At 33.6% G+C, this 72,089-nt stretch overlaps 2 protein-coding genes across 2 annotated transcripts; both read right to left on the bottom strand.

Moving 5' to 3' along the window:
* Positions 1–15,654: 15,654 nt before the first annotated feature.
* Positions 15,655–48,177, bottom strand: LOC150075359 (breast cancer anti-estrogen resistance protein 3 homolog). Its single transcript, XM_090388460.1, has 8 exons — positions 48,066–48,177; positions 38,956–39,067; positions 34,946–35,024; positions 33,530–33,620; positions 30,137–30,382; positions 25,826–26,925; positions 22,182–22,350; positions 15,655–16,188 (listed from the first exon to the last, which is right to left on the bottom strand). Exons 1-8 carry the CDS (start codon positions 48,162–48,164, stop codon positions 15,655–15,657), a joined length of 2,430 nt encoding a protein of 809 aa, XP_090244586.1. The 5' UTR covers positions 48,165–48,177.
* Positions 48,178–57,525: 9,348 nt separating this feature from the next.
* LOC150075358 (uncharacterized) lies at positions 57,526–57,981 on the bottom strand. The gene has a single exon (XM_090388459.1). It carries the CDS (start codon positions 57,979–57,981, stop codon positions 57,526–57,528), a length of 456 nt encoding a protein of 151 aa, XP_090244585.1.
* Positions 57,982–72,089: the final 14,108 nt, after the last annotated feature.

Below are 72,089 nucleotides of genomic sequence, written 5' to 3'. Positions count from 1 at the left end.
TTTGACATTTGTAGGAACTAGATATATTTACAAATGAGCAATGCTTATTTTCATATCCTGCTTCTCCCATTTAGCTGCTATTACACCACATCCGATCTGCAAATTCTTACATTCCAGATATATTTCATACTGTATACAGGCAAAAACTGTTAACTTTATGTTGCATTAGTTATTAAAATACTTAACTTCATGAATACACGAACATATTTATGAATTTTTAGGGTCAGTATAAAAAACCTTTCCCACAGCAATGTTCAAAGGTACATGATTAAAAACCACTACCATCAATCAAACATGTGAATCAAAATGTATCAAGAACAAATCAATGCAAATGCATTATGTTAATGATTCTAATTCAACACATTATAAAAAGCCAAATAACTTTTGTCAACTTCTATAACTAATCTCTGCTTCAGTTCATTTAAACTCAATTTCAACACATTGTACAATTAAGCTCATAATGTATATACAGGTATGTTCGTTAAAAAATTGCTTCAACTCCAACTGTCAGATAAGAATCTATATATGACCTCCACACTTATCTGACATATTAAAATAACAAGTAAAGAACAAAAAAAAAAAAAAAAACACCACTAACCTATACAAATAAACACAAGCGGTGAAAATGCATACAAGTCAAATATTCAATGTGTTTTAGCGAGAGCTACAAAATAGCTGCTTGCACCAAAAAATAACAAAATTATCTGTATATCTTAAATGGACCAATTCATATAGCATTTTGCTTTTCATTAATTGTAGCTACACTACAATTAATGAAAAAAAAAAAATTTCATTTCAATATTTATCATTTCATTCTCTTCTCACTCCAGAATTCACTATTTTATTATCAGGCTAAGTAATATTTACATATTTTTCCCATGCATTTTTATGTTTCAGCTGAAACAGACAGCTTCATTTATTATTTAAGTCAAAGGTAAATTCTGCTTCATTTGGAAATTTCCCTTGAAAACTTGTAAAAAACCTTTGAACAGTATTATATAGATGGAGAGTATAAATAATCTTCAACAGATTTAATTACAGCAAAATTTTCATCTGGGCTTATTTTCATTAAATTGTACTGTAGATTAAAATCTCATATTCTTATATGGTCTACTGAATGGATTTATATAGTAATAGCCATACAGTGCAAGAAAGCCAGAGGTTTTTGCTGCACTGGCTGATTAAAAAAAAATAGAGTAGATAAGATAATACAAATTATTTGCTTCCCTCCTCACATAAGTAAATATCCAGTTGATCTTTGAATTTATTCAAACTGTCAGTGGCAACTACCCGTGAAGGCAACCTGTTCCAGCAATTAACTCACTGGCTAAAAGAAAATTTCCTAACAATCTAGTCTAAACCTCTTCCCCTGTAATTTGAATATATGCACCACAGTTCTGGAATTCTCTAAAACAGTGAAAATTCCATCTTTATTCATTTTACTAATCCCTCTCAGAGCCTTATAAACCCCAATCAGGTCACCTCTCAGGTGCCTGGTTGCAAAGCACAGTAGCCTACATAATCGAATTCTTTCCTCATATGATCTCCATTTTGCCAATCTCACCATGCGAGTTGCCTATCTTTGGACCCTTTCAAAAAGCTCCATGTCTTTTTTCAGATGAAGTCTTCATACTTGAACATAGTATTCTAAATGTGGTCTTACAGTGGGACTATGACCTCCCTGTCTCTACAGGATAATGTTCAATAAATCATCGATAGAATGCAATGGGCTTTTCTGGATGGATGCCAGTTTACACTGCTCAGAAAACTTCATATCTGCCCATATTATAACTCCCAGATTCTCTCTTCCTCGACTGTTTTTAATTCAACCCCCATCAAGCGTAATTTATTTTGGGGTTGCTATACCCCAAGTGTAAGACTTTGCAATCTGCTGCAAGGTTAAGGCTTTGCTGCTTACGATTTGATAGAATTTTTTTGTAATTATTGTACCCCCTTCCCCCAATGAATGTATATTTTATTTGACAGGTAAGAAATTTAGCTAGAATAATCACTGTAAGTAGATTTGCTAAATTTCTCCTTTCTTCCAAACCTTCAAATCAATCATGTCAAAGAATCAACAAACCTTTTTATTTAGGATTACTAGGAAAAAAAAATAATAAAAGGCCTGTTTCACCACAATCTTAATTTAGGGCTGTCCATATGATCTATAGTGTGCCAGTAAAATTTAAAGGTGTCTGATCATAATTAGCATCTTCAGAAACAAAACACAGGAAATAGATAATACTTTTTGAATTTGGATAGAAAAGACTTCATAATTAAAAACAAATATCTTCGCAAATACTACAGAAGAAATAACTATGGTGATATTAAGATTACTAAATCCTGTAAAATAAAAATAAAGTGAATCATTGCCTAGATAGCTGAAATAGTTACAGAAATAATATTATTTCTGTTACTATTTCATTTTATTGAGTTATCTAGGTAGCAATTCACTCTTCATTAATTTTTATTTTTTTGTAAATTTAAAATACACGAGGAGTGGAATATGCAAGAAGAATTTTTATTTATTTATTTTTTATTTTGCTGGTGCAGCAAAAACCTAGGGCATCCATGCATTGTATGATAAATACTAATAATAACCAAATGCTTTAATGAAATTCTATCAATTAACTGATAAAGGGAAGATGGTGCCCAGTAAAATTAAGAACTATTATCACTGAGATCAAGTATGGCAAATATAATTGCAAAAAGAAATATAGAAAAAAATTCTCTCTGCATTTAAAAAAATTTAACACTTGGGGGAGCAAGTCTCTGAATTAAGACAATCAAACTTTACTATTAAAATAACTTATCCAAGAAATACAACCAAGAGACATTGCTGCTTTTCAGCTGAAAAGTACTTATTATGTACAGCTATTTAAAACTGTATGGACAATGAGCACAGTACAAAAAAATTGTTTTCTCTCCTGTACACATTGTTTTGGCTTTCATTCTTTTTTGATTGGGTTTTATGATAGGATTCAACATACAATACAGAATGTCATCAGCTGTTAAGTAGTGGTACTGCATGAGTTTTAGCTTACTTACAGTAAAATGTAAACCTCTGTACAAAGTAAAATTCACTTTATAACAATTCATGAGGTTTAATTAGTGCTATCCATATTTAAGAGAATCGCAGTAATTCAGAGCAAACTTGTGTGTATGATATAAAATTTGTACATTTCCACTATAAGGGGAAATAAGCTGAAAAAGGACAGATGTGCAAAAATTTGCTTTCAGCTAAAGAGTAACTGATTGTTGGAACAAACTGCTTTCTAATATTGTTGAATAAATTTAAGGATTAGACAGATTATTAAAGGGTATTTCAAGAGACAGAGGCTGGCTGAGAACAACTTCATTTTGTACAGTTTCCTTTCAAATACTTTAAGGCAGGGGTGGAAAACCTCTAGTTTGCAAATGTGTGTAATCCAGTCCACTGTCATTTTCAAAAAATATATAAGCGGCCTGCCGAAAAATATATATCACAAGATTATGTTTATTGTAATTTTTATTATATTTACTGTTATTAAATTTTTAACATTTTGATGATTGTGCAATGTTTATGAATAATTTGAATTTGTGCTATATGTCACAACTTGAGTAAGCGGCAGTTGCCAAACAGTAAGCAAGCATAGCTTACTGTTTCTGGTAAGCAGTCAGTAGTGGTTCTTGTACTCTTGGCTCTGTAGAATGTGATTGCAGTGCAAGTGTATCGTGCATTACAACAGCAAATGTCATTGAATAGTCTATGGATAAAAGTAAATAATTTGGAGAGGATTTACCATTTTATTTTTATGAAGGTATTTATTGAAACCTATTGCAATGCATAATTGAAAATCTAAGATTATTAAGGTTTTATAAAATCTCTGAAATTATAATCATTTTCAATTTAATTTTATTTTATCTATGAATGTTTATTAAAGATTGTGTGTTTTTTTTTTATTATTACTAGGACTGTAAACTTTCTCTGTTTACACCATATAAACAGAGAAAGGTAGATTTGGAACACTGCACCCCTTTCAAGAAAAGTAGACAATAATGACTATTTTGTGATAGAAAGAAATAATAAACCAACATGTTTAATTTGTTTAGATGTGATTTTGGTTAACAAAGAACGTAAAATCAAAAGATACTATACAACTAAACACGCTAATTATGACAAGTTTATGAGACAAGAAAGGATTATAAAAATCGAAAATTTAAAAAATTCACAAGAGTCAGGAGTAATGTGAAAGTAAGTTACATAATTGCATCAAAAATTGCAAAAAGGTTCAAAGTTTTTTTTTTCAGATAGTGAATTTATTAAAGACTATGCTAGCAGCAATGGAAACAATATGCCCTGAATATAAAAATAAATTTGAAAATATAAGCTTATTGCGACAAACAGTAACAAGATGAACTGATGAAATGTCAGCCAATGTAAAACAAAAAATTTCTGTTGCTTCTTGAACTTATCAAGTTTCTAGCCATGTGCTTTGCAACTGTTTGCATGAACAGTGGCTATTTACATGAGGGGTGCTCATTACTAAGAAATTTTGAATTGCATTTTTTTTTTTTTTAATAGTTCAAGGTTACTTGAACTATAAACAAATGTAATAAAGTTATCAAACGGCTGTTAGTTGCCAATGAAAAATGCAAAATTACTTCAAAATACCATAAGCCATTTTAAAGTGTCAAGGTAACACATGAAAATGGGATACTTATTTATATAACAATTTCAACTCAAAAATCATCTATTTTATTAATTTTACTACACCACTTTTATAATTAACAAACACCCGAAGTTTGGTTATATTTGATTACATTTTTTCCTAGATTCCCTGCCAGAAGCCCGACATCTGTGTCTACAACAATAGGAGGTGCCACCACTGACAGGTTAATTGGTAGGTGCCCACAGGCACAAAAAGGTTGGGGGACCATTTCTCTACATATTCTGTATATTTACTTTATATTCCATTATAGCACCAATATTAGAAAAATAATTCATTATCAAGTGATACAAATGACAGTAACATCAACTCAAAGGTCAATAATTTTGTGTGTATTTGCTTCATATCCCATTATAGTGCTAATAATAGAAAAACAGTGCATTATTTACTTACATAAAATAACATCTAAACTTATTACAATTAAGAGAATGAAACTGAACTCTTAATTATAATACATTCAGAAGTTCAAACTAAATAAAGACTGCCTACAAGAGAGAACTATATAAAAGTTGAAATTGTTTCCACGATTGTGCCCAGAAACAATTCCTCCCTTCCATATCCACATGGTCATCCAGATAATAAAATGTCAGGAATTAGCTTCTCTAAAGGGTAATCTGGAAGTATTAAATGTTGCATATGTGAGTATATTTTATCATTTTTTATTCATTAGGAAAGTTGCAACTATAGATTCAGTTATGGGTATGTGGTAAAAACAGCAAATTTCATTCAGTTTCTGAGATTAAGCACCATAAATTTCAAGGATATTTAAACATATTAGATTTGCGATCGGAAATATTACAAACCTTTTAAAAGTCAAAAGGAGTTAATTGGGAAAAAATGCTTGACATTTTTGGGAAGTGAAAGAAGAAATCAGTTCATTTATGAAATTTTCAAAAACAGCTGGCTCGGAACTATGTAATTCTACCTGTGTAGTTTTTAGTGGATGTCATGAAACTAAATGTTGTCAATGAGAAGCTTAAAAGAGAAAATAAGAGGATTACAAAAGCATACTAAGTAATAGTAGTAGTTATGACATATCAGCATCTTAGACCATGTTAAACCATGTATTATGTCTTTAAAGTGTGTGTTCACAGCCTAATTTGATACAGAGTAGTAAGATAATTCACATTGACACTTTGAATATTTCGGGGAAGAGGAAAGGTGAGCCGATAATTTTTAGGTGTTAAAGAGTTGTTTCACTGTAATAATAATCAAATATGGCATTGGAAACTTCAACTTCCAAAGGCAACAGAAAAAAATTTTTGTAATGGGTGTAATCAATCATGCTCAAATGATTTATCAATAAATGGAAATAAAAATTTGATTTGAAAAAATATCAAAGTACAACAAGGTATTTGGAAATGAAAGCACAGCATTTACAGAGTTACAGCTGGAAATAACCGATTTACGATGCAATGCTAAATTAAGATTTTTGCGAAGACAAATGATAAAAGTGAATTTTAAAGGAGTTTAACAATGAAGAATTAACTTTTCAGACATATTGCATACTAAGTGATCAACAAATACAGCTGTATACGAGAGATGAATCCACCCCCACTAGATATCGGGTTTCCATTAGTTCTTTTTAAACAAGTCCTCGCACACTTTCTTCTTTAATAAGCTGTGAAAATTGCAGTTTTTCCACCTACCTAAATTTCTTTGTTTGATTATTGCACTGAAAAATAAGCATTAAGTACTTTAAATACATTATCAATAGTATTTGAAACCACAGACTTTTTGGAGTTTTAAACTAAGAAGAAAACATTTCTAATACTATGCACAGACAACATATCTAAGCAGATTTTAACTGTGTAAGTAAATGAAACCAGGTCATGACAAATAATGCAATTTGACTATTTAGCCAAATTAAACAAAAATTTAGCTTACTTGTATGGAAAAACATGCCACCATTATTCATCAAAACAACACTTAATATAAACAGATTTGCCAAAAATTTTAAACTCTTAGCTGAAGTGAACAGCTTGCTCTACGTACATATACATATATATAATTATCAAATGAATTATTTTTTACAGATGCCCACAAAAATAGTAAATGACAGCACAAACAAAAAAATTTGCAGTTTGAAAATAAGAGAAATCATAGGTCTGAACAGCACTGGTGTGACAGAATTTTAGCACTTTGTATGAAGTGCAATAACATATGACTTTTTGTTTATATATTTTTTGATTAAAAACAGCTAGCCACCTCTTACATTACAGTTTAGCCAATTTTTTTTATTTTTTTATTTTAACTCATATGCCAAAATTTATAAACTTTTAGTTATAGTGCATACATAGCACTGAATTAAAGCTAATTTATATTTATATGAAAAATAACAGAAAATAACAAAAAATAAAGTTAAAAGGCTTAGCTAAAAACAGTTTGGAACTTGTATATCACAGACACGAGCCACACACTGTTAATAGCATTTTAACACATTTTATATGGGTACTCTGATGCATGTCTATATTTCACCCTGGGTGCTGGGTTTTGATTACTGTGGCAGTGTTTTTTAACTGATAAATTATAATAACTGAAGCCTAGCAAAGTACTTCCCAACATAAGGATTTATGTATTGAAAACAGTAATTCCTCTATGAAAGTTTCACATATGTTGACTAGTGTTCCTTAGCCATATCAAAAAAAAAAAAATAAATAAAATAAATAAATAAAATAAAATTGTCTCCCTTTTATTTATTCTCAAGCTTCTTTGCTAAAGATCTTTTGTAAATTAGCAAAACTAAACCAAATAATGTGGTCTTTCATTTTTTGCTTGTTCAATAGTTTTATCCCAAAACACTATTTTATTAACTACAAATGGCCACATTAAAGATAAAAATTTGAAGCCCTCTGAAATCAACAACCTTTTCACTCAAGCTTAATAATGGAATATTCTATCTACTTACAATATCTGATAATTCCTCATTACCGTAAAGTTTGTTAGCTCCCATAAAAATAAGTTTATGCAATTATTGTTTGTTGATTTTAAATTGCTACTTTTACTTGATTCAAGTATTCATTTCCAATTTTAAATGTGTACCAATAGATAAAAAAATTCTGTAATGCGTGTAATCAATCACATCTCAAATGATTTATCAATAAATGGAAATAAAAATCTGCATAATTCCTTCATCCAAACTTCATATTAAATTCAGCATCTCAGTGAGACAACCTACAAAAGACACAACTACATTGACACATTAAAGGCTAGGTGAGCTTGTCAACAGGGTAATTCTTTTTAAACAATGACTACTACTAGAGTTTATCGGTCTTGGGTGTACCATTTATAAATGATTTGGTTTTTGCACCTATTCCCATTTATTCCAATTGCACTGTTGAATGTGACCAGGAGAAAACATAATTGCACTACTATCTTTAAGATTCAAATAACAGAATATGCAAATGAGTAATGACTTAGATTATTTTAGGCAAGCTGACAGCAAAAAATTAGTCACCACTGTAGTAGAGCTGTAGCAGTGACCAATGGAAGGTATTTTATTTGGCCACAGAGCAATGGATACCTTAACAATTGACTAATAGGTATAGTCCATTCACTGAATAACAGTATGGTCCATTAAATAAGCAGATGAGATCATGTCACAAAATGCAAACAGATTCTAATTACCCAGTAACTAGAATTTTGGATAAAGAAGGAAATGTTCTATTTGAAGAACATCAGCACAGCTAACATGAACACAACTTTATACTGGAAAATGATAATGACATAATTGTAACACCATAAAAAAATTTTAAATATAAAAAAATGCTCCTGCAGTAGCTCACATTTCTGATCATCAAGAAAACTTGTTCATATAACATTTATGCAAGCAGCATCATGAATTTGTATGGAAATTTGACCTTTTTCCCATTAACCCTTTTGGTTAAGTTGAGTGAGTTTTCTGAATGCATATGGCATTGAGGAGTGAGTTTCTTTATGGCATTTTGAAAATTATGAAAGCATTGTAAATAAATGCTTTTAATATTTAATTTGTTCTTATTTTAATATTAGAGTGAAAATTAAATCAGAATAAGAAAAAAATCCCAAAAAATTGTAAAAGAAAAGAAAAATTTGTCATTACTTTGATACAAATTTACAGTATCTACTGTCCAACCACATGAAATGTGACAGTGCCTAGTAAAATGCCAGGACGATTCTGTTTCAGGTATAGGTTGTGCCAAATTACAACTCTGATGAGGAGCTGGTAAGCACTGTTGGCATTTGTCATAACAACTACATAGTTTAATAGTTCATTCAAGTTTATGATTTTTGTTAGCAAAGAAAGAATGGAAGTACTACTATCTGCATAAAAGAATGCAAGAGGAAAAAGGTTACATAGTCGGGGTAAAAACATTATATTTAATGTCATTATTCTGATAAGAAAGCACTAAATGGATTTCCAAGCTTGCCAATTTAAACAAACATGCAAGCGTTGCTATGGGATTTTTGGAAACAATTATTAAAAAATAACAAGAATCCAACTTTTAAATCTCCAAAACTAAAACAAGCCATGGCTTATCTTCTGTGGACAAATTCAATAGAGAAGTTAAGGTGAACTTTCCAAGCCTTTTACATAAATGAGAAAAGAATTCCAAAAAAACCTAAATTAATTTCAGTTCTGAAAGAGAAAACAGATTTTACTTTTAAAAGGGAATCTCTTCAAAAAATTCTTCACAAAATTGGATATTGGATTTTCTTGGAAAATATCTCAAAGTGAAAGAAAGCCTTTAATGGAGAAAAAAAATGAAATTATACTTAAAAGAAATTTAACAAATAATGAGATTTAGAAGAAAACGTTTCTCTTCTAATCCCATCATTTATATTGATGAAACTTGGATCGAGATAGCAACTTGATATTTAGTAAACTGGCAAAGTCAAAATGTTTGCTGCATCTATCAATCAGGAAATGCTTCAAAAACATTTTAGATGCAGGTAAAGAAACAGAATTTATTTTTAATTCAAATTTAGTATGCAAAGCAAACAACAATGGGGAATTATTACGGTCGGATGAACTCAGCAATTTTTGAAAAATGGGCATCAGATGAACTGTTAACCAATTTACCTGGAAAGGCTGTTGTTGTTGTTATTTGGTTTTTAGGAGCATTAGCAACTAAGGCCATATTGCCCTGGGGATATGCGGTGGTCATTCTCTGACCTTTCCGCATCCTCCATATTTGGTGGTCAAGGGCTCGAACCCCGGTCTAATCAAGAAGCGTGTGTGCTATGCACTGCCGCTCCTGTCCACCTGGCTACGGAGGCACCAAGGCTGTTGTAATTACAGACAATGCACCCTCTCATTCCATACAGTTAAAACAAATCTCCTAACTTATCATTCAGAAAACAGAAAATAATGGATTGGCTTTTCAGTAATAATACTGTTTTCAATGAAAATCTTTAAAAAAATCGAACTTTTAGATTTGGCAAAATGCTATTTTCAAAATAAAATATATAAATTTGATTCCATAGTTGAACAAAAAAGTAATTCTAGTTTTAAGCTTGCTGTCATACCATTGCAATATTAATGCCATTGAACATGTGTGGGAAAATTTAAAAAATATTACAAATTTTAATATTACTGAGGATATATCTATGGACAAATTGTTAGAATTAACTACTTGTGGACTAACATTGGAAGAACATTGGAGAAAAGATGCCATGATGGAAGCGCTATGCAACCTTCTAATAATACCAGTTGACAACAGTGATGAAGATACAAGTTATAGTTCAGACAAAACAGTGATTTATGAACAACTCATCCTACCAAGGATGAAATGGATGAATGAAAATAATGGAAATCAATTTAATGACAACCATTGAAGGTACTGCTATTATTTCTATTTCTGAGAAATAGTGTTGTAAACATGAGAAGCCAGCTGAATTTTTGTTAAATAAGTAAAATAAGTTAAATAAGCAATAGCCTACTTTATACTAAATCAGTAATATACAGCATTTAAAATATTTGCATGTTTAACCTAATCAATCATGCTGACTTGGGCCATGTGCACATGAATTCAGGGTCACATCTTATGCATTCGGTCAGTATCCCTGTTCACTTGATTCAATTTCATCAACTTCTGGATATGAATTTCTGAGAATTTCTCCAATTTCAACTTTTTTAAGCCCAAATCAGATAACTGCAGCTAACACCCTTTTTTAAAGCTATTTCTGCTGTCATCTACTTTGTCATAAAACTATTTCTGTACATCTATTTTGTCATATAAACTGCATCAATAATTACACAGATAAAAGGAACATATAATTGCAGCATCACAAAGTTTTTAAATGCAGAAAAAAAAAAAAAAACAGTGCTCCTATATTAGCTCATTTCTAATTACTTGTGGAAGATGGAGAAAATTCGTACATAAATGGACATATCAGAAACATAATTGAAATGGCTTTGAAAAATACAGATATACATACATACTCCATAGAGCCCACACATGAAAACTGCATATGTAGTACACACTCAAAGAAGTTTTAAAAACTTTTGTTTTAAAATTCTGAAAAAATTATTTATTAGAGGAATTCTTAAAAATAAATTATGATCAAGTAAGGATAAATATGTAATTATGATGAAAGATAAATGTTGCTATATCCAGTGATATAGCAACATTTTTGGATGTCATTATAAAAGTAAAATAAGCCTGCCATAAAAGTGTCAAACTTATTAAATTTATCCTGTGATGAAAAATGTACAAATCTTAAAGAAAAAACAAAACTTCCATATATTCATTGATGAGTCAGCAGTTACTGGAATCAACTTGATAACTTATAATATATTAACCACAAAATGATTTTGTAGCTAATGTTGTTTGACACCAAACCCTCAGTTTGAAGTTACATTGCCACAAAAAATGCATGGCTCATTGTTAACTGTGATGTTGGTATATCAGCTGCCACAAAATACAGTTATGATGTAAACTCCTTAGTTACCTGATGGCTAAGCATAAAAAGAAAAACTTTTATATACAGATAATAGTCTAGTTCAAAACTCCCTTCAGTCATAACTGTTTTATATACTATTAAAACAACTTAAAATTTCAAAATTTATATCAATTTTAAAAATTGCGGTATATACGTACAATATAAAAATATCTCAGCTTGGAAGTATATCTTGTATAAAAGGTAGCCACACGTGTGTATATATATATATATATATCAACATTTTCATTAATGCATTTTCAAAATTAAACAACAGTGAATAATTGTTCTTCACTTGACTTACTACTGAAAAAAATTAATTACAAGCAAAAATTTCTGCTGAAAATGCTCACACACACACACACACACACACACACACACACACACACACACACACACACACACACACACACACACACACACACACACACACACACACACTTCAAAGGGTAATGCTATGGTCAACTAGTAGCTTTCTTTTTATAAGATGATAACATACTCCAAACTTGATACAGTTAATTTGGTTTTGAAATAAGTTTCCCTATGAAATGAAAACTAAAAAAAAATCAAAAAATTCAGTGCATCAAATAAAAAAAAAAAACAAAAAAAACATACAAATTTGTCTCCTATGGCAATTAACTGTTCAATTTTTAATTAAAAATAACAGTATTTCATTAATATGTAAATGTCAGTAAAGTCCACACTTTAAGGCACATCACAGCTGCCTCCATTGACAATATATTATAAGTAAATAACGGGATGTACATGATTTCTTACTAGCAGAGATATAATTTGACTTATGTAGGCTTGACAAGATGCCTGGTAACACACACACACACACACACACACACACACACACACACACACACACACACACACACACACACACACACACACACACACAAAATCAAGCCACCATGACAGAAAAACAGCTTAAAAAATTGATTCTTAACAGATTATTTACACACAGTATAGTTTCATCATAACACAAATTTTGAATTACTGTTATCACAGATCAGCAGTTCTTAACCATTTAAATATGGACACCCATAGATCCCTATTTTTTGTCAGAAAACATGGCAGACCCCCCATCCAACAAAGATGCTGTTAGGTCTAGGTTTGGATATCCCCAATCATATCAATATTGTTTAAATGTCAAGCTAAAAATTGTTAAAGTTATTTAAATATGATATTTCAATTTTTTTTACCTTTAACTTTTTCAGTAAAATAATCTTGTACAGTATAGAATATACTTTATGAAATTTATATACGAACTCACACTATTAACAACTTCTGCAGTCCATATCCCTATTGGATATGGACTGCAGAAATTAAGAAACACTGCCATAGATTGACAGTAGATGTTAATAAAAGCTATTCATATTCAGAGCAATAGTTATCAAATACCATTTTCAATTATCAAATTGAGAACTGATAATGAGTTGAACAACACATTAACCCACCAGCAGCTGTGTAGTGCCTTTCAGGGTTCCCCATTCATAAGTCTTTTTGCCACTCTTTAATCAGATTGCCCAACCAGCTTTACTTATAATACCTTTGGAGAAAAGTGATTTCTTTATTAAAAAATTTGATAATTAACTGATAAGTAATGATAAAGCAGCTATATGTTTGGAAAAGGGTAAACTTTGATAGGCTTGCCTGCATAGAAATAGTCAAATTTATAGCAACCTTTTGAAAGATGTTGGTTATTGTTCCTGAATAGTGATAAAAATTGCCCCTTTCTTCCAAATTACATCACTATGTTAATTATTTTCAGCTGTGCTGAGCACATAACTCTCCATATTTTCAATTTTAGTCAGCCACTACTATGCCTGTGGCCACTGCACATTAAATTACTTGCATTTTCCATATCCATGATGGTAAAATTCTCTGGGCATTCGAGACTGTGTATTTAACCAAGTAAAATAGTACAGCTATGGTTGGATTTGCACCCAAATTTTAAAACCGAGTAAAAGAAAAGTATAGCTTTCAAAAAAGGCACTAATCTCTCATGCTAAGGCCATCACAACTAAGTAAATAAATTTCAACAGAAATCTTTATTGGGTGTCATGCCATAAACAATCTTGTTTAATGGATAAAAAAACAAAAGTATTTCAAAGTTACGCACAAAAATCTAAAAGAAATAACAAATAATCATTATTTATGAATATGATGTTTTATTATTATATTCTCTCTCTCACATATATATATATATATATAAGAACAATGTTTTTTATTTTTAGACAATATAGCCTAAGATATGCATGTAACCTACAAGGCCCCTAATAGCAACTAAATGAAATATTAACAAAATACCAAATCAAAAGTATCATAATGCTGTTACTGTGCATAAAGCTTACATCGAAAGGAATGTCACATGCCTTTCAATGTAAGCCTTATGCATTAACAGCATTATGATACTTTTGATTTGGTATTTTGTTAATATTTGATTTAGTATGACTTCACTAATTATAGTTGCTAATGTTTAATCAAAGTTGATGGCATTATTCTATCCTGACAATTTCACTTTTCAGTTGTTTATATCACTTAGATATTAGAGATTTTATTTCTTTTGTATTAATATACACACGCATATATATATATATATATATATATAGAGAGAGAGAGAGAGAGAACAATAAAATCCTTCTTATTGTTGCAGTTTAGTGTGGACAGTTAGCATTGATTTTTTTTTTTTTTTTTTGTTAGTTTGTTGGCGCATCGGCTTCTGTGGCCATATTGCAACTCCCAAGGTTTTTGCATTTTATACTCTGATCCAAGCCCGAGGCGGGATTCGAACCCGCGACCTTTGGGTTGCCAGGCAGGCCCTTTACCCACCCTCTAGCCCAGTCGGCCACTGATATTATTAGTCTACACTAAGCATGAAACAGAAAACCAGCAACTTAATGTTTGAATAATTTATTCATTGGTGAAACAGGTTATTCTTATTTTTTCTTTTATACTATAAATCTCCAAATATCTGTTTCATCAACTATAGAATATAGTATAAGGAGATTTGTAATTTACACATAATTTAAAAATTGTGTTAGTGAAGCATGTAAACCAGTCAATTAATTGTTTTGTTGCTTAATTTCAATAAAAGCTATAATTTTGTATTACTAGTTCTCCCCTTCCCCAGCATATTTAGGAATATGCATACTGCTGGCTGTGGTTCATTTTCCTGTGCAGTGCTATATTTTTCTATCAAATATAATTGTTGACTGGTGGGAGGGAAACTTCAATGCAAAATATTCATACATGTCTGTGCTACAAGATTCCAATTCTGGGGACGACTAGGGGCCCTGGTGACTGCTGACATTACAAAATTTGATCCAATTACTAATGGGTTAATGTATGCTCTCTCACCTATTCCTTATGCTAAATTCTGTGATAAAGTTTAGTTAAAAAAATATATATAATAAAACACAACCCCATCTAGCACTAGTCTTTCCATTCTCCTAAAAAGGAAGCTGCCTATCAATTTAAATTAATTTTTTACCAGTTTAGGCTTTTTTTTTTTTTTCTTACAAGATGTGATCTCAAAGCAACAAGGCAGACATTCCTATCGTTTTTAAAATAAGAGAGTAAATATGTATCAAAAATAGCAAAAACAGGTAAATGTATTTCTAAAGGAGATGTATATAAAGTTTAGCTTAGCAAAATTCTGTATTATATATTAACTTAACTTATAATCTATTCATGATGTGTTTGCAATGATCTGGCTTTACTGTTCATGTGCTGTTTACCCATATAAAAATTTGTAAAAAAAAAAAGACTGCTGCTGCTGCTGCATTTATAAAAAAAAAAATTAATAGTAAATTTTGAATTTTATTTCAATTTGTTTTTTAAATTTACTAGCTACTTTCTTAACTTTAACAGTTATTAAAAAGAAAGTTATTCAGATATCTTGTTCTTGTTAGTTTCCAGCAGTTTTACACTTAAACAGCTCACATGGACAGTAATGTCATGGTAAACACATCACAAAGAGGATTTAATAAGAAAATTTTTATCTAATACTATTTTCCTAGCTGCTTTCACATTTACGATGTAAAAGAGTTAATACTTGATGAAACTTCTCATACCTGTCATTAGCTTTAACGTATGCCCCTCTACTTCCCCATAAAAATTTCATATGGAATTCTGTCATAAACATTTCCATTGCTATACTATCACATTTCACTTTATTCAATATCATTTCACCATTTCTTGTAAAAGTGGAACACTGCTGCATAATTTCCTGTCCCAATTTCAAATGAGCCAATATTAAGTTAAGGCCATAGTCAGCACTAGTTTGTTCCCATGGTATACCAAAGTGAAAAATCTTTTCATTTCCTACCTCATCTTGTAGACCATTTCCTTTAACAGTTTCTGATAAGTCCAGATGGCTCTGCAAAATAGTAATAAGTGACAACACATAAGGAATGCAAGTGTTAGGAGCAAGTGCAAGAGAACATTCCTGCATCAATTTTATAGCTGGCCGGAGTTTGGTTTCGTAAGTAAAAGCACTTTCTGTATATGCCTGTCTCAGAAACAACCAGGTATACTTTAATTCAGACACCTACATAATAAAATAATAAAAATTTAATTGTAATCAACCAAACTTATGGGGAAAAAATGTATTAAGAACATTCTAGCAATTTAATTCATGGTATATATTCATGGTTATTAAATGTACCCACACATTTAATAAGTTTTTTTTTTTTTTATAATTTTCTTTTTCTTCTATATACAAATACTATGTTTTAAAAAATAAAAATGATATAAAGGGGGTGCCATAAGTCTGGAACCAAAGGGAACTGTTTCATCCAACAACAGGCAGTAAAAATTTATTTAAGACTGCATATTCTTTGCCTTGGCTTTGAATGGAAATCATTCTGTAACACATCAAAATATATCTCTCTCTCTCTTGTCACTGTGGAATGAACCAATTATTCAATTCCTTCCACAGACCACTTGTTATACCATAACATGATCACCATTTCATTATTTTAATGGACTACTTTTAGTTATAGTTACTTTTGTACCAATCTGCTTTTTTTGTCAATTAGCTTCACTTGACACAAAAATCAGTCTCATCACTGAAATCAGGATTTTCTTGCTCTTAGCACAGTAACCATTCACAGAACGCGTGCAATCCAGATGTTCACTCAGTGCCTAAAGAATCTGCAGCTTATAAGGATGCTACTTATTCTCTTCAAGGTGTGACCAATCCTTATAAGCAGAAAATTATTTACTAGCTACTTTCTTAATTTTAATAGTCGCCAAAGAGAAAGTTACTCAGACAAAATCTAGGCACTGAATCCTTCTCTTTGAATTTCACCAGCAACTTGCACAACACAGAGAGAGAGAGAGAGAGGGGGGGGGAGGAATTGGTGGCTGTTCTGGGCAGAAGTAGATCCAGACTGTTTTTCTGGGGGGGGGGGGATATATATATGGTGATATATATCCAGATGGAGAGGGGATCAATATAATAATGACAGATATTAATGACTATAATGAAAAATTAAGTTTAAATTTATCTTAAATTCTTAATCAGGCATTATATAATATATAAAACATGAATAGTAGTAGTAGTGGCATGTGATGCAAGAAAGCAAAAAAAAAAAAAAAAAAAAACACACCATTCCCTCCAAATGCCTGTCCAGTTCCTCCTTAAATTTATTCAACCTATCAACTTTCACGACAGATGGAAGTTTGTTCCAGCAATTAACCACCCATTGGCTAAAGGCAAATTTCCGCACATCTATTCTACATCTGTCTTTTCTTAATTTGAATTTATGCCCCCTTAGGTTCGTAATCTGAACAAGTGGAAGGATCCCATCAGAATTCAGCATGCTCAACCCATTCTGAATTCTGATGGGATCCTTCCACTTGTTCATATTACGAACCTAAGGGGGCATAAACCTCGATCAGATCACCGCACACGTGCCTAGTCTCCAGCCACTGCAATTTGCAGAGCCTCTCTTAGTAAGGGGATCCCTTCATTCCCCTCACCAATCTTGTTGCCCTTCTCTGTACACGCTCAAGTAAATCTACATCCTTCCTAAAAGGAGGCCTCCAAACCTGTACGCAGTACTCAAGGCATGGCTTGACCATGCCTTATACAGAGGTATAATCACCTCCTTTTCCCTGCTAGCAAAATTCCTATATATCATTGACAAAACCCCATGACCTGCCCTGGCAGCCTGTCTGCACTGCTCAGAAAACTTCATATCTGTCTCCACAATTACTCCCAGGTCTTTTTCATTTTCTACCACCTTAAGTGTAGTACCACACAGTTGTTACGTTTCTCTGGGGTTACTTCTACCCATATGCAGTACTTTGCATTTGTCAAGGTTAAACTTCAGTTGCCACTTCTTAGCCCATCTGCCCAAATTATCTAGATCCTGTTGCAGTAGCACACTGTCATTAACAACCCTGCCAACCTTTGTATCATCTGCAAACTTCGACATTAAGCCTGATATACCTTCATCAATATCATTGATAAATATACAAAACAACAGTGGACCCAACACCGAACCCTGTGGGACTCCACTAATAACATTAGTCCACGAAGAGCAGCACCCATTGATTACCACCCTCTGTCTTCTCCCACTTAACCATCCTTTTATCCATTGCAGCAACTTACCCTTAATACCATTCTGCTCCAATTTGTACAATAGTCTTTCATGCGCAACAGTGTAAAAAGCTTTCCTGAAATCCAAATATATGATATCAAAATTATTTTTTGCATCCAGTTCCTTTGAAAACCACATCATAATATCAAATCCTATCAAATTTGTCAGACAACACTTTCCCTTAACACACCCATACTGTGTCTGAATTATTGCTGCAGTCTTGTCTAGATGATCCTGCAATGCATCTTTAACCAGTGACTCCATTATTTTACCCGGAACAGAAGTTAAACTAACTAGTTTAATATTAAGTTGTGGTCACTATGTGACCACAACTTAATATTATAGAAAAGACAGCATTTGTTCCAATTTACTCAAGCACTTTGGAGGGAGGAATGCTCCTAATGGACAATTTTGAGCAATGAATACAACTGCAACTTCTCGATATGACCTGCACAATAAAATTAATTCACTCTCATGTCTTTATTTAATGCTATTAAATACAATTGCAACAAAAAAAAAAAAAAAATCAATCCAGTGTGTGTAACCTGTGGCTTGCAGGCAGCCCATTTCTTCACACTGTGGATCACAGCCACGTAGGCAGCTCTAGGTGTTATGTACCCACCAACACGTCAAAAAATATAGCTTTACACTGATTTTTGAAAATACCCATATTTAGTAATATTTGATTTTTGTGTATTTCAAAATACATAAAACATCATAAGATGTTTTATACAACTTCCTCAATTAATATTAACAATATATTAAATTAACAATGTTATTAGTGTCATATAATAATAGCGTGTTGGAGTTTTGTATTTAATTAATATGTGAAAATTAAACTAAACGTTGATTAACGAAAATTAAATCTGATTATGAAACTGCACAATTGGTGATAAAGAATTTTTCTTGTGACCTGTAATATTCAGCATTTTATCTGCTTTGGCTTCTAGCCAAAGCCTATGGTGCTAGACTTATGAGATACTAAAAAAAAAAAAAAAGAGTATCAAAATGTCCTGTCCATATTCTATCAGAAATCCAGTATTTTCATAAAAATATATAAAATATTCATATTTTTAATGACACCATGTGTGACTATGTATGCACAATATTCTGACATGCAATATATATCAAACAGATTTTATAAAAAATAATGAATAAAAAAAAAAAAAAAGAAAGAAAACAGACTAGTTTCTTGTTAAACTGTAAGTGAAGTTAAGACAATATACACAAGGACATTTAATTGATTTCCTAACACCATACTCTAAAATAGTAATTTTAAAATTTTGTTCTAAATGCTGTATGGTGATAGTTACCATAAAAAAAGGAGGGTATTAACATTCTTCTTGCTGCACAGCTGTTGTCCCAGTATTAAACAGAAATTAAAACATTTAAATATTCTTCTAAGCTCAGAAAGAAAAAAAGGCCATGGCAATCAGATGTATTATAATTCTACATCTAAAAAATATCTAAAAGGAAGTTAAAATTAAACTTACCAATTTTTTGCTTTGCTTTTGTCACAATTGGAATTTAGTTCTGAAATTTATTTACTAATATCAATTTTAGTGCCCTCTATGTACACTGCTGACTTTCTCCAAAGGTTTAAAATGTCTCTCTCAATGGTAATAAAAAGAGATGGAACCAAATCTGGAAAGCAGGGAGGACGTTCCATCCCAAGGATACGTTTTTCTGTCAAAAATTGCATACTGATAATTTGGTGTGAGTTGGTGGGTTATTGCAATGCAACATCCACTTGTCTGGCCATGATCCCCCTCAACCATTTCAGAACTTCAAGGTAAACTCTTATTGAGAGTTTGTCCTTGGAGAAAAAATTCTCAGTGGGCAGTACTTTCTCTTGGTTTCTCATGTATATACACCAAGGAACTCCCAAATAACAAACTAACACATGAAATTCACATTACTTCAACTGTTAGGACTTTTCTTTTGTTTACAATAATATATAGATCAGGGGTGGCCAACGAGTCAATCGCGATCTACCAGTCTATCACGGATTTAATTTCGGTCGATCACAACAAATTTTAAATATACAGTCATCCCTCAATTTGCACACTTTGTGCTGTTTGTTTGTTGTTTGTTATTTGGTTTTTAGGAGCATTAGCAACTAAGGCCATATTGCTCCGGGATATGCAGTGGTCATTCTCTGACCTTTCCGCATCCTCCGTATTTGGTGGTGATGGGCTCGAACCCCGGTCTAATCAAGAAGCGTGTGCTACGCACTGCTGCTCCTTCCCACCTGGCTACGGAGGCGCCTATGCACTTTGTGCAATGTAATTTTTGAGATGGTAGATTGTGGCACATTTTGAAGAAAAAAAGTAGATCACATTACAAAATAAGTAGGTCACTCCTGATATATATGTTACAAAGGTTTCCAGCATATCTACTGAGCATTTTAACTAATCATTGTGATTTCTTGTAAAATATTTTAATTCAGAAACATTCACAAAAAATTCTTTCCTTCAGATATCCCATCATTTCAATTGGTCTCAAAGAAACACCAAAGAACTGCATGCAAAACCACTGCATATTAGAGAGGTTAGAATGACACATTAACATTTGGAATCATATGTTTACAGTAGGATCAAAGCATAACAAGAATGCAGGAGAATACATTCAATTATTGCACTTACATTTACAAAATGAGTTACAAAGATGAGGACTACACCAGAACAATATTAGGTTATGACTTGCCTAATGGCACCACATAAATCTTAGCAAACTATGCATAACGTTTTTCCTGATAGCGTTTAAAGATTTAGCAAAATTGCATAGCCTCCAAGATTCTTACCACCTCTGTGCCCTGATGGAAGGAGTTTTTGTGATTACCCTTTGATTACCGAATTAAAAGAAGACTCCATAAGAAATCAATGATTTATGAAAATTTGTTACATTATATCATGGAAAAATTAAACATGGATTAAAAAGCTGCAAAAAAACTTGACTTAGTTTTTAAGCGCATTAACATATGTATAAAGTGCCTGCTGTCTTCACTATGTTCATCCATCCACACGTAATAACTCGACTCTTAGTGGATGGAGTTTCATAAAATTTTATATTTAGCTCTTTTAGAAAGATTTGTTGTTGTTATTTGGTTTTTAGGAGCATTAGCAACTAAGGCCATATTGCTCTGGGGATATGCGGTGGTCATTCCCTGACCTTTCTGCATCTTCCATATTTGGTGGTCACGGACTCAAACCCCGGTCTAATCAAGAAGCATGTGCTACACACTGCTGCTCCTGACTATGGAGGCATCCGAAAGATTTGTAAAGTCATCCCAAATGTCACTGAAATCAGATTAATAGAAATGAGGCAGTTATATTTCCTTTTTTCAAACCTATCCACATACCTTATATTGTAGCTGGATATAAATGTTTGTTGCTGTGTGTTGACTGGAGGAATGAATGAACAATTTAACAAATGTGCAGAATTTAAATGTTCTCATTTCGTGCATAAAAATCACTGCTTTTTGCTTGTTTTTTTTTTTTTTTTTGTTATAAATCATGAATATATATAATGTGTCTGAAATGTAATGCACTGCAAATATTAACTAACTTGTTAATAACTGCATTATATATACTGCTAAATAAAGTTTTTCATGAAGTTATGTTAATTTGTTCAAATGATATTGAAAAATAAAAACCATTAGTCTGCTACACTCTGTATGATAAATATTTATAAACATACAAGTAAAACAGATATGATTAATTACAAAAGCAGAAGTAAAAGAAAAAAGCAACATGATGAATTTCTACTGTACCAAACAAAATCAAGCTATCTAAGTTAATCAAAACAAATGCAGGTTTACACTATATTCTGATATAGATATTTAAATATTTGAACATTATTTTGCAAGGTGTACTTTCTATTACTTGCACTTTCTAATTAATTAGTGATGCAGAGACTAATAATTAGAAATTACCTGTGAAAGAGATAGTCCTTGCATGATAACACCAAAACCAAATAAATTTCCAAAAGATGTTTTTGTTTCTACAGCCACCTGAATCCATTTATCAACAATTCTTGCTCGTTCTTCTATTTTAGCACAAGTTAGTACTGTAGTTGCTACAAACAGCTTCAAACATTCAGTTCTATTAAAAAAAAAAAAAAAAAAGTTAAGCTGCTATTTTCTTTCAGTTCTATTAGATTACTTGTTTAACTAATTATAAATTAATAAATTCTCACTTTCACTTTATTACTTTCATTCCATTTCAAAATTAATGTGTATGCTTGTTCACATATAATTATAAAAATAAAGTATGATCTCATATTTGCCACCAAAAATATTAGGACACTAAACAAATAAACACATTTTATGAAAACTCTATGCAAACAGTATAGAGTATATTTTTATCTCTGTGTGGTGGCACACAGAGGTAAAAATGAAGCAGCAGAAGGTAGTGCATACAACTGTCACAATCAATATGCTAAGTAAAAATAAGGTTGATGAATTTGAATGTATATAGGTTAGATAGTAAGGTGCCATATACAGAACTTGATGTATGACAAATTCCAAAGCTTCTCAATATTCCGAGGGCCTTTATCACATGCATGTGGCATTTGGATAAGGTGGCCATATTTTGAAAATTGGTAAGTGGGAAAACTTGAAACAAAATGTGTAGTATACCATTTTTTCCTTCAAAAAGTAAAAGAAAAATATAAAATTACAATTAAAATAAATTTTCTTTTATCAATCAATCAATTATAGTATTTATTTGTTAAATGATTGTTGTTAATATATATTTGTCCTATATAAACTATAATATTATTTATACCAGTTATTTTTAAAATAGCAAGGAAGAACTACTTTTACTTTATACATTTTTCTTTCGATTTTGCTGATTTTAAAATTTCTTCTCCTTCTGAAGATTTTAAAAGTTTTTAAATTCTGAACAGGATATGTTATAGTTTTCTTTCACCATAAGTTTGGCTTCTAAATTTTCTAATAAAAGACAGTTTCTCTCTTTCCATCAAGCAGTTTTCATTAAGCTGAAAACTCTTTCTGATGAAGCATTTGAATGTGGAATGCTTAATTTTGAGACAAATTATTTGCCTCTGGAAATTGAGAAAAATTGCACCCATATTTTATCAACATGCATTTTCTTTTCTTCGTTACTCAGTGACGAACAAAATGCCTTTAGACTTAAAATTTCTTCAAAAACCAAATCTAAGTTAACATTTTTGATGTTGAATATTTCTACTAATTCTCGAATTGCATTAAAGGTTGGTGGAAAAAAGATTTCTCAATTCTCATTTTTCTCTTGTTATTAGAATAAGTTTTTAACACATCTGTTAGATTCCAATAAGAATTAATTAAAAATACTTAAATAAATAAATTAACAGTTCTTTCCTCTCTTATCAGAACAAACGATGGTATTATCGGGAAGCGGGACTTCAAGTTCTAAATCAGGAAAATCCTGGCCATATCAGGACGGTTGGCCACCCTTTGGATATGCCAAAGTTGAACATTTATTTTGACAACAGGATGTCTCCAAGTCGTTGGATGTGCTGTCAAGAAAAAACTGCATCTAAAGTTAGAGCAAATAAAAAAAAAAAAAAACCCAAGAGGTGTGTGAGTGCTCTATATATCAAATACTACATTGAAAGGAGGCTCTATGAACTTTTTACCACAGAGGTTAATATAAAACAATGAGTGAAATGTGACCCATAATCCCATTTCACTCTTGAGAAGTGGAAAAGCAAATATTAATTTGCTAACAATTGCAAATATTAATTTCCTGGAAGAACAAATATTAATATATATGCTGTTTTCGCCAAGTAAAAAAAACCTGGAGAATATTTTGAAAAAGACTGTGCTGTCCCAACTGTGAAAGGCAGTGACAGTATTCTGATTAGCATCCCTCACAAATCTGGTCACCTTTCATTGAACCCTCTTTAGAAGTTGTCTTTTTTTTTTTTTTAGGCACTGCCTCCAGACCAAAATGTGGTGTCACCATTGTTTTACAGAGAGGCAATAACATCCTTCTTCCTAGATAAAGGTCCCATAACTCACAGAGAGTGTACCATGTGCCTTCCTAGCCACTTCTTTACACTGCATGGTAAGTTTTACATTTACTGTATCATGTCTTTTTTTGTCCTGAATCACTTTTAACTCCTTTCTCCTAGCTCATAAATGATTGCTGCATTTCGAAGCATTAAATTTATTTACCAATTTTCAGACCTTATCTGCAACTGATCCAAATCACTTTGTACCAACATAATCTAGTTCTGAACTTAACCCTCTTACCTTCAAAAATCATCAGCAAATATTGGCAACTTTCACTACACACTCTATCAATGTTACTAAGGAAAATAAGAAACAGAAAACCCTCATCCCAGGATCAGTGCCGAGGGTTTTCTATACTGCTTTCTATACTGGTCCAACCTGAACAATATTCATTTATGATTACCCTCTGTATCCTATCTTTTAGCCAAATGATTTAATGATGGAATTTGCAAGTTATTCCAATCTGCTCAAGTTTATGAGCCTTTCATACAGAATTGAATCAAAAGCATTACTAAAGTCAAGGTAAAGAAATGTTGAAGTTTTTCCTTGTATCCAACTCTTTAATGACATCATCACAGTAATTTATGCTAAATTACTGTGACGCAAAACATGCTATGATCCTTTAAACATACCATTCTCGTTGAGAGGGTTCTGTATTATACCACTGGTAGTTTTCAGAAAAACAGAGAAACACCCAGCTTTTATGTCGTAAAAGTTATAGATATGACATGTTTATGTCAAAAAAGTTAGAGTAAGGTTACTTTGAGGGGAACACTGTTTCAAAGACATAAGATAGGACATTCCTGAACAGGATTGTTCAGCAATGTCCTGTCAGAGATGGTACAAGTAAAGGTAACTGGACTATAATGAATTTGCAAGTTTTTGCAAAATTTTTTTTTTTTTTTATAGGTAAGCCTAATGGTATCGTTTATCCAATTATCAACAGCAGGAAATGCAAATTTGTGGCATGAGAATACGGGACATCAAAATTTAGTCAGCGTAACATGCATACCATCATCACTACCTTTTCTATGTTTATGGCATTGCAATAGTCACAGATACATTATTTTATACATCTAAACATGGGATATGTTATGACAACAGAACTAATAATTTTCACTTTTTACTTGGCGCCTACAGACTCCACACTTATAGAGATACTGCACACGTATTTCCCACATAATAATTTATTAAGTCAAAAACTGTATTAAAGGTCTTTGCACAAATCATGATATGAGAATTATGCAAGTAAATACATTTAAAGTTCAGAACGTTGATAAAATTGCAGTGTTGGTAGTATAGATACAATAATGTCTTAAAAGTTGTTAGGGGGGATTCTTTTAATCTCCTCCAACAACTACATGTATACAATGTGAATTGTATATATGCAGTACAATATAATGCAGAGGGAGTAGTGTTTTTTATTATTATTAACACTAGAATACTTATAAGTAGGATAACATATGCACATGCACTTGAGGGGGGAGGAGAGACACTTAATTTCTCATATACTGTAAATTAAGTGAAAAATATAAAAATTTTCAATTTGAGAATATTACCTTTCCATTAAGTCAAGTCGCAACTGCTTTCCTTGTGGAAGCATCATGAGCTCTAATCCAGATGTCACACCCAAGCCCAAGTCATATGCTTGACTGCTCTTCATCACATCTAAATCAGTCCTGGTCAAATTACTTGCTATATCATGTGGTGTATTGTTAAGAAGTAAAGACTTGACTTTGTTTAATGCATGGGAATCCAGTGGCTTATTTTCTGTAGGAAGAAGTAATGTTGTATATGTCTCTAAGTTGAAGCATGAGAGCATGTTTGAAGGAGGAAGAGTTATTACTTTTTTTTCATCTGTTTGGTTATCTTCAGAAATGCTCCGATGATCAAGGAATGAGAAACGAGTCTCCCCAGATGATCGCCTAGCCTTCTCACACTGTTGAAACTTGTAATTCCCTTTTTGAGATACATCAGTATGTAATTGTGTTTCATCAAAAGAATCTTCCGTGAAGCTAGTATTTCTCTTTATAACAAGTGGTTTCTGTGCACATTTTCTTGATGGAACACGACTTGGCTTGGGTGGTGGTTTTTCTTCAGAATTTTCACCTTCTAGCTTATACGTATCTGTTGTTATAGTGCTTGAATGAGGTCTAAATTCCCACGCTCTCCTTTCCATTGTTGGACTAAGCATAGGATCGCTACCTACACGAACTAAACATCGGTGAAGAAGAGGTTTTCGGTGCAGTTTTAAGGTCTGACTCACAGGGGAATGTTTAGAATTTCCATCAGGTGATCTGGTCAAAGTAATTTTTATGGAGTGATCAGGTGTGTGACTACGGGAACCAGAACTTGGACTTCCATTTGGTGTGCTCTTTAAAACTACAGGTGGGCTTACCGAATTTCTCCCCTGATTAAGAACTACATCCTCTAGAGCTCGTGCTGCATAATGCATCTGGCACTCGACACCATAACGTGAGGTATAATACGTTAATGGCATCATGCGAGTAACTGGATGTGAGATTATAGCTGCTACAGACTCTGACACTGCACATTTATTCCCCACATAATAAGTTATTAGGTCAGAAACTGTATTAAAGGCCTCTCCTTCAAGCTGAAACTGTAATTTTTCATAAATAGTACCAGGTTGAAGAAATACCTATAGATGAAAAAATAAATTAATATATATAGAAATAATTTTAAATTATGTTATTCAATGAATGTATATGAATAATATTATAGTGTTTGGATATAATTTGAAGTAAAAGTGGCATCAAATTTTTGATTTGTCCAAACTTCCAATAAATAAATTTTCCAATTTTAAAAAATAAATTAAATTAAAATTACACAATTTAAGAAAAAAAAGTTATGATTAAATTTATAAATAAATTTATAATCATAAAAATATTATGATTACAAATTTGACCAGAATATTGTGTATTACATTCACATTTGGATTATAACTTGTAATACATAATATACTGGTCAATACAATTAGATGGATCACTGCACAGTCTATCAATTTAGTCAGATAATCTACATTATTAATATCCATTGTGGTCACAATAATAGCACAGATGTAAATTATTACGTTCTCCAACAAATACAGGGCAAGAGCATGCAATTTCAGGAATATAACCATTTTGTTAAATAATCAATCACACTGTAGACACCTCATTTGTGAACTACAGGTGCAAAGACAACAAGCCTGTTAATCATCATAGTGAAGCATCTAAAAATGTCAGCTCAGATGGATTTGCTCAAATCTGATGCTTGAATAGTCAATGGGAGATTGAAGGCAGGACAACCACAATGCCAAGTTGCAGCATAGCTTGATTTTCCATAAAGTGGCATCTGCAGGTTGCATAATCGGTTTCAAGAAACCCAGACTATTTGTAGGCACCCTGGTTAGGATTATAAACCATCAATAACACTGAGACAAGAACACTCCCCACTTCTTGCAATCTCCACATCATCATCCAGAACAAGAACCTAACTGCATGCCAGTACAGAAATGAGATCCTGCAATTAAAGGTCCTTTTGTATACTAGTGTGCTGTAAGCAAAGGACTCATTCTGATGGATAATAATGCTAAATCCCACAGGATAGGGCCCTCTTCATCCCATCCACCCTGATGGGATGAAGAGGGAACTCTGTTACAAATTAATATTTGTAACAGAGGGGAAGCAAGGGGTGTGAACAGGCATAACATTTTATATTATGATCTTTGAAAACATTAAAGTGGGATGCATATTTCTTGGCTAAGTTTGCCCCAAAATGCAACCCTTTGGCTGATTTTTAGCTAGCCCACTTACTGTAAACTACAATTTTGGGGCCCCAGAAACAGGCCAGGCAGGCCCATGTGGAAAGTGAAAGAATAAGGGTATCATCTGTGTAGACTGCCCTGCCTGCTCCCTTTAACCTGAATCCCATCAGTCAACATCTGGGACACTAACAAAAACACTAACAACCACTGAATTTAAACTTCAATATTGTCACTTTGCACAAGATTATTTCTTGTGCAACTTGATTCAAACGTTGTTCAAGTGATTATTGCATTTGAACAACTTTCAGTAGATACCGATGGGAATAATGTATACTGAGAACCTAAGTCACAGAGAAATTGAAATAGCAGCAGTATCTGTAGGCTGATTACTGATTTCACTGGCTAAGTCGGTGCCTGTGATTCAGGTTGTCAGAAAGGGATTTCATATTTATGCTCATAAAACTACTATATCAGAGAGATTAACACAGTATCAGAATAAAGATACTTATGTGAAGGTTCCAAAGAAAAACAATGAAGAAAACTGATATGTAGTACAGGCTGGCCTCGATTAACACAATTAATTCGTCCTGCGAGCATATCGCGCAAAACAAAAACTTGTTAATCGAATATAATAATCAATAGGTAAAATTATAATTGGTCCTTGACCTTCTGGAATGTCCATAAAGAATTTTAAAAATACCTTTTAAATAACTTTTTAACTGTATACAATGTAAAACATAATGAAAATAATTATGGAATTAAATGTTTATTGAATTCCGCAGCACACAGTTTGGGAACCAAACCGCGGAATATTTTAAATTTTCGAGGGAAACACAGCGATACTCGACATCTGTCAGACACCGCGCAAACTATTAGCTCTAGGTAGTTCACAGTTTCAAAATTTCTTATTAAGTTGTTTGAACCTAACTATTTAATAAACGGAACTGTTAGGTATTTCTTTTAGTCTAGGTGCGCTGTGAAAAAATTACTGAGACACTAAGGGCAGCGTGAACCGAGAAAGTTTGGGAACCTCTGAAATAAAAATACACAATGAAGAAATGACTGTTGCGGAAATATTTGAACAGTGTTGACTTTCTCTTTTCATCAATCAATTTCCAATAGCCGATAACAATCTTCTCTGGTCCCTGGCAAACTAAATATCGCAGGGAACTACAAACCTTTTGTTTGAGGTTCTCTGCAATACGAAAGATTTCATCTAGTTTTTTTTACCTTTATCTCCTTCGCGGTAATATTTTCAACTGGCTCATTTAAAAATTTGAATTTTTAAATGCAAGTCTGCATTGACTTTATTACTGGGAGACAAACAAGTAACACGTCTTTGCCGACCGGGCTAGCCAGGTGGGTAAAGTGCCTGCCTGGCAACCCAAAGGTCGCGGGTTCGAATCACGCCTCTGGCTTGGATCAGTGTAAAATGCAAAAACTTTGGGAGGTGCATTATGGCCACAGAAGCCAATACGCCAACTAACAAAATGGAACACACTGAGGCGGGCAGCAAGGCAAACGTTTGTTTATTGCCACGTCTGATGTGCAGTAAGCTTAACGCAAGATTCAAATCTTTTTCAACTATTGCACAAAAAAAAAAAAGATTGCGTTAACTGAAAATTTTGATCGTGTACAGTGAAAAGTGGTATAATTTTTTTCAAATAGAGGTAACTGAAAAACGCGTTATGCGAGGCCTGACTGTACTCTTCTTCGGTGCTCTAGTCTACAATTTGCACATGTTCTGGCTGCTGTTCAAAATGTGACTTCAATGATATAAACCAGCTTTTATAGTCATGGCCTACTCCCTAACAATTTCTATTTGTTTTGACAACAAGAAGACAATTCTCAAACCATGCTAGTATGCTGTGTCTGATTACACAAAGAAACTTCAGAATTTTATTTGGCAGGATTATTAGTATTAAAAATGATTAAAATGAAGTGGAGTAAGTGCAGTGAGTTAAGGTGGCATTAAAGTGATCAATAAGTATTTTATAGCATCCAACCTCTTTCATATTCAATTCAGGTAGGAAACTTTTTTTTTTTTTTTGACGGGTTCTGTTGCATGATAAAATAAGTTTATCAGATCAAAAATTGTACAAACCTTTTTAATGATAAAGTGGAGTGGCATTTGTTTCCAGTAACAGGTAAGCACATAATCTCCAGGCTGCGAAATACAATCACGAACCAAAAACTCTCCCTCTTTTACTACTAGTTCTTCTGCTCGTTGACGAAGGATAGTGCCATGATACCATGCACAGCTCCTAAGATCACTGCTGTCAAGACTAAGTTCCCATTCAAGGGCTTTTTTGAGCTCTTCTTCTGATGCTTCTGATCCTATACCGGTTTCCTGATGAATTTATATTAAAAAAAAAACTTTATTTAGTAAAATGTAAATGTCATAAACCTATTTATTACTCCTATTAATGGGTTCCACATTGGCAATATAATCTCTATATAGGAACTTAACAGTTGTACATATGAAAAATGATTTTTTTTTTGTCTATGCCTACTTTGTAACATCCTAATCTCTGTATTTGAAATAACTTCATGTGACAAGACTACGGTGTAGAAACAAGCACTATTATACTACAAGCAGCAATTAAGGTCATCTTGGCAAGAAATGAAAGGTGTTGCCTACATCCCAAGCTATCCTAATTAAAATAAGATAAATTAATCAAAAAGGAGAGCTTATTATGAATACCCATACCCACCTCCAGTAGTACAAATGCATGATTCCATGCTCAAGAAGCTATACCCTCACATCAAACCCAAGAGGAATATGAGCACTCATAATGAAATTAAAACAAGGAAAAATATGAAATAAAATAAATCAAGGAATGTACAGCAACAACTTTTTCAGGTAAAATCTCTCCTCATAAATTCTGAAAGATCATATTTTAGTCATTGACTACTGTACAGTAATCATATCAATGAATGTCTCTATACAACGTTAGTATTCAAAAGAAAGTAATAAACCAAACTTGCAAGTATAAAACTCCTCAACATCAATTCTTTAGCAATGAGCATTTTTGTTTGTTAGCATGTATTTATTTTATAAATGTAAAAGTGTTTCCTTAGCTTAAAAAAAATTGCTTTATGGCAAAAATATTAGGTAGTGACTGGTAAGCATTAGTACTTGGTGGAGGGGGGGAATAATTGATTCTTTTCAAGAACCCCAACTTTAAAGATTTTCTATGGGATTGATTTTAAGGTCGGGGTTCTTGAAATCAGTCCCATAAAAAAAATTTAAAGTTGGGGTTCTCGAAGTTTTCTGTGGGTCTGATTTGCTTTTAAGAGAAAAATGATAACTAAAATATTTTTAAATATAGCTTGTCTTGGCTCTGCTCCTAGGCAGTGAATGATAGTATGATATAACATGTGACATATTGCAGGAGAAGATTACTACCACTATGCAACTTATTTTAAGACAAGTCAATTTTGAAAGAGTTTGTAAAATTCCTCTGGAAATTTGTCTTAGGAATCCTGCTGCTGTAATTTTGCACAGCTGGAAGTTATTATTATTAACCCTACCACCATTCCATCCCCCATAACCCTAATTTTAAATCTCACTTGAAAATTGCACCACTGAGAGAAACTAATAATTTCCATTATTTCTACTCAATTTACAAAATCGAAACTCTCAATATACATAAACAGAAGTATATTCTTTGATTTCCTACCTTTAATATTCAGCAAAAACTAATAATTCACTTGAAAACAGCAAAAATGTACGATCACATATCAATTTATTATGTCGGCAAAACACCGATCGACGCTTTGTAGATAATATGCGTTGCAGCATTAGTTCAAAATTCCCGCTTCATCTGACTAAAATGAATCAATACACGCGGAGATGTAATTGACTGGTCAAGCTTACGTCATTAGTATTACCAAGGTGATCCAAGGAGAAAATAAAGATGTAAGCAACTTTCTTGAAAAACAAACAGTTGAGCATCATTACTTGCGAACAATATTTTGCATGGCTCTCTCAACATTTTGCTTTACTGCTTTTCATAATTGTTGTACGAAAGAATTGCAACGAATTGTTTTTGAAAAACAAAAATATCTTCTTTCCTTTCTTCAGTATGTATTGTATCTACTAACAAAAAATCAAGGAAATTCATCTATTGGAAACCACAGTGGAAACGGAAGAAAAAAACTGTCGTAAAACTGATCACGCATTTCATAAAAAAAAAAAGTTTGCTTTATTGTAATTGTTTTTAGAGGACTAAATCAGAACAGCAGTTTCATGGATGTGTATTTGATCTTCTTACAAACTTTCAAGAAAATACTTCTATTCATAGCTGCGTTATAAACTTTGAAATAGAGTTGTCATTGACTTTTTCATTTGCACACCAGGTGAAAGAAATGCATTCAAAGAAACTTCGCATGCATCTCACCTGGTGTGTAAACGAAAAAAAAAAAAAAAAATGCGCTATGAGTAATGGATGTCTTGAGCTGCAAATGTAATTTCACTTCTCTTGCGCTGACAGAGTAGCTGTTTACTGAATGAAGAAAACAGGGTTAATTTTCCTGAAATTTCCAGTTCCTTTCATTCACTTGGGGAAAAAAAAAACTCTTTAGGGTAGAGAGTTCTCCTTTCTAGTCCGACCCTAAGGGAAAGAGACAGAGAGAAAGAAATAATATTTTGGTGGGAGAAGGCCAGGAGATTGTCAAAGGTCCAGAGCTGTAACTTTCATCACAGATGCTGAAGTTCTAGTAAGTCAGTTTCATCATGGATTCAAAAGTTCTAATAAGTCAGCTTCATCATAGGATGCCTAAATTCGGATTAGTCCGATTTTTGTCCGGTGTGCATTCAATAAAAAAAACACTTTGCTTTACTGTAATTGTTTTACGGAACAATATTTTGCAATAATCCCTCTGGAAATATTAGTGTGCAAATGACTGCAATTAGTGTGCAATGCCTTGAATGCAAATGACTATGGTTACTTTCCTTTGAGTGACCACATGTTATCACCTTTTACAGATGTTTTATTGTGGACCCTTCCTTCCAGTCAGTAAAATCATCAGTAGTCGTCCTTTATTGTACCTAAAGTAATTCATTATGTTAGGGGAAACGGTTTTTGCTCTTAATTGAAGTAGCACTTCAATTTGTGCTATAAGTTTATAATTATTATTTTGACTACAGCTAACCCACATTCATTCTCCTAGTTTTTGGGATACTTATTACAACTGATATCATATTGATATAGTTCCTCACAGTTCCTCTGCTAATTCCACTTTTTTGGCATTTAAGTTTCTAACAGTAAAAGTATTTATCTTGATGGTTGTTCCAGTAGTATATTTAACGCTGTGCCCTCCTGGTTCCCTGTTAAGCACAGCTGGGACCTTGATAGCCAAGGTGACATCCTGGCGGGTTTTGTCTGCTTAATCCTACCATAAATAACTTTTAATGTTCTTATTTTCTCTATTATAAACAGTAAAACTGTTAAAAAAAAAAAATCAATTTTGTTTACATTTATTAAATCCTTACCAAACTATTTCTATCGCTAGATTTTCCACTGGAATGATAACTGGAACAATTACTAGATGAAGCTGATTTTTCATAATTATGGTAAGATGGGCTGCAAAAAAGAGAATGAACACATGAGCGATAAATAGACAGTTGAAATTCCTTCTAATATTCTATTAAACAAAAAAAAATATATATTACAAAATAAAATAAAAAAAACATCATTGCAAAATAAAAAAAAAATAAAGTACAGTGAAAATTTGTGCAATGTGAGAGGTTATGTTCTAGGATACTGCATTAAGCTGACCATCAAATCTACATGGAAAAAAAAAGTTTGGTTCTAAGATTGAAAAAAAATATATATACTAAAATATTAATTGGAAGAAAGGGATCTATGCAATTGTTTGTCATTGTGAGATAATTAACTGAGATGACACTATTATATCATGTGGCAGATTTAAGTAATTTATAATTGAAATTCTACAATTTGAACAATTGAAACATCAATTCCAAACACTTAAACAGTTACCACTGAGATGTTTAAATTATTCAAATTGTAGCACTGTAATTATAAATTATTTAAATCTACCACGTGATATAATAGTGTGGTCTCAACTATCTCACAGCACTAAAATATTATTTTTGCTAAATAAACAATAATTTGTTTAAGATTACATGAAAAGACTAAATATAGTGCAGTACCATAATGTTTAACCTGTAAAAGAAATTTCAGATTTAGTTACAAAACGATACTATACGGCACCATAGAAGGCTGCCATCCCTTCTAATTTTTTTTTAATGAACTCTTTCTTTGGACAAAATAGAGATCCTATATTTTGTACAGTCAAAGTTTAGAGGAAATATGAAAATAAACATTCTAGTATTGTTTTAAATTACTCATACAAATCTGTTAATGGATTTGAATGAGAAATTTCCAATATTTACATCATACATATGACTTCATTATTATTGTGTATATCCATTATAGTTTATAACATTTATCTATATTTAAAATAATTAGTTATTATTTATAACTGATTATTTTAAATCTTATGAAATGAAGTGGAACAATAATTAAAAAGGAAGTACAATGGATTAATCATCTTTTGACATTTATCTGGAATTGAAGTTTCATAAATTATATTTGGCTGCACTGAATATTAATATGCATTGATTGAAACTATAAGTGAGCTATGAAGTACTTTCAATATCAAGTATAAAGTATTATCCCTTGAGATATGTTGTAATTAGCTTTCAATGTATTATGAAACTGCCTGAAATACAAATAAAATCTTGAATACAATAGAAATCTTCATTACCAATAATACTAATACTTTCATAGCTTTAAATTACCTGAAAGATGATTGTATTCAACTTTATTATACTAGAAAAACTAAAAGAATATTAAAAATCAATTAATTTTTTTTTTTTTTTTACCTTCGTTGTGGGCTAGAAATCATATAATTTTCTTGGGGTGGACATAAAGATGAGTGGACTTCTGCCTTCAGAGTGTTAACTATAAAAATAAAAAGAGACTTATGTATTGTGCTGATTTCTTTATAATTTCATAGTATGTTCAAATACATAAATTTAATAGCCACTTCTCATTGTTTTGACAACAAGAAGACAATTCTGAAATCATGCTAGTATGCTGTGTCTAACTACATGAAGAAACTTCAGAATTTTATTTGGCAGGATTATTAGTATTAAAAATGATTAAAATGAAGTGGAATAAGTGCAGTGAGTTAAGGTGGCAATATATTTCATTGCCCGGCACCCAAAATTTCTTTAAAATATTACCACGACTTATTGGCAGAAAGAACAATTACTAATTGCTAAAATCTTTATCAAAGTTTTGGTAGTCAGTAATCATATTCAATGCAAAATGATTTACATTGAACATGATCATTGATTATGTTTTACATGATTAACTTTGGTTATTTCTTAACTTTCTTTATCAACCTTCCAGGACAGACAGACCAATAATGTAAAATAAACCAATAACAGTTTTGAGTTTTACCATATATACTCCCTTTTCCTGATTTTGTACATGTATTTTTTAAACCTTTAGTTCATATTTTAGTTATTTTTAATAAGTCACTAATATGTATGCATGTGCAATTATATGTATATGCTCTGTGCCACAGTAATTCGATATTAATATATGTATATGATTTTGTACAGATAAATTATTATAATTCTTCAAGTTAATACTTTGTTATCTAGCCTTTAATCTGCTGGTTGGTGACCTGGTTACAATTTTGACCTCTATTTTCATGCTGTTTTTCTTTTTCACTCAAAAACCAATTCTATTCACTCTGGAGAAGCCCACCTTGCTCTCCAAGGTAATTATTTTTTTAGCAGAGTTTATTAAAAATTCAAGAATTCTCTACTGAGCAGAGTGAAAATGAGCCACAAAGTTCGTAATATTTTATATATGATTTCACACAACTGCCAATGAATGAACAAAATGAGGACTACTCAATCTTCTAATTTTCTATGAAAACAGACCTGCATAGGCCATGTGTATTTGAATAAAAAATTAGAAGTTAAAAAAAAAATTTATGTTGTAAAACGTTAGACAGGCTGTGTCAGGAACGTTGCCGTAAGTATTCTCACAACGTTTGTAAAAGAATAAGAGAAGTTTACCTCAATATGATACGTAGAACACTTCCATATGATACTCTCCAGAAATTAAAATGAAAACAATTTAAAAAAACCCCGAAAATCTTACATACAGTAAGAAATAATTAATAATTAAAAATCAAATGAACACAATTAAAAATTAATTTAATGCAATTAAAAATTTAAAATCAGAAGTGTTCTACATATCATATTGAGGTAAACTTCTCTTATTCTTTTACAAATATTGATATCAACGTAGAATGTATCGAGCATTATAGCTCTGGTTCATACTATCGTATTTTCACTATGCATACCATCTGATTCAGAAAAAAATAATAATGCAAAAATTATATAACTAATTTCAAAAATCATCAAAAGATTAATTCCATAAGGAAGAACATTTTTTCATTAGCTTATGTTAAATTTATGTGTTTCAAATATTTAGCATAAATTTTCTTTACATTGGTTAGTATTAAGAGGTGGAAGGCGCAGATCAGCTGGGGAAATAATTGAGTTTTCATAAAGTTTTCATGTAAAATTTCTTAACTTTTTCACAGAAACGTGGTAACTAAATTATGTTTTTTTTTTTTTTTCTCTTTCCAAATTTGACTTGTCTTGATCTGTTTCTAGGTGGCATGTGACACATTTTCAACATATTATGTGGCACACTACATAAAAAGGTTGGTCATCACTGCTCTAAACCATTCAGAAGATGCAATTCTTTTGGAAGCAAGCATGATTCTCAGCCATAAGTAATGATTTATAGTGCACAGTTGGCAAAAACAAACTACCATTTCTGCTGGAAGATATTCATCTATACACAAAATTAAGAACATGGTGGAACACAACCTTATATTGGTCAACAAGTAACAGGAATACTTGAATCAGCAGATTGGTCATGGTGGTCCATAAGCCTGGCCACTGAATCAGTAATCTCACACCCACTGATTTCTTCTTGTTAGGAGGTGGGGGGGGGGGGGGTAGGAAGTATATGAACAACTTGAAGTACCAGCAAAAATCACAAATAAGGGAGGAATTTTTGCAGTGAATCACAGCTGCTGTGACTTATGTAGAGCGGAATACTAAGCATATTTGAAAGCAAAAAATAATCCTATACAAGAATTTTACCAGTAGGGAAACAGTAATTATTCCTTGGATACTGCCATACGAGTCTGAATGCATCATTTTAGAAGGATGTAGATCTGCTAGAACAGCTGTAGAGAGCAACAGGATTAGTCAGAAGCACAAATGCATTCTCTTACCAAAAAAGACTTCAGTTCTGCAAATTTTGGCATATGTAAACTAGATACTTGAAAGGAGACCTGAACGAAGTGAAGTGTTTCAGGTCTTAAATAGTATCAGTAAACTAAATGCAGATGGCATCTTTACTCTTCCTCAGACAACACTCTTAAGGCAGAATAAATTTAAACTAAGAAAAAGACAGTGGTAAGATAGATATGGAAAAATTTGTTGTCAGCCAGAGAATAACTGATTGTTAGAACAAACTTTCATCTGGCATTGTGGTAGTGGGGGGTTTGAATAAATTTAAGGATTAGAAAAATTGTTAGAAGAGATGTATGGATGAGGTAGGTAGGTTTTTTCCTTATTTATTTTTTTTCTTTTTAAGCACATTAGCATATATGCATAAAACAGCTACTGTCTTTACCACGTCTGTCTGCCAATAATAAAATAGCTCCTAATGGAATTGTCATAAAATTTTATATATCACTCTTTTAAAAAAAACTGTCATGGCATTCTAAATTTCATTAAAATTGGACCAATAAAAATCTTGCAATTATTATTTTTTTTGTTCATCCACATGTAAAAACTACTCCCAATCCATGGATTTTGATGAAATTTTATATTTCACTCTTTTAAAGAGACTTGTTGATCCATCCCAAATTTAATTGAAATGGGACCAATACAAAAATCTTGCAATTATTATTTCTTTTTACATACATATCACAATATAAGCTTTCCATATGCCATATACTGTAGCTGAAGTACTGGATATTATGTTTGTTGCTGTGCAGAAACAATGCACTCGATTTGTGCATAAAATTGTTGCTTTTTTGCTATAAATCATTATTATCATTTGCTAATGCACCTGAAATGTAATGTAATGCACTGTGTATACATTAAATAACTTATTATTATTTTTCTTTTTTTTTGGCTGATGCTATATAACTTTGCTTCCTTGTATAATTTTTCAGCTGGCACTGGCAAAGCATCACATATAGAACAGTAACAGCCATTTTGTACCATATCTAATGTAACTAAAATAACAGTATTTATCTAAAAATTACTCTATGATGTGCAATAAAATTTACTGTCATGTACTATAAGCTATCTGACAAAATCATAAATATTAATGAATTCCTGTGATTTCCTTTCATTTAACCACTGTTCACCAACAACCGCATGCATAACTTTAAATACTTAGAACTCCCTAATGCTTGAAGACAGGATACATGATCGCACAACACTTTCAACTCAAAATCATCTAATTAATACCTCCTTGAAATTTGGTTATCAGTTTGTGGAATACCCTGTATATATCTTTGCTCTATCATGACATGATGATATGGTAGTATATTAGAGGAATGTAATGCCAATTCATTCTATTATTCGAAATTATACAATGTTTTTAATACAAATAAAAAAAAGGTACTAAGTATATACAGAACTGTCAAAAAATAATTTTATTTATTCTAAAAATTTATCTGAAAAATGATAAACCTAAAAATGTCATATTCTTTTGGACTAAAACGCTACTACCTATGTAATTAAACCAATTATTCTGAATGAAAGTGATGTCATACCTTTATCATATTTTTCTTTAAGCATTACAAGTGATGATATCAACCTGGCTCGATGGGCACCATTTCTAATTCCAAACTGCTTAAGTTCTCTTTCTGACAATGTCAAAAGATCCTTAAGAAAAGATTATTAAAATCATTAAAAACTGATCAGTAATGAAGTCACATACACAGTCATTATAGTAAAAGTATAATATGTACTATATAGATGCTGAATATGTACATAAACATAACAGTATACCATAAGGGCCATAAGGCCAAAATAACTTATAAAGACTAAGAGAGCCTGTGTAGGTCTACAATGCCATACCCTGGAAATAAACATATAATACAATAATGATTATGTATCTACATAATCATTATTACATTGAAAGGAACTTTTTCGAGGGCTAACCCCTTTCATCAATACATCCCACCAATAATTAACAGAGCTATCTGTTTTTGATCTGGCATAACTTTTACATTTATCCCAATTTTTTATATATATATATATATATATATATATATGTAAAAAAGATAAAGCTTCAATGAAATTACGAAAGTCTTATCAAACAGGAATGGGCTATAAGAATTTATGCAAAATTTATAAAATGTATATAAGACCGGGTTGTGGATCCAGGAACTACAGTAGACACCGGCAACCATAATGAATAATAGATAAAAAAGGTAAAAATCAGTATATTTGTGTATATGGTAAGGGAGTTGAGCTATAAGGTATAGTAACCTGGAAGAATAGGGAGAACCTGCAAGTAAAAAATCAATTTACCTAAAATAAATATAAAATGCAATTAATAAGGGCATAATAATTGTAAGAACCAAAAGCTGTGGGTCCTAGGACTTTAACTACTTCTTTAATAAGGTCTACAGCAAAAATCGTAGGAGCCACAACAATGGTCCAGGTCTCTGCTTCTGTTATGATGTACACGTAATCGGTATACGTATATATCACAGCTGACCCAATAGATACCAGAAGGAAGAATAAAATAATAAATAAACTATAAAATAAAAACCTGTGGAAAGAAAAGTATAAAATTTAAACTCAAAAATATAAGAGATGGGGCAAAAATAAGAGAACTTACTGTCTGTGTGGACCGGAAGACGTTGTCAATGGTGATTGAAGGAAAGCTAAGTGTTCACTTGCAGTATATATATATATATGCCAGTTGAAGTTGCCCCGTGTAGGGGGAAGGAAGATGTAAAATCGTAATCCGGCACTGTACCCATGTGACAGGGGAGTGACAGATGAGGCAAAAAGCCAGCATAGGGAGAAACAAAAACTAACAAAGTAGCGTGGAAAAGACACTAACCTTTGTAATAGAAGAAACAGTAACGATAGTAGAGAAATAGCATCTCGATATTGCTTTCGGCCAGCCTAATTAATTGCTCACGAGAAATAAAATGTAGTAAAAAGAACGGCTGAAAGTAATTGAAATGGAGGTGAATAAAGTAGTGATTGGGCAGTCCGGGGTTGCAAGCCCGTACTACAGGTGGCCTCTGGATAGATGTCTGGAAAATTGCCACATGTTTAAGTCAATAGTGGCAATGTTAAAGAAATCAAAATTAGGTAAAGAATGAGATAAAAAATAAAAATATTAAGAATACACCAAAAACGATGACAAGACAAGAAACATAATACCCCCGTCAGTAAGCAATCCGTGGGCACGAGCTTTCCACACTGTGAGACACAACAGAGTTAAGGAGGTATGAAACTATACAATATGTACAAGCCAGAATGTAAAGGAGGTTAATCTAATAACATGATGTTTAGAACTGGGTCGTAGTATGTAATATTTTTAAATTTAATAATGTTAAATGCTTTTGTGAAGTGAGGGCAGAGGAAAGCAGCCGGGAATTTATTATGTAATAATTTATTGTAGAGTTTTTTAATCTTGTCTGAAAATAGGCTGATGCTATTACATATTGTAGCAATTCTTATACATCGGGAAAGAATTATGTTTGCATTTTTGCAATCAAAAATGCAAACATAATTCTTTATGGCTGTTGATTTTTATGTCTAGGCAGTTGGCTGAAAGGTCATTATTATTTGTTTTATCCAAGGTTAGTTCTGCGGGACAAAGTCCTGTTTAAAAGTTGGGTAGTTGAAAATGATCAAGTCGTCAATGTTTCTATAAAGTTGTATGTCTGAGGGTAGGGTTGTCTTTGCCCAGTATAGGTATAGGTTAGCTAAGACGCAGCTAGCAGGGCTACCCATGGGGATACCTATGATTTGTAAGTAGATAGATTTACCATCAAAAATGTAATTGTTGGAAACACAGAGATTAACTAGGTTATTCCGAAAGACAGACTACACTTTATAGCTCAACTCCCCTACCATATACAATACCATCTACCATACACACATTTCGAAACCCCCCTTTGTGAATTGGTGACACATTTGCACATCTCCAGTCCATGGGGACCTACTAAGGATACTCTCGTAATTATGGCTAAGGGTTTGTTTACTTTCCTTGCTGCCTCCTTCGTTATAACTGGATAGATTCCATCTGCCCCAGGTGCCTTTTTTATGTTTAACTCCAACAATTTCTCCTCCACTTTGCTCTCAGTTATTACAAAATCACTTATCTCCCTGTTAGAGTTTGAGAGATAAGTGATTTTGTAATAACTGAGAATAAAGTTGAGGAGAAATTGTTGAAGTTAAAAATGTACAAATCGGAGCGGTATAGCATTAAGGGCAAGTTACTGCAATGGATAAAGGGATGGTTGAGTGGGAGAAGGCAGAGGGTGGTAATAAATGGACACTGCTCTACATGGACTAATGTTATTAGCGGAGTCACCCACGGTGCAGTGCTGGACCTATTGTTGTTATGTGTATTTATCAATGATATCAGTGAAGTTATATCAGGCTTAATGTCCAAGTCTACAGATGATACAAAGGTTGGCAGGGTTGTTAATGACAGTAGAGACAGTATGCTACTGCAATAGGATCTAGAAAAGTTAGGCAGATGGGCTGCGAAGTTGGCAACTGAAGTTTAACATTGACAAATGCAAAGTACTCCATATGGGCAACAGTAACCCAAGAGAAACATACCTGTGTGATACTACACTCAGGGAGGTGGAGAATGAAAAAGAACGGGGGGGGGGGGGGTAATTGTGAAGTCATATATGAAGTTCTCTGAGCAGTGCAGATGGGCGGCCACAGCAGGTCATGGAGTTTTGTTAATGATATATAGGAATTTTGCTAGCAAAGACAGGGAGGTGATTATCCCGTTATACAAGGCGATGGTCGGGCCACACCTAGAGTACTGTGTACAAGTCTGGAGGCCTCATTTTAGGAAGGATGTAGAGTTGCTAGAATGAGTACAGAGAAGGGCAACAAGATTGGTGAGAGGAACAAAGGGATACGCTTACAAAGAAAGGCTTAAGTTCTGCAAGTTGCAGCATCTAGAGACTAGGCACTTGCGAGATGATCTGATCGAGGTGTATGTATAAGGCCTTGAATGGTTTGAGCAGGCTCAATGCTGATGGGATACTTCCGCTAGCTCAAATTAAGAACTTGAGGGGGGGGGCATAGATTCAAACTGAGGAAAGACAGTTGTAGAATAGATGTGCGGAAGTTTGCCTTTAGCCAGCGGGTACTTGATCGTTGGAATGGAGTTTGATAGTTGTGGAAGTTGATAGATTAAATAAATTTAAGGCTGAACTTCCAGGTGGTAGATGACTTTCATCAACCGGTGAAATACCACCACTTTGCTTATTGGAGGCTTGAAGTGGTGAAACCCATGTTTAGTCTCTAGAGCAAAGTTTCCGGCATCCCCTTCCCCCCATACTTTTCCTTCAACCCATGCACGGTACTAAGTACTATAGGTTTTGATACCTTTCGTGTTTGGGATTTTCATAAAAAAAAAAAAAAAAAAAGACAAACATTTGGAGTGACTGGGAAGGTTTTTTTTTTTTTTTGGCTGATGCTGTATATAAGCTTGCTTTCTTGCATCATATGCCTCAACTAATACTAATGTTAAAAGATTATTAAAACTATGTATATAAAGTGCTTAGCATCATAATACACAGCCATTTCTGAATAAACAGAAAATTTTTAAGGTGGCATCGTTTTAGGTTATATCTCATATTGTGAATACCTTCACAACGAGTTGCCATGATATTGCACTACTTCGAATAAGTAACGCTTCACCTAAGGAGAAGACTAGTGTTACTTATTCTCAGATAGGTACCACCACCCAGACAGCACTGTTTCAGGGCTATTTGGCCCTTCGTCAGTGAGTGGGTAGGTACCCAAGTGTCATCATACACCATCAGGCATCTCTCATATTGTGGAGTTATACTTCATAACTGTTTTTGCCATCATTGCATCACTTGGGTACCTACCCACTCACTGACGAAGGGCCAAATAGCCCTGAAACAGTGCTGTCTGGGTGGCGGTACCTATCTGAGAATAAGTAACACTAGTCTTCTCCTTAGGTGAAGCGTTACTTATTCGAAGTAGTGCAATATCATGGCAACTCGTTGTGAAGGTATTCACAATATGAGATATAACCTAAAACGATGCCACCTTAAAAATTTTCTGTTTATTCAGAAATGGCTGTGTATTATGATGCTAAGCACTTTATATACATAGTCTAAATTTGTTCGCAGCTTGAGGCTCTACCCCTAAATGCGCCTTAGTCTAAGATTATTAAAATCATTAAAAACTGATCAGTGATGAGGTAACACACACACGCATACACTGGTGTTCAAAGAAAGTGCATCACTCCTTAAAATTGTGATTGTCGTACGAATAATGTAAGTATATGGCAATATTTCTTACAGATTACATCAGATAAGATCGACATGGCATAATATTACATCAGCTGTTACTTTCAGCTATATAAACATGCTCTGCAAGAGCTGCAGTCATTCCTTGCTTGTGTCAGGATGGCGAGTTATGTGCAGTTGACGTCACAAAGAAAGAGTGCTATTCTTGCTTTACAAGAGAAACGATGTTCTTCACATCATATTGCTTATAGAGTGTCTTGTAATCAGTCGACACCAAGTATTCTTGAGTGTCTTTCGAAACTCAAGAATACTGGTTCTGATGATAGGAAAAAAGGAACCGGACGCAAACAAGTCTCTACTGTGAGAAACAGGACCACATTTTGAAGAGCTTATGCCTTAAAAACCGTAAAGCTTCTTCAACTGTTTTGTTGTTTGTTATTTGGTTTTTAGGAGCATTAGCAACTAAGGCCATATTGCTCCGGGATATGCAGTGGTCATTCCCTGACCTTTCCACATCCTCCGTATTTGGTGGTGACGGGCTCGAACCCCGGTCTAATCAAGAAGCGTGTGCTCGCTTCATCTAAGCTGAAAGGAGAATGAGAAGAACATACAGGAATGGTAGCAAGTGCAGTAAAAGTCAGTAGATGCCTCTTCAAAAATGGACTTGTAGCCCATCATCCTAACAAGAAGCCCCTCACACAAAAAATGAAAAACGCCAGATTAATTTGGTGTAAGGAGCATGTCAAATGGATCCCTGAGCAGTGGAAGTCAGTTATTTTCTCAGACGAGAAGAAATTCAACCTGCATGACTCTGATGGGAGACAAACAATTCACCATAGATGTGGTGAAGAATACCATCCAGACTGTATGGTGTCTACAGTGAAATTCCCTACCAGCCAAATGAAATGGGGGTGCATTTAGTATCACCTGCAGTTTATAAAAGGTTCTGTAAATGCCAATGGATATACTGGAAGGCAAATTGCTGCCAACCATTAGAGACCATTTCAACCTGCCAAGTAACCGCATCTTCTTGTTCTCGGGCAAAAAGTGAAAGTAGGCACTTCTGTAGTTACTTTAGCTTCATTTTTGCATTAGAGGTTCAACAGTAATGTGTTTACATTTGTTACAGATGGAAAAATGGTTGGAAGAACCGTCCATTACAACTGTTAGCTGGCCAGGAAACAGCCCAAACCTGAATCCTATAGAGAACTGTTGTCATCATGTGGCATCTGCAGTTGCCAGAAAGAACCCAAAGACCCTTCGTGAACTTCAGGAAGCCATAATTCATGTTTGGAACCACAGACTATCAGTTGATTATCTTCAGAAATTGATCTTGTCAATGGCTTGATGGTGTCATCAGGGCCAGAGGCAGTTCAACTAAATATCAGTTTGCACCTGGTGAATTTTTCATTTTGTTTTCCATTTAAAATGATAAACTGAAGCAAACTGAGGGCTTCTAATAACATTTCAGCCATAATTGTCATGTTTACCAAAACTGATGTATAAAGGTTGCAAATGCTCATTTTGGAATATTCTGAGAGCACCTGTCACATAGCTTTGCCTGATCTATTAATAAATATATCTTTTGTTTATATTTCTATTTGTGATACTAGTCATTAATGTAACATACCATCACAAAAAAAAGAGTTAGAAATGTGAAATTACTATGCGATGCACTTTCTTTGAAAACCAGTGTATAAATGTATATTTGTTTTTATTTAAAATAAGAATGCATGTTAATAGTTTACAAAGAATTAAAAAAAAAAAAAGGAAAAGAAAAAGGAACTGAAGCCGCAGAAGAATGCATAAAATTGTTTCCATACACAGCATTAAATGTTATAGAATGATATTAAATATTGTTTGCCACTTAATTATTTAATCCTATTATTATCTGCTATACCATTATAGTTTGGGAATTGTAAGGAAATATATTTATTCCATACAATACATCACTTAATTATCAAGTTTATAATACTTGCCTGTCATATCAGAAAATTAATGACACTACAGCATCCAAAATATATTTTATGGTATACCTATGTATTTTTAAGTTATGATTTTATTACTTTATTTTAATTGGGGGGGGGGAAGGGATTGTCCTGTTTGTGGATTTGAAAAACAACAATATTAAACTAAATACAAAACAATTAAATTTCTTTTTATTTTTGTACTACAGTTTGTTGTTTTTTTTTTTTTTTTTTTAGGAGCATTAGCAACTAAGGCCATATTGCTCCGGGATATGCGGTGGTCATTCTCTGACCTTTCCGCATCCTCCGTATTTGGTGGTGACGGGCTTGAACCCCAGTCTAATCAAGAAGCATGTGCTACGCACTGCTGCTCCTTCCCACCTGGCTACGGAGGTGCCTACAGTTTGTTGTAGTGTTAATTAGAATTTTTTGTAACTATAAAAGCCTTCAAACAAAGGCCATTATAATTTTCATTATTTATCTGAAATTTAACTCAAACACTGTGCTTATATAAATAAAGGGGAAGTGATGTTTTTTCCATGATTGGGGGTGGGAGATTCCAATATGTAGACCTGTAAAAAAAAAGTTTCATGCAAAAGATGTGTGACATTTCATACCACTGCACCCCCCCCCCCGGGTTTCAGTTGACTGTCAATTATATTAACAGAACATGGTTCTGACCACATATGGCACCACCAATAATTCCAACATACACTCTTAAACTTCATAGTTCATCCTTCTGATTTCAGAAATTTGTGACTATGAAATTGCACTGGCTTATAAAGGTGATCAGTGGTTAGCCTAGAATTTGTTTCAAATGTGTACACCAAATGAAGGAAAAAACTCGTGGAAGGAGTTGACAGTTTTACAGAGGGGAATGATGATTGACAGTTTTACAGAGGGGAATGATGATTGATGTCATGTGGGAAAATGTCTGGCATGCTGTAGAAATGGAAGTGTGGAGTTGAAACTAAGACCAAAATATACTAGCTAGGTGTAAAATAGTGACTTACAGGAGCCAGCATGCCCTGAAATTGCTGGTTATCTCATCTTGTCATTAGACCCTAGAGAATGAGTTCAGAGCTGCAAATGGGCCTCATGCAAATCATTCGATGACACCTATAGAGCTGCATGCCATTAATTTTCATGGAAGAGCTGCAACCCACAAGCCTTTGACAACAAAATAAATGCATACCACACCCACTGATTAGCATGGTGCAAGGTACACTGATCCTGGACTATGGATCAATGGAAATTGGTCCCATAGTCATGCTACACACTTTTCCAGTCTGGTGGTCATGTTTGGATATGGAGGATGCCTGGGCACGGCTTGCTACCTGAGTATGTTTCCCAGCTGTGAAGGTGAATGGGAGAGGTGTCATGGTTTGAAGTATTCTTCATTGCATGGTAATGTCCAAGGTCGCAGTGCATGGAACCATGGATGCTGTATCCTACATTGATATTCTGGACAATTCTGTGTGCCATAAATTGTAAAAATCTTTTAGAAGAAACCCTTACACCTTCCAAAATGACAACACTGTTACAAAACGAGGATTGTGAATGCATAAGAAACAAGACATAAGAAAACTGCAGTGGCTAGCACAAAGCTTTGACCTTAACCAAACATCCTTAGAATAATTTCAAATGCCAAATTAAGGCAAGGTCAAGATGGTTCCTTTTTGTTAGTGGAGCTCAGTGCTTTAATGAAGGAGTGAAACAAAATAACACCAAAAATTTTAAATCTTCAAGACTAATTAAATAAAATCAACAGATCAATCTCTGAAACAGATGGGAATGGAGGAACACAAACATTTTGTTGACCTCAGATCTAGAAACCATATCTTTCATGAAAACAAGAAAGAATTAGGCAATGTCTTAACACCTATTTTAGATATGAAAAAAAAAATAAAATAAAATAAATAAATAAATAAAAAAAATAAAACATCTGAAGAAAGTGTTGCAGATTTTCATAAATGATACATGCTTTACTTTGGATATGATATAAAATTCAGTCATTTTCATGAAAGCAAATATCACATTTAGGAAAAGCTCATTTTGAAATATATAAGAAAACTTTATGTATACATAAAGCTTTATTTTAAAATGGCACTAAACAGCATCTTTATTTTTAAAAACCAGTACAGTACAGCACAGCACTGCACTGTACTGTACTGTACAGTACAGTGTATAATAAGTTGTAGCAAAATATGTAATTTTTTTATGATTATAATATAACCAGCCAAGATATGACAAGGATCAGGTCCCCAGGTTGCCAGAAGTTGGAAGTTTAATAACTCTACTAAGAGATTAAAAAGCAGAACTCTATGAATAATAACCCACTTTTTTTAATGCTAATTTCAATGTATACTTAGTTAATAAAAAAAAAATGAAAAACTAAAATTTTAATAAAGTTACCTCTACTCCTCCATAATTTTGAAATATTTCAAAATATTCTTGGAGATCAAGATTTTGAAGCCACTGCTTAATATCAAGATGTGGTTTGCTACTTGACATTCTTCAAAATATTAGTTTCCTAAATATAAGTGTCCTGTTGAGAAATGTTAATAAGAAAAATAAATTTACTTAATTATTTGAATATAATTTAAAAAATAACTGCAAGGTAAAAGATATCACACACAAAATAACATCATAATTTCTGTTTATCATTTTTTCAAAATAGAATAATTTGGATATTCGGTGAGATAATAATGAAAATTTAGTATATCTAGGATCTTGGATATGGAATTATAAAGATGCCTTCTGCTAATTGCTTGCATTTGACTAATGTAAGCAATTAGCAGAATTCTAGCAATTAATAACAAAGATCACATGGGCTTCTGCTGTTCTTCATTAATACACAACACTTGTAGTATAAGTTGCATGTGTATGTTCTTTGAAAGGCATTACATAACAAGACCAATTAAAAGATAAAAAAGGCACTTCCAACTATGTTAGTAATGCTGATTTATGAAGTAAACCTGTATTATTCATGAGTTTACAAAACATCAGTAATGTAATTTAGTACAGTTATTTCTGGCATTTATCCTGTGTTTGTACATCTAAATGGACATACCTAAATTACAGTGTAACTTTCCAGCAATAAACCAATATTATTAACACAGCTGGAAGTGCTTTTTTGTATCTTTTGATCAGCACAACAACTTTCAACCATTTATATTTCACCAAGGGAAGCCATTTGTGGCAGTCTTATCATAATGTTTTAGCATATGTGGGTGTAAAAGAGGAAAATAATATATTTTTATGCTAAATTCACTGGGTTCAATTCTTGTTTAAGTTCAACTGTACTGCACAGCATATTTATTTTTCCTCCCAGATGACATGACTCAATCCAGAATATATGGGTATTTGAAGCTGACAGGAAATTCACATGTCAGCTGGATATTTTCTTTTTCATTTTTATTATAAGATTAGAACTAAAAATAAGATAAAGTTCTTTATCCTATTATTGTTATTATTATTTTTTGGTCAGTACAGCAAAGGCTTCCTTGCACTATATAGCTAATGCTAATATCCAAAACAGTAGTTTAGGAAACTATATAAAGTGCAACATTGAAAATTTATCTTCAACCAGGCCTGTGGGGCTGGGAAATTCCATACTGCAATAATTAAAGTCAAACACCAGCCAAGGAATTACAATTTTACTATAACAATATACAGAAATAAAATATAATAAAATATATTAAAATACTGTGATACACTATCGGAAGACTAAAATATTACAATAAATTACGATAAAATAAACTACGATAAAACAATTAAAAGCAAGGCTAAAATCGTTAAAAAAAGGAGACTGCTGTCTCCTTCAACAGTATACAGAATATGCCGAAGCTTTCGGAGACAGCAGTCTCCAAAAGCTTCGGTATATTCGGTATACTGTTGAAGAAGGAGACAGCAGTCTCCTTTTTTTAACGATTTTAGCCTTGCTTTTAATTGTTTTATCGTAGTTTATTTTATCGTAATTTATTGTAATATTTTAGTCTTCCGATAGTGTATCACAGTATTTTAATATATTTTATTTCTGTATATTTTTATAGTAAAATTCAGTTTAGGAACCTAAATTTTCAAAGTTGCACACATCATATAAATTTAAGATATAAATGAATACATAATAATTCTAAAATTAGTTTTACCTATAGCTTCTCAAAGTTGCACTTCTGAGGTATACAAGCCCACAGCACAAAATCATGTGATCACCTTGGGGTAATGTTTTGGTTTATCCATTTTCATTCCCAAGTTTTACAGTTACAGGGCAAACTGGACCAGTTGAAAAGAAAAATTTTAGCACTCAAGGTTATTTCACAGATTAGGGTATTTCTCTCATATGTACATGCCACAAATCTAGAATGGGAGATGCCCAATCATGATTGGCAAAAGCCAATGAAAGCTAACACCAGCTACACCATATGACCAATCATGGCAGATCTTCAGCAAAGTTTTCTGGCAGTAACTTTTTCTATTTCTTTCCCTGGTTTCTTACTTTCCATAACCTAGCTTATTTTTACAAAATTGTTACATCTGGTTAGATTAGGAAACTGAAAATAAGTTAATTTTCTTACTTCTAATTTGCAGTTAAAAGAAGACAATTCATTCATGAAACTATCAAATACCACCTATCACAGTTTTCAAAACAGAGCTAACTACAAAAATGATGGTAACAAGTCATGTATCACCATATCTGAGTACAGCCCTCAAAAAACCTCACTATGCTATTTTTATGATATAAGAATAGCATAGTAAAAATGTGCTTTCTTTCAAGATCCATTAGAAAAAGAACCTCTCATAACACTATGAATAGTACACATGGAAAAAATTATTTGACTAATGCAAGATTTTCCAAGAATGCTTACTTACAGCAAGAGTGTATTTACTCTAAATTCCAGGATGGACAGACATCAGAGCTAATCCACACAGATAGAGGTGCAAGGTGGAGTTGTGGACTTTTATGTCTACTTTTTAACATCTACATTAATTAAGTAATGAAAGAATAGAAAACAAGCATCAAAAGTATGATAAAATTACCATATAACTTAGAAATAAATATAATTTTATGTAAAGATGACTAAGTATTTATTGTCAGGAAAAAAGATGAGTTCTGAACTGTAGCAAATCATCCTGTGGATGCCTGGGTTTTTCATTGAGAAGGGCAGGCAGACTGGAATACTAAGATCATGAGGCACTAATGTACAGAAGTGTAACTAGGAATACTTACACCTATGGTCAAATATCATAATGTGCCTTTGTTTTCCTAAAAATAATCAAATTATAAACTATAATATTAATTAACATTTTGAATTAATATAATATTATTTTACTTATATAATCCATACCAAAAATAGAACCAGTGGCAATGTATGGTAAAAATATCAAAAGAGTAAAGATGAAAAAAGTAAAAATTAAATGACCAAATGAAGAGTCCCAAATTTAAATATGTAACTTAGCACACATAAAGTACTCTGAATACAACAGATTTAAAGTGGAATAATGAAAAGAAACCCTGGAAAATCTCCAATATTCAGACTGCATGGCATTCTTTGGATCTGCTAGGCACAACAGCAGGTATATGGTTGTGACACAGATCCTTGATGGTCTGTATATGAATGTAATGCGACGTGGTTTTTGTCAATTTTTCTCATGTTTGTAAATATATAATTATATCAATTATTTTGTATCGGAAGAAGTATTCTACAAAATTGCAAGCCCATATGTCAATTTAAATCCTATTCCTCCATTAGAAATAGTTTTCTAAAGTCAAAAACACAGTGACAATATTTCAATCCCAAACTCTGGAAAACAAATGGCAACAAACAATAAATTAAAAATATATAAAACTACATCAAAAGTAGCACTCTAATTTCAAAGTGAAATACAGATATTAAATAAAAGAGATGAATGTCACATGAAATTTTTAAAACTTCTATTGTTTTAAAAAGTTTGTGCTATGAATATTAGAGAAAATATGGATGAAACAGAAAAAAAATACTGATTAGAAAAGAGTTTAATGAAATTAGCCTTTGGTTGTTGTTTGTTTGGTTTTTAGGAGCATTAGCAACTAAGGCCATATTGCTCCGGATATGTGGTGGTCATTCCGTGACCTTTCCGCATCCTCCGTATTTGGTGGTGACGGGCTTGAACCCCGGTCTAATCAAGAAGCGTGTGCTACGCATTGCTGCTCCTTCCCACCTGGCTACGGAGGCGCATTAGCCTTTGGGTAACAACCAGCTGGCAAAAGAGATAAGGCAACCATAATAGAGCATTTTATTTTTTAGGGGAGTAACAAGTATTGTTATGTAAATGTAAATTAGTAAATTAATAAGAGGAGTTTACCTCAATATAGTACGTGGAACACTTCCGTATGATACCCTCCAGAAATTAAAACGGAAAAAACGAAAAAATCGACAACTTACCGGTATATTAAAGTAAAATATAAATAATTAAAGTAAATTATAAATAATTAAATAATCAATTTAACACAATTCAAAATCAATTCAAAACAATTAAAATTCAAATTAACGCAATTAAAAGAATCTAACGAAAATATTCAAAACGATTTTCCTTCCTGAAGCTGACAATGCTTTTCGACCGACTGTCGTGATCACAGGAATGAAAATTATCGAATCAGGCTAAACCTGCAACTTAAATAGTGATTATGTGTCTTCGCGCATGCGCGTAAAGGTCCACGCATCGGAGATCAAATATGGCCGCCGAACATTAACAGAATTCTCGTGTAATTTAATTTCAACGGTTTCTGCAATTAATAGTCGCGTATAATTACGTTGAACGTTAAGTATTTTGGCCTCGTTAAATAAAAAAGTATGTTTTTCGTTAATGGCATGAAAGGCTAATTCTGACGCTGCTGAACGAGAAGCACGAACAGAGGCTTCGTGTTGATTTACACGGATATTAAGAGAAAACCGCGTGGAACCCTGATAAGACGAGTCGCAATCACCGCAAGAAATGTTGTATACTAGATCATTAATTTGTGTTGCGAACGCCGAAAGAACCGAGCGATTGTTCAGTATAGTGTGTAACTTCCGTATAGGCCTAGCTATAATTTTAAATTCGGTATCTTTAAAGAATCTGTTAAGCTGTTTGTGCCACTGTTCAACATATGGGACAGAAATAAAGTATTTTTTGATATTACTATTGTTGATTGGTGCAGTATTTTGTATCCTATCCTTAGCTTGTACCCTAATTCGATTTATTAATTACACAAGCCTGGATTTCCGATTCGACCTATTGTTTCCTACAGGAACTCGGCATTTTCAGCCTTAGCCACACATGTATATAACATTATAAAACCTTTTAGACAGGTTATACAATTTGGGATTAAGAATTACGATACATTATTTAATAATCTTAAAGACTGTAGACTCGGCGACAATGACAATTTATTCTCATTAGATGTTACATCATTATATACGAATGTAAACGTTGAATACACATTAGATATTATTTGGGATATGTTAAATAAAAACTCGACACCGATTAATTATACGAAGCTGCCTATAAAGGAGATTTTTCACTTAATTAAACTATTAGTTGAGGCTAACTACATCACCTTTCGAGACAAGGTGTACAAACAAATTTTTGGATTACCAATGGGTTTGAGCCTGAGTGGCTTAATGTCAGAGATCTATCTCTCAACGATTGAGCAGATACATTTGACACCTTTTCGTCCCCGTATCACATACTATGGGAGGTATTTAGACGATGTTCTAGTTATTACCGATAGTAGTACTATCCAAGATATTTTACATTCGTTTAACAATATTCATTCTAGACTCAAATTTACATTGGAAAGGGAAGATACGGATACTAAGTCATTAAACTTTCTAAATTTCACGCTTACCCGGGACTCGAACAAAATACAATTTAGCATCTATCGAAAACCCACAAACACCGGTATGCTTCTACACTATAATAGCTACCACCCGTTCACCTACAAAAGATCGATTATCTTTAATCAATTTCTAAATGCCTATAAATATTCAACGACGGATTCTGCTTTAGACTCAGAAATACAAATATTAACTAGCAGATTCTTGAACAGGGGTTATCCCATTAACACTATAAATCGAATTAGGGTACAAGCTAAGGATAGGATACAAAATACTGCACCAATCAACAATAGTAATATCAAAAAATACTTTATTTCTGTCCCATATGTTGAACAGTGGCACAAACAGCTTAACAGATTCTTTAAAGATACCGAATTTAAAATTATAGCTAGGCCTATACGGAAGTTACACACTATACTGAACAATCGCTCGGTTCTTTCGGCGTTCGCAACACAAATTAATGATCTAGTATACAACATTTCTTGCGGTGATTGCGACTCGTCTTATCAGGGTTCCACGCGGTTTTCTCTTAATATCCGTGTAAATCAACACGAAGCCTCTGTTCGTGCTTCTCGTTCAGCAGCGTCAGAATTAGCCTTTCATGCCATTAACGAAAAACATACTTTTTTATTTAACGAGGCCAAAATACTTAACGTTCAACGTAATTATACGCGACTATTAATTGCAGAAACCGTTGAAATTAAATTACACGAGAATTCTGTTAATGTTCGGCGGCCATATTTGATCTCCGATGCGTGGACCTTTACGCGCATGCGCGAAGACACATAATCACTATTTAAGTTGCAGGTTTAGCCTGATTCGATAATTTTCATTCCTGTGATCACGACAGTCGGTCGAAAAGCATTGTCAGCTTCAGGAAGGAAAATCGTTTTGAATATTTTCGTTAGATTCTTTTAATTGCGTTAATTTGAATTTTAATTGTTTTGAATTGATTTTGAATTGTGTTAAATTGATTATTTAATTATTTATAATTTACTTTAATTATTTATATTTTACTTTAATATACCGGTAAGTTGTCGATTTTTTCGTTTTTTCCGTTTTAATTTCTGGAGGGTATCATACGGAAGTGTTCCACGTACTATATTGAGGTAAACTCCTCTTATTAATTTACTAATATCATTATCAACGTAGAACATATTGAGTATTACAGCTCTGATTCATACTATCTAAGTAAATGTAAATATACAAAAAAGGAAAACCTGTAGACTGATTATGTTAATTCTAACAACAGATGGCTTAACCAGAAATGAGCACATTAGAACAGTAAATTAAAGAGAATTTATGAACCAAAAATGTTAAACCCGAACAGTAAAATGGAATTCTCTGTGAATTGCAACAAGCATAGACAATGTAAAAGATAAAAGATATATTATTAACCCACAAAATACTTGCTCATAATATTGTAAAAATGATAAAATTAGCACTAATAAAATCTTTTGAAAGGAATAAAAAAAAAAAAAACCTTGTACAGTACAATATCCGACACCTTTGGATACCTTTTTTTTTTGTAATTGATTTAACACCTTTAAAAACAAGAAACAGTGAAAAAAAAAAAAAAATTATATTTAATGTTTAGTTTTTTAATACAGTAAATACTCGATTTTACAGCCTTTGGATTTGACACTTTCACTGCTGGCTTTCTGATAACCCAGGATTGAAAACCATGGCATTGAGTCAATCTGGATTGGAAAGAGCAGAAACATTTTTGGTCTTTCTTCTCCTATTACTAAATAAATCAGCCTCCAGTGAAGGTTACTTGACAAAAATATATGGCTTTCCTTCTATCAAAGTGGAAGAAAGAGTTCTGAGGTACTCAAGAAATAGTGGAAACTAGGAACTAAGTCTCTGTTTATGGACAAGCCTCCTATCATATTAAGTGCTTGACTGTGTTCTGTTTCTTTATTATAATCTCACTTACAGTGTATCATCGTGGCCCAAGAAAACTGGTGAAAAGAGAACATGTGCATATTAACATTGCACAGAAATCAAAGCTTCAGACTCTGGTGTGTTTCTTTCCCACATCTGTGAGGAATATAGGGTGAAAAAATAAACCTGTATCACATACTGTAAAAAGCTAGCTTAAGCTTAAATAACTATAGGCAGCTTATTCTACTATTCTTTATGTTCACAACAGAACAAACACTGCCTTCATGCATTGCACTGGTACTGTACTACCATAAACGAATGGCCCCTCAAAAAGCAACTAACACTTATATTACAAACAATTCTGAGCTTTGTAGTGTTAATACAATGGTCTTTATGCTCAAGGCAGGAAAAACTTTGCCTTCACGAGTTTCATTGGTATTGTGCCATTTTCAAATAATAGAACCAAGACAGCGCCCAAACAATTACCACAGGTTTGTTATTTTGGGGAGGAATATCAGTGCAGTACCCACAGTGTAAAGAGTTTTCACTGATGTATAGTGTAGATGGAAGTGTTAACAGTTTGCAACAGAAAGCACACGCAAGTAGCAACCAGTGTTACTCTTGAAGATGAAGTGTGTAAGAGCTGTACAACAGTGCTTACCTGGTACATTTATGTAGTGCTGAAGTGAGTTCAGCTGGAAAGAAGCTAGCCGAATGCATCAGGAATGGTTCACCAGTATCTCAATTTCACCTGACTGAATACAGTTTATCCAGGCATCACTGTATGGATACAAAAAATTATCTCCTATAATTCATTTTTAATGCCACTAAACACTGACTCAAGACAGCATATATAACTTTATTTACAATAAAATAAAATAAAATAAATAAAAGTATATTCAAAAACTGAAATTAAAATAAAGTAAAATAAAATGTATGTTACAATAATAAAATTACTAAAAATCACAGAAAGATTAAAATCAGTTAAAACCATTATACAAGAGCTTTCGGCAGCAACAGCTGAGGGACTCGAAAAGCAGATGAATGCACAATAAATAAAATAAAATATAAAAGTATATTCAAAAAATGCAATTACAATAAAGTAAAATAATATTTATGTTACAATAATAAAATCACTAAAAGATGAAAATCACTTAAAACCACTATACAAGAGGTTTTGGCAGCAACAGCTGCCTTCACCAACTGAAATGGTTATGGGCCATCCAACAATATATATATATACACCTAATTCTATCCCAGCAGGTCCGTGGCGCCACTACGGCACATGAGCATTACTAACTTCCCATGCACTGGAACCGGAAACGGCTCAGGAACAAACCATTCTAAACCGCTCATCTCTTCCTAAAATGAGGGATTCAAAAATATCGTCCAGACGAACATATTTGTAAGCTCTCTAGCCACTTCCAGTTACCACTAGCCCTGTCGACAACCAATGCTCCTTTCGCTGAAATACCATGCCCCATTTCCCAAGCGTGTTTGGTTATGGCTGAGCTCCCATAATCCGCCATCATGATGGCGCTATCATGTTCACCTAGGCAATAATCTACGCTTTGTTTCACCCACATAACACTCCCCACACTCCAGGCATTCAATCTCATATATGACCCTGCTGGTGTTACCGGTATCAATAGAATCTTTAACCATGGATATCACTGTATGAAGTCTCTGACCAGGATGTTACAAACAGGGTATCTGACATGAGCGTAAAATATGTGCAGTGGGTTCTGAAATACCTGGATAGTAGGGAATGTATACGGTGGCCCTAGGCATAAAAACATCCCTATGACTCCTACTCATGTCCTTTAAACAACCCTCAATAACACCCTGGGGATAGCCACACATCTTAATGTCAGCCTTAACCCGTCCAATCTCATCATCCCTCTTCCTAGAGGAGGAACAATGTGACTCCACCCTTCTCATCAAAGCCTTGACCACACACTTCTTGTGGCCACCGACCTGAGCTGATTTAAGTGCGTGTACTGGTTGCAAAACACAGGTTTTCTATAAACCTTAGTTCTCATGTGTCGCCCTTCCCTGTACACATCAAGGAAAGGCAGGGCCACCTCTACCTCCATGGTAAACTGAATATAGGGCTAACCATCATTCAACTAACTGAGCACTTCATTATCCCAACCCCTCTGTATAACTGTAAAAGTGTCATCAACATATCTCTTCCACACCCTTACCAGGGGTGGAGGAATGCTCATCAACATCCTATTTTCAAACTCTTCCATAACCAAATTGAATATAACCACACTAATGGGCATGGCCACTCTACGGACCTGTTGATACATAATTTTCCTAAATACCATAGGTGTACTAGACATACACAAACTAATTCCTTTACAAATGTCCTCACAGTTCAAAGCTGTCCTATCTTTCAACGTACCATCACTTCCCAAAGCTACCCGTGCACAATCCAAACCATGTTCAATGGGTATACAGGTGAATAAGGAGCTAACGTCAAAGGACACCATAATTTCTTCCTCTTCTATCTCCTGAGTTCTAACAAACTGTACAAGATCACTACTGTTCTTAATGGTAAAGTCTGATTGCCCTACCATGGGGGATATGAGCTCTGCCAAAATCCTAGATAGAGCATGCGTCGGACTACCCACAAATGACACAATTGGCCTTAAAGAAATTCCCACCTTATGGACTTTTGGCAGCCCATAAAACCTAGGTAGATGACAGCCTGATGCCCACAACTTCCAGACTATCTCTTGGATATTTTTCCAGTTTCTGCCAATCTTGAACCAACTTATTGACTTGGCGTTCTAGCCCAACTAATGGGGTTCTTTCAAACAACTTTATAGGTAGTTGTATCATTAAGTAAATTAAGTCTTTTTCCGATAATCCTCTTTGTTCGAAACCACTGTAGATCTACCCTTATCTGCAGGTAGCACTACAATACTACCATCCCGCCCGAGTTCACCTAAAGCCTTTCTTTGACCAGTCATTAGACTGGAAGTAGCTATGCTCGCCTAGCCAAGTACAACATCTTAACTCTGACTTCATTGGCTACCATCTCGGGCAAACCTGCTAGTGCCCTCTCTAAACCCATAGCTGTATCTGCAATGGGAGGCCTGCAGGGAATCAAACTAAATTTAGTTCCTAAATTTGATACTTCTTCCTGTTCATTCATTAACACCTTACTACTTAAACTGTGAATGAACTCACCCCGATCAGATACACCCCTCTCCCCCGCCACTTCTCTTAATCTATTTAATTTATTGACTTGCCTTTGTCTACGAGATATAGGAGATTGAATGCCTGGAGTGTGGAGAGTGCTATGTGGGTGAAACAAAGCATAGATTACATGATAGCCTAGGTGACATGATAGAGCTATCAAGACAGCAGATTATGGGAGCTCAGCTGTAGCCGACAATGCTTGGGAAACGGAGCATGGTATTTCAGCCAAAGGAGCGTTGGTTGTCGACAGGGCTAGGTGTTTCTGGAACTGAAAGTGGCTAGAGAGCTTATGAATATGTTCATCTGGACAATACAGCATTAATAGGGATAAGGGTTGCCGCATTAATCTGCTTTTCGAGTCCCTCATTTCAGGGAGAGATGAGCGGTTTAGAATGGTTTGTCCCTGAGCTGTTTCCGGTTCCAGTGCACGGGAAGTTAGTAATGCTCATGTGTCGTAGTGGCGTTGCGGACCTGCTGGGATAGAATTAGGTATGTATATATATTGTTGGATAGCCCGTAACCATTTCAGCTAATGAAGGCAGCTGTTGCTGCTGAAAGCTCTTGTATAGTGATTTTAATCTTTTAGTGATTTTATTATTGTAACATACATTTTATTTTACTTTATTTTAATTGCAGTTTTTGAATATACTTTTATATATTTTTATAGTATATTTTATTTTATTTTATTGTAAATAAAGTTATATATGCAGTCTTGAGTCGGTGTTTAGTGGGATTAAAAATGAATTATCGTGTTCCTGACTCCAGAGACCTTTTTAATGAATTGTTTATGGTTTACGGTCGTTGTATGCTGCGGGAGAAATGACAGTTTCATCAGTTATGTACTACTGAAGCTAGGTAGAGGCAACATCTAAGATTTGTGCACCGGTGTAAATCTACAGGTTTGGTACCGTATGGCTTTCGGGTAAAACTACCATTTCAAGATAGCCGGTTAGGACGTGCTACAATAATATATCAAAGAAAGGTATTAGGAATTTGGATTGGAAAGCTACATAAGGATCTGATGTATACTAGGAGATGTAAGGAGATTGTTTCCAGCCAATTGAGTGAGTGTTTGGAATTAGGACATTGGATATGTGTGTCTGGATTGGCACTGGCCAGAGCTGCCTGGACTATGCATGAATAGACAAAGGCAAGTCAATAAATTTAGTAGATTAAGAGAAGAAGCCGTGGGGGGAGAGCAGTGTGTCTAACCGGGGCGAGTTCATTCACAATTTAAGTAGTAAGGTGTTAACAAATGAACAGAAAGAAGTACTGAATTTAGGAACTAAATTTAGTTTGATTTCCCGCAGGCCTCCCATTGCAGATACAGCTATGGGTATAGAGAGGGCGGTAGCAGATTTGCCCGAGAGTTAAGACGTTGTGTGTACTTGGCCAGGTGCGCATAGCTACTTCCAATCTAATGACTGGTCAAAGAAAGGCTTTAGGTGAACTCAGGTGGGCTTAGTAGTATTGTAGTGCTACCTGCAGATAAGGGTAGATCTACAGTGGTTTGGAACAAAGAGGATTATCAGGAAAAGGCTATTAATTTACTTAATGATAGGACTACCTATAGAAAAGGTAGTCCTATCATTAATCCTATATTTGAAATATAGGATTAATGATAGGAATAAAATATCCTATATTCGAAAGAACCCCCTTAATTGGGCTAGAATGCCAAGTTAATAAATTGGTTCAAGGTTGGCAGAAAGCTGAAAAAATATCCGAGGAGATATCCTGAAAGTTGCGGGCATCGGGCTGTCATCTACCTAGGTTTTATGGGCTGCCAAAAGTCCATATGCCAGGGGTTCCTTTAAGGCCAATTGTGTCATTTATGGGCAGTCCAACGCATGCTTTATCCAGGTTTTTGGTGGAGCTCACATCCCCCATGGTAGGGCAATCGGACTTTACCAATAAGAATAGTAGTGACCTTGTACAGTTTGCTAGAACTCAGGAGATAGAAGAGGAAGAAATTATGGTGTCCTTTGACGTTAGTTCCTTGTTCACCTGTATACCCATTGAATATGGTTTGGATTGTGCGTGGGTAGCTTTGGGAAGTGATGGTACTTTGAAAGATAGGACAGCTTTGATCTGTGAGGACATTTGTAAAGGAATTAGTGTATGTGTAGTACTACTATGGTGTTTAGGAATATTATGTATCAGCAAGTCCGTAGAGTGGCCATGGGTTCGCCCATTAGTGCAGTTATAGCCAATTTGGCTATGGAAGAGTTTGAAAATAGGATGTTGATGAGCACTCCTCCACCCCGGTACAGGTGTGGAAGAGATGTCGATGACACTTTTACAGAGGGGTCAGGATAATGAAGTGCTCAGTTGGTTGAATGATGGTTCACCTTATATTCAGTTTACCACGGAGGTAGAGGGGGACCCGCCTTTCCTTGATATATATTGTACAGGGAAAGGTGACGCATGAGAACTAAGGTTTATAGAAAACCTATGTGTCGCAGCCAGTACACACACTTTAAATCAGCTGAGGCCGGTGGCCACAAGAAGAATGATGTCAAAGCTTTGATGGGAAGGGTGGGGTCATATTGTTGCTCCTCTAAGGAGAGGGATGACGAGATTGGATGGTTAAGGCGGATCTCAAGATGTGTGGCTATCCCCAGACGGTATTGAGGGTGTTTAAAGGACATGAGTACGGGTCATAGGGATGTTTTTATGCCTAGGACCACTGCATACATTCCCTACTATCCGGGTATTTCAGAACTCATTGCACGTATTTTAGCTCATGTGAGATACGTTGTGTGCAGCTTCCTGGTCGGAGACTTCACATGGTGATATCCAGGGTTAAATATTCTATTGATACTGGTGACACCAGCGGGGTCACATACGAGATTGAATGCCCGGAGTATTATGTGGGTGAAACAAAGCGTAGATTATGTGATCATCTAGGTGAACATGATAGAGCCATCAAGACGGCGGATTATGAGAGCTCAGCTGTAGCTGAGCATGCTTGGGAAATGGGGCATGGTATTTCAGCCAAAGGAGCATTGATTGTCGACAGGGCTAGGGGGTTTCTGGAACCAGAAGTAGCTAGAGAGGTTATGAATAAGGTCGTCTGGATGATATAGCATTAATAGGAATAAGGGTTGCTGCATTCATCCGCTTTTCGAGTCCCTCATTTTAGGGAGATATGAGTGGTGTAGAATGGTTCGTTCCCGATTCCAGTGCATGGGAAGTTAGTAATGCTCATGTGCCATTGTGGACCTGCTGGGATAGAATTAGGTATGTATGTATGTGTATGTATATATATATATATATATATATATATATTATTCTTTTGTATTATCATTCTATTGTGGTTTAATTCGTCTTTGTTCATCATAATGTCATTGTTTTTCGCCATGATGGCTAATTAAACATTGTCCGTGCCGGTGTTTTTTACCTATAGATATTATAGTTAATACATTACTGGTCTTTAAGCTAGCCTAATCTCGGTTATCTTAATTACCCATAGCCTATACATTTAGTATTTTGCAACTTGTTGCGCATTACTAAAGAAATTTTCATAACACTTATTGATGAAAAACTGTAGCAATAGGCAAATTATCAATATTATTTTATAACTATATCTATAATTTATACATTTTTATACATTTTTGTATTACATCACATGGACGTCAATCCCCTACTTCATCGGGGACTTTGAGTGGATTGACGGCCCATTCGATGTAATGCATTTTTTACTTACCCGTTTCTGTTTGCATCTATCACAGCTTTGCTATTAAATTAATTCTAAATTCCAAGGTTCTTTTTGAATTTTTTTGGACTTATGTTTATCTTATTCTTCTTAATTGTTGTTAGTTAAATTATTATTATTTAATAATTATTATTATTATTATTTAATAATAATTATTATTATTATTTAATATTATTATAATTATTTAATTATTATTATTTAATAATTATTATTATTATTATTTAATAATAATTATTATTATTATTTAATATTATTATAATTATTTAATTATTATTATTTAATAATTATTATTATTATTATTTAATAATTATTATTATTATTATTTAATAATAATAATTTAACTAACAACAATTAAGAAGAATAAGATAAACATAAGTCCAAAAAAATTCAAAAAGAACCTTGGAATTTAGAATTAATTTAATAGCAAAGCTGTGATAGATGCAAACAGAAACGGGTAAGTAAAAAATGCATTACATCGAATGGGCCGTCAATCCACTCAAGTCCCCGATGAAGTAGGGGATTGACGTCCATGTGATGTAATACAAAAATGTATAAAAATGTATAAATTATAGATATAGTTATAAAATAATATTGATAATTTGCCTATTGCTACAGTTTTTCATCAATAAGTGTTATGAAAATTTCTTTAGTAATGCGCAACAAGTTGCAAAATACTAAATGTATAGGCTATGGGTAATTAAGATAACCGAGATTAGGCTAGCTTAAAGACCAGTAATGTATTAACTATAATATCTATAGGTAAAAAGCACCGGCACGGACAATGTTTAATTAGCCATCATGGCGAAAAACAATGACATTATGATGAACAAAGACGAATTAAACCACAATAGAATGATAATACAAAAGAATAATAATAGGTACTCTGTTTGTACCCATGCATTGCTAAAACAGCTACTGGGACAACAGAAAAAACTAGAAAGAATTTAAATAAAACTACTATAATAGAATATTAAAAATAAAATGCGAACTGAACCATCATAATACAAAAGAATAATTATATATATATATATATATATATACTATCATTGAATTATATTAAATAAAGTTAAATTATAACAAAATGAATAAATAATTAAGCATTCATTAGAGGCAGCGACATGCAATTCCTCCATATGAAGCTGAAATACATCCATTATTTTAAATTAAATAAAACATAAGCCAGTAGTATGGCAAAAACTGTAGAGCGAAAATTAACATAAAAATAATCCAAATAAACAATCGAACGAAAAAAAGAAGAATAGATATAAATAGTAGCCCAGAAACCCTAATATAATTTCGATCTTTAAATCCAATTAACAAAAACTATACAAATTTTAGGATAATGCCAATTAGTTATTAATTTAGCGGTACCCCCCCGAGAGGTACCAGTTCCAAAAGACGTGAAATATCACCCAAAGAGGGTTAAAGGAACTACCAAACGAAAATTTTCGTTTGGTAGTTCCTTTAACCCTCTTTGGGTGATATTTCACGTCTTTTGGAACTGGTACCTCTCGGGGGGGTACCGCTAAATTAATAACTAATTGGCATTATCCTAAAATTTGTATAGTTTTTGTTAATTGGATTTAAAGATCGAAATTATATTAGGGTTTCTGGGCTACTATTTATATCTATTCTTTTTTTCGTTCGATTGTTTATTTGGATTATTTTTATGTTAATTTTCGCTCTACAGTTTTTGCCATACTACTGGCTTATGTTTTATTTAATTTAAAATAATGGATATATATATATATATATATATATATATATATATATATATATATATATATATATATACACACACACACACATATATATATATATATATATATTGTTGGATGGCCTGTAACCATTTCAGCTGATGAAGGCAGCTGTTGCTGCCAAAAGCTCTTGTATAGTGGTTTTAATCTTTTAGTGATTTTATTATCGTAACATACATTTTATTTTAATTGTAGTTTTTGAATATAGTTATATTTTTATAGTATATTTTATTTTAGTGTAAATAAGGTTATATATGCAGTCTTGAGTCAGTGTTTAGTGGCTTTAAAAAGGAATTATCAAGTTCCTGACGCCAGAGACATTTTTAACGAAATTATCTCCTTCTGACTATGTATCAACCAATAAAGTTAAGGTAAATAAAAGCTTGTTTCTTTTATTGTTTAACTTTATTTTGGTATGTATACATACAGAGTATGTATGCATACCAAACAGAGGGATAAAAATGGTCTTGAAAAAAAATTTTGATTTATGACAATTTGGCAATAACATCTCCTATTAGCCCATAAAATTACTTACTGTACTTGTGTTAATTAAATAGAAGAAAAGTATATTAATACACATTAATATATCTAACATGTATTAATTTTATGTATTTAGTATGTAAATTTATATTGGAAATAAACAGAAATTAGATAGTATTATCTCTCTCTCTCTCTCTCTCTCTCTCTCAGAAATTTTTTTTTTTTTGGCTGGTTCAGTATAAGCCTCAGGCTTTCTTGCACCACATGGCTAATAGTAATAACAATAATCTTAATTATAATATTGTGATAAGTATAATATTGTAATATTCAGAAAATATTACACGTACAGTAAACCCTCACTAATCTGGAGTAATTGAAGGGAGAAGTCATCCGGATTAAGTGATAATCACATTTTATATCACATGGTGCTGACGTCGCACACCACGCCACTTGATCATTCCTGTGAATACCACTTAAATGCAGCTTCTTCCAGCAAATCTTCTTCTGGCTGATACTGCTTTTATCACTCCCCACATCAAATTTTAAAGGAAATGTCTTTATAGATTCTTTGTTTTTTAATATCTGACAACCTGTCGATCAATACAAAATTAATCAGCAATTTTTTTTTTCAGGAACACCATTTTCTGAGCTTGTTAATGATAGTTAAAGTATTCTTTTTATTTCACTTTTTAATTCTTTAGAACCCATAATTATATAAAATATAACTTATGTATATATATATATATAAAGTATGCAAATGAAGTGATATAAGTAATAACATCCATCCAACTCAGAGTCAACAACACCCAAGAAAATGTAATGTATGTTCTGCCTCTCTCTGTGCAACCAGCATGTAGAGAGAGTTATTCATATGCCTTCCTAAATCTAGTGTCTTTCAAAGTACTCAACCTGGAAGAGAATGTTTATATTTCGATCCGGATAAACTGTAACTGGATTACATTAGCATTAGCAAAGGCACACAATGCAAGCTTATATAGCATTAGCAAAAAAAAAAAAAACACCCCCCCTTCTCATTTCACCCATCCACTCGCTCCATATGTTTGTCTAGTTCCGCCTTGAATCTGTTTAAGCTATCAACTTCTACAATGACATAAGTTTGTTCCGGCAATCAACCGCCCGCTAACTAAAGGCAAACTTCCGCACATCAATCCTACAACCGTCTTTCTCCAATTTGAATTTATGCCCTCTCAGGCAATTATTCAGAGCAAGAGGAAGAATCCCATCAGCAGTGAGCATGCTCAAACCATTCAAGGCTTTATACACCTCAATCAGATCACCTCGCAGGTGCCTAGTCTCTAATTTGCAAAACTTAAAAACCTTTTTTAGCAAGAGCAAACCTTTGTTCCATTCATTAATCTTGTTGACCTTCTCCGTACTCGTTCCAACAGCTCTACATCCTTCTTAAAATGAGGCCTCCAGACCTGTATACAGTACTCAAGATGTGGCCTGACCATTGCCTTATACAAGGGGATAATCACCTCCTTATCCCAGCCAGAAAAATTCCTGTATATCATTGACAAGACACCATGAGCTACTCTTGTAGACCATCTGCACTGCTCAGAAAATTTCATATCTGCTTCACAATTACCCCCAGGTCCTTTTCACTCTCTACCACTGTCAGTGTAGTACCACACAGTTGATACGATACTCTGGGGTTACTGCTTGCCATATACAGTGCTTTACATTTGTCAATGTTAAACATCAGTTGCCACCTCTCAGCCGATCTGCTCAACTTTTTTAGATCCTGTTGCAGTAGCGCACTGTCATTAACAACCCTGCCGATCTGCAAACTTGGACATTAAGCCTGATATACCATCATCAATATCATTAATGAATACAGAAAACAACAATGGACCCAACACTGAACCCTGGGGGACTCCACTAATAACATTAGTCCATGAAGAGGAGTGCCCATTGATTACCACTCTGTCTTCTCCCTCTCAAACATCCCTTTATCCATAGCAGCAATTTGCCTTCAATGCCACACTGCTCTAATTTGTGTAGCAGTCATCCATGTGCAACAGTATCAAAAACCTTTCTAAGATCCAAATATATGATATCAAAATTATTCTTTGCATCCAGTTCCTTTGTGACTCCATCATTGCATCCAATCAAATTGGTCAGACAAGACTTCCCATTAACAAACCCATGCTGTGTCCGAGCTATAACTGAAGTCTTGTCTAGATGATTCTGCAATGCTTCTTTAACCAGTGCCTCCATTAATTTCCCTGGAAGAGAAGTTAAACTAATAGGTCTGTAATTACCTTTGTCTCCTTTTGATCCTCCTTTGTGGATTGGAGTCACATTTCCAGTCCATGAGTACCTTCCCTGAGTCCAAGAAAGCTCTCATAATTATGGCTAAGGGTTTGCTTACTTCCATTGCTGCCTCCTTTAATATAACTGGATAGATTCTATCCACCCCAGGTGCCTTTATGTTTATCTTCAACAATTTCTCCTCCCCTCTACTCTCAGTTATTACAAGATTATCTATCTTACTGCCAGAGTTTAATACACTTCTGGCATTCCCCTCCCTGAATAACTCCTCATATGTGAATGTAGACAGAAAATATTCATTTAGTTTGTTAGCTACCTGAGCAGGATCATCAATAGTTGAACCATCAATATCCAGTAGACCAATCTGATTCATCCCTTTCCTTCTAGAGTTTACATAAGTAAAGAACTCTGTTTTTTATTTGCATCTTTTGCCAAAGATTTCTCATAATCTGCCTTTGCCTGCCTAATCTCCTTTGTGACTTGGTTACAGACCAGATTATATCTATCATAGGCTTCCATGTCACCCATTAATTTATATGTATCCCATGCATTTTTCTTCTCTGCCATATGTCTCATTAGTTCATCTGACATCCATTTAGGCCTAAACCTTGAACAATATTTCTTAGTTGGTATGTAAAGCCTAGTAGCTTCCAAGATAAATAAATTCTTTGAATGCTTCCCACTTTGAATTTGCTGTTAGTAACATCATCAGTTGGTCGCACTGTATAGAATTTAAGTACTGTCTCAGACCACCGCAGTCGCCTTTACAAAAGCAAAAACCCTTCCCTTTACCCCTGAGTTACCTCTTTGATACCGCATAGTTACCTCTTTGAGTAAATCCCACTTCAGCACACTGATCACTGCCACCTAGTGGTTCCTTTATCTGCAGATTCTTAAAGCATGAAGAATCACTACTGATAATCAGATCAAGAGTATTTATTACTCTCTCTAGTTGCCTCCCGAACATGCTGCTGTAGAAAACAATCATCCAATAAATCCACAAAAGCCTTGCTAGTGTGTGTCCAACCCAAAAATTCCAGTCCATCTTTGGGAAATTAAAATCCCCCATTATAAGACACTGATTTACTGGTCCACTATTTCTCTGCACAATTGCTCATTATACTCATCAGATTCATTGGGCCTATAACACACACCTACTATCATTTTTTCCTTTCCCAGTGCTTATGTCACACCAAACAGACTCAACATTGAATTGTCCACCAATCAATTGGATGCACTTCCTTAGATTTTGTGTGTTTCTTAAATAACAAGCATAACCCCTCCTCCCTTCCTGTCTATCCTTTCTGTACACATTAGCGAGAGTTTACTGTACCTGCAAAAGACAAAAGTTCTTAGTAATGAGACAAATAATGACATATTGTATGATTTAAGACAGATTGAAGGTTTTGAAATTTTAGATGAAGCAGCAGCTGCTGAATGTTTTAATTCAGATAAATGTTTAATCTGCCATGAAATTTTATGTAATGATGAAATAGCACGAATGGTTATAAATGAAGAAGGACCAAACACAGATGAAGACTAAGGACGCTGTAGAAAAATCTACTGCCAACAAATTAAACCTTGTATAGTACTGATTTATCTCATGTGGAGGCTCTACTGCTTGACTATAGTGCAAGAGAACATTCTTGCCAACAAGATGTTGTGTAATTTCTGTTTGTTGCATAATTTCCATTCTGCCATTTATAGGAAGTTAGTGATGCAAAGAAACAAAACTTCTTTACTTTTCTTTTTCAATAAATAATAGAACATATGCATTTTATATATATATAAAAAATGCATATTGTTCATAATGCCGATTTTTTTCTTATTTTGCAGATTATCCAGGGAAATTATTTTTTCCCGACCTCTCCAGTTAATCAGGAGTGTATGTGTGCGTTAAAATAAGTATCAGCAGAACAGATAAGTCTTGTGAGAATCACAAGAAAATAGAAAGCCAATATGGCATATTTACCAGCCAATTATAAACAAATTTAGACTTGCATCCTCTGAAAATACCAAAGCCAAATGTGAAATATTACAAATCTGATATAGTAAACCAAAAAGAGCAACGTGCCAACAAATGAAACAACTTAAAATTATAAACAGTACAATTATCGAGCCCCATCTCATTGGAGGGTCGCAGAACAACACAGTTATGGAATCACTGCATTTTGAACGGTGCACAAATGAATGTATGAACTGCAACTGACAATACACCATCAGCTCATTGATATAATAAATTTGCACAACAGTGGCCAAATAACAGCGAAAAATTAAATCAAGATAGCTTAAGCACCCTCACAATTCAAAGCCAAACTGTTAACTGGAAAATGAATTATAAATAAGGAACCAGAATATAAAATAGTAGCGCCTAGCAACTAAGCTCATTACAACTACATAAAATAAATTAATTTTTTGTACACTCTCTCTCTCTCTCTCTCTCTCTCTCTCTCTCTCTCTCTCTCTCTCTCTCTCTCTCTCTCTCTCTCTCTCTCTCTCTCTCTCTCTCTCTCTCTCTCTGTGTGTGTGTGTGTGTGTGTGTGTGTGTGTGTGCAAATATATATATTCTCCCATTTCCCAAAATATCCATCAACTTCTTTTCAAAAAAAAACTCATTAAAAAAAATCACTAAATATTGCATGTCATTTCTCAGATGATTTCACAAGATATAGTAAAACCTTGATTTAACAGACTACAGTATACTAGATGTGGGAAGGCCCGTCCATTAAATCTGGATATCGGTTAAACTTGAAAGAAATAGTCAGTTCTGCTATAATGCACATTTTCACAGTGCAAATTTTTTGCTCCACTGCGATTGATATGCTGTATTAGGAAACAATGTGACTATAACGTGATTTTTGCATAGGCTCATGTACAATTTCGTCTGCCAGTAACGCCAGATGAATGCAAAACCCGGCACCAAGCTGATCGTAGAGACCTGCGCAGCAATACATACAAGTTTATGAAGCTCCAAAAATATCAAACGTCAAATGCGCGAGAGCTATATTTCCCCATTTACTGTAATTGTATTTGTCGAGACACTTATCAAACTTATCATTCACTGTATTCACAAGATTATGTTCAAACAGAAATTTTGTGAGGTGGGATAATGCGAACGGAGGAGCACATTTCTGAAGGTCACTACCATAAAACAATTTGCAGTTCCCAGTTTATTGGGTTTTTCTGTTAGTGCAGTCTAATTATAAATGGTTAGCAAACTCGATCTTATTGCATTTGCAATAATACTGATAGCTGGAATTCTGTGGGTTTTTAAGTAATGATGAGATGTGTTTCCTCTTCTTCAATCATATAAAAAGCATAAATAAAATTTCAGAATCTTCTCTTTTGTGTGTGCCGTGTTGGTCGTTATTGATTGCTCATCGTTTTTAATGTTTTAAATTTTACAATCAAAAAAAAAAAAAAAAAAAAAAGTCAGTGAACAGAAATATCAATCAAACTTCATATTTTATCAAAATAAAGGGCTATATTTACTGTAATATTTATTTATTTATTAGAAATTTAAGATGTTTAAACCTGTGTTAGCAATATTATTGGGTTTTTAACTTTTTTTTTTACTGTTTTACTTACCAGATTGAAAAATTTTTTTTCTGCACGCTCTGCCCCTATCTCTATTTTTCCCATAAGTCCTGATGTTTTTAATGCGCAAAATACCATAACGCAGAGATTTTTAGGAACACATGTACTGCGTCATAGCAAAACTGACTGTACATATGGTTTCCGAAGCTACTAGAATGTTATGAAGCCATTATAACAAAGAAAAAAAATAGAGAATGTTCTGAACTACAGCATTTGATGGAAACTACTGAACAGAATTTTATACCACATCTTGTTACAAATAATAAATGAATTACATCACTGCAAGAAAAATTCACACTGTAGCAAAATTTCTCATCTCATGGATGATATTTACTCTAAATTGAACCTTTTTCCATAGTATATGGGCAGTGCAGACAGTCTGCAAGAGTAGCTCATAGGGTCTTGTCAATGATATACAGGAATTTTTCTAGCAGGGATAAGGAGGTGATTATCCCCTTGTATAAGGCAATGGTCAGGCCACACCTTGAGTACTATATACAGGTCTGGAGGCCTCATTTTAAGAAGGAGGTAGACCTGTTGGAACAAGTACAGAGAAGGGCAACAACATTAGTGAATGGAACAAAGGGATACTCTTACAAAGAAAGGCTTAAGTTTTGCAAATTACAGTGTCTAGAGACTAGACACCTGCGAGGTGATCTGATTGAGGTGCATAAAGCCTTGAATGGTTTGAGCATGCTCAATACTGATGGAATTCTTCCTCTTGCTCAGAATAATCATTTGAGAGGGCATAAATTCAAACTGAGGAAAGACATATGCAGAAGTTTGCCTTTAGCCAGTGGGTGGTTGGTTGGTGGAACAGACTTCCATCCCTTGTTGTGGAAGTTGATAGCCTAAATAAATTTAAGACTGAGCTGGACAGGTACTTGGAATGAATGGAGGGGTGAAATGGGAGCGCATTTTTTTTTTTTTTTTTTTGGCTGATGCTGCATAAGCTTGCTTTCTTGCATCATATGCCTCTACTAATGCTAATGCTAAATGAATTTGGGCTTGTTTATAGTTTCTTCATAGAAAGAGGAAGTTTAAACATGAATTAGGTATAATATTTCAATGCTACTTCAATGATCATAAAAGATAAAAAAAAAATTGTTCACACAATTCTTCAGTTTTGTTATCTGATTATATTGTATTGATAAATGAAAGCAAGTCTGGCCATTTCATTAGCCACAACTTAAATTTGCTCCATTGCAAAAATATACAAGGGTGCTAAGGAGGTTAAAAAAGCTAAGGCAGCTTATGAGAAGTCTCTGGCAAAGAAAAACAGCAAAGACTTCTATGCTTGTACTAACAGTAGAAAGAAGGAATTAGATCACATTCAGTCACTTGATGATTATGGGTTATCTGTTGATGACCCTGCTCAGGTTGTGGAAAAGGACAGTTATACTACAATAACAGCATGGATTTGTCAAGGGGTAGTCTCATCTAACCAATCAGATGGGTTACTGTGATGCAGTGACCAAGGAACTGGATACAAAGAATAATTTTGACATCATATACTTGGATATCGGGAAGGCTTTTGATACTGTTGCACATAAAACTGCTGTGGATAAAGGGATAGTTAAATATAAGAAGACAGAGTGGTTATCAATGGGCACTTCATGGACTATAAAGTTATAGT

This window comes from Mastigoproctus giganteus, chromosome 14, assembly GCF_048544385.1.
Source record: "Mastigoproctus giganteus isolate SK-2022 chromosome 14, ASM4854438v1, whole genome shotgun sequence".
In the NCBI taxonomy this organism is placed as follows: Eukaryota; Metazoa; Arthropoda; class Arachnida; order Uropygi; family Thelyphonidae; genus Mastigoproctus; species Mastigoproctus giganteus.
The sequence above is the reverse complement of the archived record's forward strand: the minus strand, read 5'-3'. Positions and strand labels throughout refer to the sequence as shown.

Excerpts from the sequence above, each read along its gene's own strand:
- LOC150075359 (XM_090388460.1), bottom strand. The coding sequence starts at position 48,164 with ATGTCAAGTAGCAAACCACATCTTGATATTAAGCAGTGGCTTCAAAAT. Across the intron at positions 33,621-34,945 it reads ATTTCTAGCCCACAACGAAG|CCCATCTTACCATAATTATG; the intron begins GTAAAAAAAAAA and ends TCTTTTTTGCAG. Across the intron at positions 30,383-33,529 it reads CTAGCGATAGAAATAGTTTG|GAAACCGGTATAGGATCAGA; the intron begins GTAAGGATTTAA and ends TAAATTCATCAG.
- LOC150075358 (XM_090388459.1), bottom strand. The coding sequence starts at position 57,981 with ATGGTAGGGCAATCAGACTTTACCATTAAGAACAGTAGTGATCTTGTA.